Below are 72,089 nucleotides of genomic sequence, written 5' to 3'. Positions count from 1 at the left end.
TCTTTTTTGCAAATATGAATTATTTATATGCAAATTTCTTAATTTAAACATGGGCCTTCTAAAGGACCCATTAACACATTGTACATAACACTTCATTCATGTATTACACATTAATACAATATACATGTTCTTAATGATTATGCTTTAACTTACAAAATGTCATAACTTGACTCATTAATGAATTAATCATAATTAACCAGATTATTTACTACCAGTCTGGCATGATTCTAAATATTTTGTATGTTTTAATTTCTTAAAAATCTTTATTGTTCAGATTATTACAGATGGTCCTCTTTTTTCCCCCCATAGCTACCCTCTACCCGGTTCCCACCCCACTCCAGGCCTCCCCCCACCAATGACCTCGTCCATAGGTGTAAGCTGTTTGTCCAATCTCTTCCCGCACCCCCTACAACTCCTTCCCCCCAAGAATTGTCACTCTGCTCCCTTTACATGCCCCTGTTTCTATTACATTCACTAATCTGTTCTGTTCACCAGGTTTTTTATTCATTTTATTTTTATTATTTTTATTTTATTATTATTTTTTAAAATATTTTTTTATTAAGGTATTATATGTGTACATATCTTACCATTGCCCCACCCCCACCCCACTCCCATACATGCCCTTACCCCCCAGAGTTTTTCTTCCATTGGTTACGCTTATATGCATGCAGACAAGTCCTTCAGTTGATCTCTTATCTTCCCCACCTCTCCCGAACCTTCCTGCTATAATTTGACAGTCTGTTTGATGCTTCACTGCCTCTGTATCTCTCTTTTTCTTCCACAGTTTATAATGTTCTTTATTTCCATAAATGAGTGAGATCATGTGGTATTTTTCTTTCATTGACTGGCTTATTTCACTCAGCATAATGTTTTCCAATTCCATCCAGGTTGCTGCAAACGGCAAGAATTCCTTCTTTTTTATGGCAGTATAGTATTCCATTGTGTAGATGTACCATAGTTTTCTCATCCAATCATCAGCTGATGGGCACCTAGGCTGTTTCCAGATCTTAGATATTGTAAATTGTACTGATATGAACATAGTGGTGCATATATCCTTTCTTATTGGTGTTTCCAGATTCTTAGGATATATTCCTAGAAGTGGGATTACTGGGTCAAATGGGAGTTCCATTTTCAGTTTTTTGAGGAAACTCCATACTGTTTTCCACAGTGGCTGTACCAGTCTGCATTCCCACCAGCAGTGCATGAGGGTTCTTTTTCTCCGCATCCTCGCAAACACTTGTCATTTGTTGATGATAGCCATTCTGACAGGTGTGAGATGGTACCGAATTGTCGTTTTGATTTGCATCTTTTGGATAATTAGTGACATTGAGCATATTTTCATGTGTCTCTTGACCTTCCTTCTTTCTTCTTTTGAAAAGATTCTATTAAGGTCTGTTGCCCATTTTTTTATTGGATCATTTATCTTCCTTTTATTAAGTTGTATAAGCTGCCTGTAGATGTTGGAGATTAAATCTTTATCAGTGATACCATTTGCAAATATGTTCTCCCATACAGTGGGCTTTCTTGTTGTTTTGTTGATAGTTTCTTTTGCTGTCAAAAAGGTTTTTATTTTGATGTAGTCCCATTGATTTATTTTCTCTTTAGCTTCCATTGCCCTAGGAGCAGTATCAGTGAAGAAGTTCTTTTGGCATATGTCTGAGATTTTGCTGCCTGTGGATTCCTCTAGTATTTTTATGGTTTCCCGTCTTATGTTTAAGTCCTGTATCCATTTTGAGTTTATTTTTGTCTATGGTGTAAGTTGGTGATCTAGTTTCATTTTTTTTTGTATGTATCTGTCCAATTTTCCCAACACCATTTATTGAAGAGACTGTCTTGATTCCATTGTATGTTCATGTCTCTTTGTCAAATATTAATTGAGTATAGTGGTTTGGGTCAATATCTGGATTCTCTATTCTATTCCCTTGATCTATATGTCTGTCCTTGTGCCAGTACCACGCTGTTTTGAGAACAGTGGCTTTGTAATACAGCTTGAAATCTGGTATTGAGATCCCTCTTACTTTGTTATTCTTTCTCAGGATTGCTGTGGCTATTCAGGGGTCTTTTTTTATTCCAGATGAATTTTTGGAGAGTTCTTTTGAGGTCTGTGAAATATGCCATTGGTATTTTAATAAGGAGTGAATTGAATCTGTAGATTGCTTTGGGTAGTATGGACATTTTAATGATGTTGATTCTACCAATCCATGAACATGGTATGTTCTTCCATCTGTTTACGTCTTCCTCTATCTCTTTTTTCAGTGTTCTGTAGTTTTCCGTGTATAGGTCTTTTACCTCCTTAGTTAAGTTTATTCCTAGGTATCTTAATTTTTTTGGTGTGATGGTAAATGGGATTTCCATTTAATCTCTCTTTCTATATGTTCACTATTGTTGTATAGAAAGGCCATAGATTTCTTGGCATTAATTTTGTATCCTGCTACATTGTTGAGTTCATTTATTAAGTCTATTAGTTTTTTGACGGAGTCTTTCGGATTTTTTATGTACAATATCATGTAATCTGCAAATAAAGACAGCTTTACTTGTTCTTTTCCAATTTGGATGCCTTTTATTTCTTCTTCTTGTCTAATTGCAATGGCTAATACTTCCAGTACTATGTCAAACAGGAGTGGTGAGAGTGGGCATCCCTGTCTTGTTCCTGTTCTTAGGGGAAATGTTTTTAGTTTTTGTCCATTGAGTATGATGTTTGCTGTGGGTTTATCATATATAGCTTTTATTATGTTGAGGTATTAGCTTTCTCTTCCCACCTTGTTGAGAGTTTCAAGAAAAGGTGTTGGATTTTGTCAAATGCTTTTTCTGCATCTATTGATATGACTATGTGATTTTTATCTCTCAGTTTGTTTATGTGATGTATCATGTTTATTGATTTGCGCATATTGTACCATCCTTGCATTCCTGTGATAAATCCTACTTGGTCATGGTGTATGATCTTTCTAGTGTACTGCTGGAGCCAATTTGCTAGAATTTTGTTGAGGATTTTGGCATCTATGTTCATGAGGGATATTGGTCTGTAATTCTCTTTCATTGTGTTGTCTTTATCTGGTTTTGGTATTAGGGTGATGCTGGCTTCATAGAAGGAGTTTGGAAGTGTTCCTTCCTCTTGAATTTTTTGGAATAGTCTGAGGAGGATAGGTTTTAGTTCTTCCTTGAATGTTTGGTAAAACTCTCCTGTGAAGCCATCAGGCCCTGGGCTTTTGTTTGCCGAAAGCTTTTTGATGACTGCTTCAATTTCTTCCATAGTTACTGGCCTATTGAGCTGTTTAGATTCTTCCTGATTCAGTTTTGGAAGATTATATTTTTCTAGGAATACGTCCATTTCCTCCATGTTGTCCAGTTTGTTGGAATAGAGTTGTTCATAGTATTTTGTAACAATCCTTTGTATTTTGGCGGAGTCTGTTGTTATTTCACCTCTTTCATTTCTGATATTGTTTATTTGGGTCCTCTCTCTTTGCTTCTTGGTGAGCCTGGCTAGAGGTTCATCAATCTTGTTTATCCTTTCAAAGAACCAGCTCTTGGTTTTGTTGATCTTTTGTATTGTTCCTTTGGTCTCTATGTCGTTTATCTCCACTCTGATCTTTATTATTTCCTTCCTTCTGCTTACACTGGGCTTTTCTTGCTGCTCTTTTTCTAACTCTTTGAGTTGTGGGGTTAGGTAAGTTATTACCATTGTTTCTTGTTTTTTTGCAATAGGCTTGTAGAGCTATGAACTTCCCTCTCAAGACTGCTTTCGCTGTGTCCCATAGATTTTGGATTGTTGTGTTTTCATTGTCATTTGTTGCCATGATGTTTTTTATTCCTTCCTTGATCTCTCTGGTGACCCAGTCCTTGTTTAATAGCATGCTGTTTAGTCTCCATGTGTTTGATTTCTTTGGATTGTATTTATTGTAGTTGATTTCCAGTTTTATGCCACTGTGATCTGAGAAGATGCTTAATATAATTACTATGTTCGTGAATTTGAAGAGACTTTGCCTATTTCCCAGCATATGGTCTATCTTTGAAAATGACCCATGTGCACTTGAGAAGAATGTATATTCTGTGGCTTTGGGGTGAACTGTTCTGAAGATGTCAATTAATTCCATCTGGTCTAGTGAGTCATTTAGGATTGATGTTTCTTTGCTGATTTTTTGTTTAGAGAATTTGTCCAATGGTGATAGTGGGGTATTAAAGTGTCCTACTATGATTGTATTGCTATTAATCTCTCCCTTGATATCCTCCAGGAGTTTTTTTATGTATTTGGGTGCTTCTATATTGGGTGAGAATATATTTACCAGAATTATTTCTTCTTGTTGGATTGCTCCCTTTAGAATTATGAAGTGGCCTTCCTTATCTCTTGTTATGGCATTTAATTTGAGGTCTATTTTGTGAGATATAAGTATTGCTACCCCAGCTTTTTTTTCATTTCCATTTGTCTGAAAGATATTTTTCCATCCCTTCACTTTCAATCTGTGTGAGTCTCTTGTGCTGAGGTGGGTCTCTTGTAGATAGCATATATATATGGGTTCTATTTTTTTCCATTCAGCCACTAGATGTCTTTTGATTGGAGCATTTAGTCTGTTTACATTTAAAGTTATTACTGAAAGGTATTTGTTTGTAGTCATACCTATTTTTGTGTCTGTGTTCCTTCTTTCCTGTTTATTTCTTCTTTTTACAGTATTCCCTTTAGCATTTCTTGCATTGCTGGTTTGGTGGTGATAAACTCCCTTAGCCTTTTTTTTTTTTTGTCTTCGAAGCACCTGATTTCCCCTTCAATTTTGATTGACATCCTTGCTGGATAGAGTATTCTTGGATTCAGTCCTTTGCTTTGCAACACTTTGTATACCTCCTTCAGTTCCCTTCTACCTTGATGTGTTTCTGTTGAGTAATCATTTGACAATCTGATGGGTGTTCCTTTGTAGGTAACTCTCTGTCTCTCTCTTGCCTCCTTTAAGATTATCTCTGTCATTATATTTTCCATTGAAATTATGATGTGTCTTGGTGTGGGTCTTTTGGGGTTGATCCTGCTTGGGATTCTCTGTACTTATGTAACTTTTTTCTTCCCCATATCTGGGTCGTTTTCTGTCATTATTTCTTCAAATAGATTTTCTAATCCTTGCTGCTCTTCTTGTCCTTCTGGCAGCCCTATTATATGCATGTTACTTTGTTTCATGTTGTCCCAAAGGTCCCTTAGGCTTTCCTCCTGCTTTTTAATTTTTTTCTCCAATTGCTGTTCAGATTGAGCTTGTTTCTGTACCTGATCTTCTAACTCACTAATTCGGTCCTCTGCTTCTTCTAGTCTACTGTTGAAACTTTCCATGGTGTTTTTTTTTTTTTTTTTAAATATATTTTATTGATTTTATTACAGAGAGGAAGAGAGAGGGATAGAGAGTTAGAAACATCGATGATAGAGAAACATCGATCAGCTGCCTCTTGCACACCCCCTTCTGGGGATGTGCCCACAACCAAGGTACATGCCCTTGACCGGAATCGAACCTGGGACCTTTCAGTCTGTAGACCGACACTCTATCCACTGAGCCAAACCAGTTTCGGCCCATGCTGTTTTTGATTGTAGCTATATCACTTTTCATTTCTTCCTGATTCTTGCATAAGTTGTTGATTTTCTCATCCATCTGATGTATAAATTCCAAGACCATTACTCTGAACTCTTTTTCGGTCATGTTGCATGCTTCAATTTCACTAATTTCCTTTCTTGGTGACTCCTCATTTTCTTTCCTCTGTGAATTGTTTCGTCTCCCCATTCTGACTATCACTAGAAAGCTCAAACATCAATTTGGGTGAAGCTGGGCCGTGTGCTGTGGGAACTTCACACCACCCGAGTTTCACTGAAGTGCTCTGACACTAGGACGTGTGGCTGCTGTTGGTTGGTGGGAACCAGGGTTGCCCAGGGTCAGTGTCCCTGGTGTTCCATGTGGTCTCGTGTGCACACTTAGAATCAGGGGCCCTGTCGGCACCATACTGTTGGTATGTGCCGAAAATGAGTTCCTTAACACGTGCCAGGAGTCAGAGTTTCCCTGTGTCTGCACCAAGAATTGAGTATCAGAGTTTCTGTTGCCTCGTGCGGCTTCTCGTTGAGAATCAGGGTCCTTGTGTGTGTGCATGCACCAACAATTGGAGTCACTGGCTCTTAGTGTGAATGCACTGTGAGTCAGGAATCCCAGGCAGCTGTGTCCTGCATGCCAGATTCCCTGAAGTGGAGCTGCGTCTATGTGTGCTCTCTCTACTGAGCCAAACTGGCTAGGGCTTCGCACACTCTCAAATTCCTGAAGGGGAGCTGCCTCTGTGCGCTGAGCTCTCAAATTCCCGAAGGGGAGCTGCGTCCCTGAGCCAAGTTCCCTGAAGGGAAGTCCTCCGTGTGAGCTCTCTGATTCCCTGAAGGGGAGCTTTGTCCTACTCCCTAAATTCCCTGAAAGATAGAGCGTCTGTGTGGTGCGAGGGCACTCTGCAGCTTTGGCAAGGGGTGGGTCTATCAGTTACTATGGCCCTATCCGCAAGCCTGCGGGCACGGGAATAGGCTCTTTGACTCACGGAAATCTGTTGCCTGGAAGTCTGGATTCTTGTTGTCTGTTGGTCTGAAGCTGTGATAGCAGTTCTCTGTCCCCAGTGGCTGCAGGGTCCTGGTTTGTGTCTGAAGCCAGGATCCTAGTCATAGGCAGCTGTTTCAGAATATGGCGTGGTCTCCGTGCCCGCGCCAGCCGCTGAGAAGTATCTGATTTGTGCGCGGGGCTCTGCCATCTAAGACTGCCCTGTTTGGCAGCCCCTTGGGAGACCTGCAGAATCTAACTGACCCTAGCTCATACACACACACACACACACACACACACACACCACACACGTCTACACTCTCCTCTGTAGGTTCCTCACTCTCTCACACTCTCTCCCTCCCTACCTTTCTGCTAGTCACCATCTTTCATTCCATTTGATTTTTAGGTTCACTTGTTGATAGATATGTATTTGTTGTCACTTTGTTGTTTATAATTTTTATCTTTACCTTTTTCTTGTTCTTCCTCTTCTTAGAGAATACCCTTCAGCATTTCATATAATACTGGTTTGGTGGTGATGAACTCCATTAGCTTTTTCTTGTCTATGAAGCTCTTTATCTGACCTTCAATTCTAAATGATAGCTTTGCTGGGTAAAGTAATCTTGGTTGTAGGTTCTTGCTATTCATCACTTTGAATATTTTTTGCCACTCCTGCTGGCCTGCATAGTTTCTGTTGAGAAATCAGCTGACAATCGTATGGGTGCTCCCTTGTTTGTAACTAACTAATTTTTTTTTCTCTTGCTGCTTTTAAGATTCTTTCTTTATCTTTTGTCGTTGGCATTTTAATTATGATATGTCTTGGTGTGTCCTCTTTGGATTCCTCTTGTTTGGGGTTCTCTGCACTTGTTAGTCTATTTATTTCACCAGGTAGGGGAAGTTTTCTGTCATTATTTCTTCAAATAGTTTTCAATATTTTGCTTTCTCTTTTCTTCTGGCACCCACATAATTCAGATGTTGGTATGCTTGAAGTTGTCCCAGAGGCTCCTTACACTATCTTCATATTTTTGGATTCTTTTTTTTTTCTTTTCTGGTTGGGTGTTTTTTGCTTCTTCGTATTTCAAATATTTGAGTTGATTCTTGCGATCCTCTGGTCTACTGTTGGATCTATGTATATTATTCTTTATTTCAGTCAGTGTATGCTTAATTTCTAGTTGGTCCTTTTTCATATCCTTGAGGATATCACTAACTTTCTCAGAAGTTTCTAGAAGATTCTTGAGTAACCTTATAACCGTGGTTTTGAACTCTATATTCAGTATTTTGCTTTCCTCCATTTCTTTTGTGACTTGTTTTTCTCTCTCCATATTTTGGCTGCTTCCCTGTGTTTGTTTCTATGTACTGGGTAGCTGTTAAGTCTCCTTGAGTTGATAGAATGGCCTTATGTGGTAGGTGACCTATAGGGCCCAGTGGCTCAGCCTTCCCAGTCACCTGAGGTGGACACTCTTGGTGCACCCCTTTGGGGGCTGCATGCAGTGTTGTTGTAGTTAACCCTTGATTACTATTGGCATCACTGGGAGGAATTGACCTCCAGGCCAATTGTCTGTGATGACCAGCTGTGACTACATTGGAAGATCTGTTGCTCAAGAGACACCCTTCTGGGGCAGGACTTGCTTCAGTGGGGCTTTGGTGCTCACTGAGTCTGCTCCTTGAGTGTGTCTCTTGAGAGTTGAAATCAGGTATGGTCTCACTCTGACCACTGGGTATACTGGCTCTTGGATCTCCAAGGAGGTGCAAGGTTAGCCCATGTCTGGGGCTGCCCAGCTGGAGCTACAGAGAGATATGCAGATTCCTCCACTTTGTATGGTTTTGGAAGTACCCAGAAGAGGCCCAGCTATGAAGCAAGGCACACTGCTGCTGACAGGCCTTGGGCCTGCTTTTGGAAGCTCTGGGGCACTCTGACCCAGCTGTGGATTGACAGGATTTATACTGAGTAAGGACAGGCCATTCATATGCAAAAGCCGATGCACACAGCTTGGGTAGGGTTGTAAATTGGGTGGGGCGGGGTCTTTGGGAATCACCAGGGTGGAACAAACAGCAATGATTGCCATTCAACCCTGCACCAGAGAGGTCTCAGGGTCTCCAAGTCCCACGCCCCGATACAGGAACAACGATCGCTGCGAGCACCTCTGTGAGATAGCCGCCCTTGCGTTCCTATCCCGATGCCAGACAATCCAGTTTTTCCCTATATGTCTCTGGGTCCCCCAGAGTCTTGCACAGAACTGGAGTTCAGAGAAAGCAGGAGCTTGTATCTCCCTCCTGATGAAAAGAGCAGCACATCCAGGTGCCAGCACTTTCCATGCCTTCACACCTCTTATCAGTCTCAATGTGCTTTCTTCATCTCTCTAGTTGTAGAACTTCCACTCAGCCTGCTTTCCCACAGTTCTGGGTGGTTTTTGTTCTACCCTTTAGTTGTAATTTAGATGTGGTTGTGAGAGGCAGCACGTATAGGTGTTTACCTATGCCGCCATCTTGGTTCTCTCTGTATGTTTTAATTTTTTAAAATTTCTTTATTGATTAAGGTGTCACATATTTGTCCTCATCCCCCCATTCCCGTCCCCCACCCCTCCCCACAGATGTCCCCACCCCCCTGTTGTCCTTAACCATTGGTTAGGCTTGTATGCATGCACACAAGTCCTTTGGTTGATCTCTCCCCACTACCCCCACCCTCCCCTACCCTCCCTCTGAGGCCCAACAGTCCGATATATGCCTCCTTGTTTCTGGGTCTGTTCTTGTTCATCAGTCTATGTTGTTCATCATTTCCCCTAGATGAGTGAGATCATCTGTTACTAGAAATATACTTATAAGAACCGAATGTGAGACAAGCAATAATACTTATGCTGACAGGCAAATGAATCAGTCTGAAGTAAGTTTCTTTCTGGACCAACAGTTCTTTTGAGACCCAATTTCAATGTCCACCAGTTCCTTATATGTACATGTCGGCACTGACTTTTCAGCTCTGGATGGTGGACAAATGGTGGTAATGCAGGTCCGACTCCCTCTGGTTTGGTCTCGCCCAGACCCAGGGGCGCGGCTTCACCCGGACCTGGGACCCAGCATCACCCGGGCCCCGGGGCGTGTGGCCTCACCCGGACCCAGGTGTGCATGGCCTCACCTGGTCCTGGTATCCAGCCTTACCCGAACCCAGGGGCGCATGGCCTCACCCGGACCCGGGACCCAGCCTCACCTGGATCCAGGGGAGCACAGCCTCACCCAGAGCCGGGATTCAGCTACACCCAGACCCAGGGGCGTGTGGCCTCACCCGGACCCAGGCATGCGTGGCCTCTCCCAGACCTAGGGACGCGGCTCACCCGGACCCAGGACCCAGCCTCACCTGGATCCAGGGGCACACAGCCTCACCCGGACCCAGGACCCAGCCTCACCTGGATCCAGGCGTGCGCGGCCTCACCAGGACCTGGGACCCAGCCTCACCCAGATCCAGGGGCGCACGGCCTCACCCGGACCCAGGGGCGCATGGCCTCACCCGGACACAGGGGCGCGTGGCCTCTCCTGGACCCAGGGACGCAGCCTCACCAGGACCTGGGACCCAGCCTCACCCAGATCCAGGGGCGCACGGCCTCACCCAGACCTGGGATCCAGCTTCACCCAGATCCAGGGGCACAGGGCCTCACCCGGACCCGGGATCCAGCTACACCTGGACCCAGGGCCGCATGGCCTCTCCTGGACCCAGGGACGTGGCCTCACCTGGACGCAGGACTCAGCCTCACCCGGATCCAGGGGCACACAGCCTCACCCGGACCCAGGATCCAGCTTCACCCGGACCCAGGGGCGCACGGCCTCACCCGGACCCAGGATCCAGCTACACCCAGACCCAGGGGCACGTGGCCTCGCCCGGACCCAGGGGCGTGGCCTCACCCGGAACCGGGACCCAGCGGGGCTTCATCTTCTTGATCCCAATTCCTGTCGGTCAATTCCCTCTAAGAAATTCCTTTGGCCATTTTCTCAAAGCTCCAGGGTGGCTGCTGCGGAACTCGCTGGGCAGCGGGCTCGGCGAAGCTCCAGAGCGCCCAGTTCACGGCGGCGGGCTGGTCCGAGGTCGCTGCGGCAGCACTTGGGTCTGCAGCAGCGACCAGTCGCCGGGCGAGCGCACCTGGATCCAGGACCCAGCGGGGCCTCGTCTTCCCGATCCCAACGCCCATCGGTCAATTCCTTCTCAGCAATTCCTCCAGCCATTGTTCTGGATGGTGTCTGCTGTGTTTTCCAGTTGTAGTTTCAAAATTGTTGTGGTAGGCAACAATCAGGCGTCTGCCCTATGTGCCATCTTGGTTTTCCAGAAGATTCTTAAGTAACCTTATATGTGGTTTTGAATACTGTGTCGTCCATTAGTTTACTTTCCTTCATCCCTTCTATTCGTGACCTGCTTTGGTGTCTTCACCTTTGGCTGCCTCCCTATAGCTCAGCTTCCCCAATCTCCCTAAGTGGTCGCTCTTGATACCCCCCTTTGTGGGCTGAGTGCAAAGTCTTGGTGTTGTTAAGCCTTGATTGCTGTTGGTACACTGGGAGGATTTGACCTCCAGTCCAATTGCCTGTGAGGATCAGCTGTGTCTATGCTGGGAGACAGCCTTATTCAACTAGACTTGCAAAATTGTAAAAGCCTCTGTGCTCAGCTTGGATGGGGCAGAGTTTCAGGGTGGAGCCTACAGCCTTGGCTTCCCGTCAGTCCCACCCTATGAGGTTCCTGTGTCTGTGTCCCTCTGTACTCCCTGCAAACACCTCTGAGAGAAAAGCACCCTGGAGTTTCGCCCGCTGCCAAACAGTCTAGTCTCTCCCCCAATGAATCTGGATTCCCAGATTCTCACCCGGAACTGGGTTTCAGTGTAGTTGGAACTGGGGCTCAGCGCAGTCTGGCGCTTTTGTCTCCTTCCCACCAGGACAATTCAGCGGCACAGTCAACAGACCATCCTCTGCACGCATTCCCGTGCGCGCCTCCGGTGCTCTGCCTTTCACCGCTTCTCTGCATTTCCGCCTTACAGCCCAGATTCCCCCAGTATGAGCCTGGCTTCCCAGGGTCTTGTCCGGAACTGGGGTTCAGTGCAGTCGGAAGTGGGGTTCAGCACAGTCCGGAGCTTTTACCTCCTTCCCGCCAGGGCAATTCAGCGGCACAGGCAACAGTCCCTCCTCTGCGCGTATTCATGTGTGCGCCTCCGGAACTCTGCCTTTTGCTGCTCTTCTGTGTTTCCGCCCCACAGCCCAGATTCCCCCATCATGAGCCTGGCTTCCCAGGGTTTCACCCAGAACTGGGGTTCAGTGCAGTCGGAGCTGGGGTTCAGCGCAATCTGGAGCTTTTATCTCCTTCCCGCTAGAGAACGCTGGCCAGGCCGTCAGCCGCCCCTTCCTCTCTGGCTCCGTCCTCCCCGCATGCGTGTCTCCACCCGTGTCTCCATACCTTAGGCTTTTAAGGCTCCTCTGATTTTCCTTGTGGTTTTCTCTTTCCTTCTAGTTGTGGGCATTTCAGTCAGCCAGCTTTCCTGTGGTTCTGGATGATGTCCGTTTTGACTTTTAGTTGTATTTTTGAAATTGTTGTGCCAGGCTGTAGGTTAGGTGTTTAACCTATGCTGCCATCTTGGTTTCCCCTGTTTTAATTTTTTAGTACTCAAGATAGTCTGTGTTCTTTCCTCAAAGAAACTGAGTCAAATAGTGGCAATTGACTTTCCCAAGGGCATACTGTTTATTCGTGGTGAATCATGACTATCAACCCAGACAGTGTTCAGAGTCTACACAGTTAATCATTGTAAAATGCTGTACCCATTTATCTTGCTATTGGATATACTGCACAGATAAAACTATGGTGATTATATAATTTCCTATAAAATATTTCTAGTTAATACTTCAAGTTTCTTTTTATTTCTTTGATATAATACCTCACAAAAATATTACAGTATGTCTAGAATCTGAACCTATGGTAATAAATACATGGTTTAAATTGGTCTAAATGGCTAAAAAAATGTACAAACTAGCATTCTGTGTTTGTTTTTTAACTTTATGAGTAGGTCTTTTAAAATAATGTTCTCCATGGATTATTTTAACAGGACTCAATTGGAGAGGTTCAGTAGAATTATCTATCCATCCTGGATGACAATTTGTGGTGGGGGTGGATGGTAGAGAGGATTAGGAAAAGCAGGGCAAACTATACCAAACCCATGGGCGAGTTTGTCATAACTTAGGGACCTAATTGCTTTTTGTTACATTTGTACCAAACATCATAAATGAGGGTGTTAATAGATAATTTAAGAAACCAGGCTCATGTTTCCTAAATGATGAATCCATCAATTCTATGAGTGAGGCTGCATCAAAAACAGGTTTAAGAGGCCTCAGATGAGAAACAAAACTGCATTTTGTGTCAAGTCTTTGGTTTGTAAGTTTATGAATCAAAAATGAACAATTTTCAAGGGAATTTCACTAATATGAGAACACCCCATTGGGATAACAGTAGTTAATACTATAACAACTATAAGATCTAAATATAATAGTGTCTTAGATGTATGACTTGCTTTAACAAAACTTAAAATTTGAAGAGAAATGTTGAGAAAAATATTCATGTATGTGTTCTGAAGCTACTGTGAATATTTTGTAAAGAGTAAATATAGCTAGATAAATCTTTTAAAAAAAGTTTTACACGTAATATTGTTTTTCTAGTTTTCAGGGATATTTTTCTCTCTCCAAGGAGCAACAAAATGATTCATCTTTTGGCAGGAGTGAATGCAGTTTTTTGTTTTTTTTTTTGTAACCAATATAACAGTCCCAATTTTTAAAAACAAAAGTTTTAAAGAAATATATATTAAAGTCCTTTATCTGTCATTTAATTTGGTTATTTGGGGGAGTTGTTTGGTTTTCTTTTGCTCTTTGTCAGATAGATGGTTTGAAAATAATTTCTCCCATTCTGTAGGTTGCTTTTTAATTCTGTTGATTATTTCCATTGCTGTGCAGAAGCTTTTTTAGTTTGATGTAATCCCACTTGTCCTCTTATTTATTTTATTTTATTTTATTTTATTTTATTTATTTTATTTTATTTTATTTTGCTTTTGTTACCTTTCCTTTTATTGCTATATCTAAAAATCATTGCTAAGGAAAATGTTAAAAAGCTTTTCCTTATTTTTTCTTCCAGGAGTTTATAGTTTCAGGTCTTTCATTTAACTCTTTCATCCATATTGAATTAATTTTTGTGTATGATGTAAGATATGGATCCAATTTCATTATTTTGTATGTGGATATCCAGTTTCTCCAGGCCCATTACTTGAAAAAACTATTTATTCCCCATTGTTTATTCTTGGCACTTTTGTTGAAGGTCAGTTGACCATAAATGCATGGGTTTATTTCTGGGCTCTGTAGACTGCTTTATTGGTTTATGTGTCTGTCCTAATTCCAGTACCATACTGTTTTGATTACTACAGCTTTGTAATATATGACTTTGCTTGGGGCAATGGGCACACAGTGCCGTGTGCAGATGATATTTTATTGAGTTGTGCACTTGAAATCTGTGTACAACCAGTTTTGCAAACCAGTGTTATCCCAATAAATTAAATAAAAATAATAATAAAATTAAAATAATTCAAAATGAAAAAAATCGAGAAGTTACATGATTTTATTCTTCTTTCTCAATATTGGTTTGGCTGTTTATGGTGTTTTGTGGTTTCATATAAATTTTAGGATGTTTTTGTAGTTTTGTGAAAATGCCACTGGGTTTTTTGATGGAGATAGCATTGAATCCCAGTACTACAGATGGTGAACAAATGACCAACAGGTATATGAAAAGATGCTTAACATCACTAATCATCAGGGAAATGTGGACCCCAATCACAATGAGGTATCACTTTACAACTGTTAGAATGGCTATTGTTTTTTTAAAGATAAGAAGTGCTGATGTGGATGTGGACAAATTGGAACTTTTTGCACTGTTGGTGGGAATATAAAATAGTACAGATACTATAGTAAACAACATGGAAGTATCTCAAAATAATGAAAAAATAAAACTACCACATGATGCACCAATACCACTTTTGGGTATCTATCCTAAAGAATTTAAATCAGGACCTCAAAGCAATATCTGTACTCCCATGTTCATTTAAGCATTATTTATAATAGCCAAGACATGAAAATATCCTAAATGCCCATCATGAGATCAATAGATAAAGAAAATGTGATTTGAAAAAAATAAAATAAAAAATGTGGTAGATAATATATTTTTCAACCATAAAAAATAATAAAATCCTGTCATTTGTGACAGATGGATGAATCTGGCAGACATTATGCTAAGTGAAATAAACAAGTCATAGAAGATGAATACTGAATGATTGTGTTTCTATACATAATCTAAAATAGTGAACATCATAGAAATGGAGAGTAAAATGTGATTGCCAGGGGGTGGGGTAAGGGAAAGAAGAATGTTGCTGTTCACTGTGTATAAAGTTTCAGGTTTATGTTCTAGAGATCTCTACAGCATAGTGCCTATAGCTAACAGCTAGTACTATATACTAAAAAAGATATTGAAAGATTTCATGTTAAGTGGTCTTACCATAAAAAGAAAAAGCAAAACAGGCAGGACGAAACTTTTTTTCATTGACTGGATTTTATTCTTTAAAGACAAGGGTCATAAAGCCAAAAACTTCAGCAGCCCCCACCCCCTTTTTGCTTGCCCTTCTAAAAGTCATTGGGTTGTCAGTACAGACCAAAGTTCAGCAGTCATGGTTCCATGATGGTGTGGGATCCACAGCAGGTGTCAGGGGCTGGGCAGGATGGCTCATTTGGACATCATCAGCTGAAACTCCTTCTGGTATACATCTGGGATCTTCCCCATGGGGGAGTCAATCATCTGAACGGTGTTTTTGGCGAAGAGTTTGAATTCATAATGAATAAGCTGCTCCCAAAAGCCAATGTTCGGGCGTATGATGGGACGGCAGGCCTTGGTCCAAGTGTGAGCTTCTAGAAGCGACAAAGAATGGTATTTCATCAGGAAGGCCATGCACACCGTGGCGGAGCGGCTGATGCCCGCGCGGCAGTGCACCAGTGTGCGGCCTTGGCGAAGCTCTACCCTGTGGATGTAATCTGCGATAGTATCGAAGAAATCGCCTATGCGCGCTCTGGGGGAGTCGCTCACAGGTACCTTCAGGTATTGAATGCCCTCAATAAATGTGTTGATTTCCACTGAGATATTGACGATTGTAGTGATATGATTAGTGGATAGAAGATGCCTGTTGTTAGCGGCCACGGCATTACCTATGTAGAGACTGCTGGTTAGCTGGGAGAGCCCATGGGTCCTCAAGGGCTGTGGGAGGGCTTCAACTGGCAAGGGACATCGTGGTGGTGGTGGTGGTGGTGGTGGTGGTGGTAGTGGTGGTGGTGGTGTTGTCATCGAGGCGGCAGGCAGGGTGTCTCTGGGCCGGTTTCGGGGCACCACTCACACTGCAGTGCTAGGAAGCCTCTGGCGGGGGTCTGATAGACAGTGGACAAGTTACTGGTTATTACCTCTCCTGCCCCCAAGCGTCACAATTCCCTCCCTGCCTACGCCACTGGTTTCCATGGCAATGGCCTCCCAGCCAAGTCTTCAGATAAACCACTCCCTGCCCCAGAGCATCACAATCCCCTACCACCAGCCCAGTGGTTTCCATGGCAACGCAGTTTGCCACAGGGAGGACTTGGCCTCCCAGCCAGGTCTTCAGAGAAACCCCAGTTCTATTATTTTTTTTTCCCTTTACTTTTCCAGATCTATTCTCTTTTTTTAAATTTAAATTTAAATTATTTATTGTTTAAAGTAATAGCTAAGATTTGGAAATAGCCAAAGTGACCATCAGTAGACGAATGGATAAAGAAGCTGTGGTACATTTACTAGTACATCATGAAATACTATGCTGCAGAATTAAAGAATGATCTCTTACCCATTGAAACAGTATGGAGGGATCTGGAGAGCATTATGCTAAGCAAAATAAGCCAGTCAGAGAAACATAAATATCACATGATGTCACTCATTTGTGGAATATAATGAACAACAAAAACTGATGAACAAAAATAGGTCCAGAGACAGAGAAGCATGGGACAGACTGTCAAACTTCAGAGGGAAGGCAGAGGAAGAGGGCTTGGTAAGAGATCAACCAAAGGACATGCATATGAGCATAACCAATGGACACAGACACTAGGGGGGTGAGGGCATGTGCTGGGAGTGGTGGCCGGGGAGAGATCAATGAGGGGAAAAAGGAGACATGTGTAATACTTTAAACAGGATGAAACTTTTAAAGGTAATGGATAGGTTACCTAGATGTGGGACTGGCTACATTGTAAACCATGGCATGAGCACCAGCAGAATCTGCAGTTGATGCCTTGGCTGTTGCCAGTGGAGCCCTGTGACTTGAAAGAAGGTTTTAATCCCTCTATGTCCCCAAGGATGCCTCAGGAATATTTGAGGTGGATCCACATCAAAGCCACTCAATGTCCAGATGTTGTGGTAGCTCAAAATGACCCAAAGAAAGTTGAGAGAAAAACAAAGGCAACCTGCTCCTGAAGGCTATCAGGCCACACTTCAATGGCAACAGCAACAAGTGACACAATTTTCAACTGTTCAACAGAGTGTGAACAGACATATAAGTCACTGGAAATCACAACAGTTGGATAGTAATGTGACTGTGCCAAAATGTGAACATGAATAAAGCTAGAAAACTTTTTATCTGGGTGAAAGGTTATATTCTGGAGGGGCTTTTGGACCAGTTTAAAATATCCAAGTCCTAGAATAGATCTTCATAAATTGGTTTTCCTCCCTTGCTTAGTATTATTAGCAGAATGAATCAGGCAACAGTAACCAGTGCATTGGGGTATCTGAGTAATTGGTTTGGAGGAAGAGAGTTTACTCCAGAATTGGGAAGATGTTTATGATTTATTGACTTGTCTTGAAAAACCTTTATTACCTGAGGCTCATTCACTGATTTGGCAGCTTGCAAGAAGATACTCTAAAGTGAGGCTCTTAGTGAACAGCAAAGATGATGAGAGGGTTCCTGCTTTGAATTTATTAATCTGTTTGGTTGGCAGGCATTTTGACCAATGTAATTTAGCTGATGAGCCATCTTGATATAGCTTATCTTTCGGGAATAGAAGATACTTGTGATGAAGACAGCATGTCTGAGGAAGTACAATGCCAATTAAACTGCAGATTGCATCACATTTTCAACATTATGTAAGGGGTCTTCATCTTAATTTGTGCAACTGAAGTTGATATACAGAATGTTCAGTGTATAGATTTGAACATATGTAGTATCTTTGGGTAATCTCACTAATTTCTAATGAACAGTTTTCTAGTACCATGTGCAAAACGTTATGATGAAAGTTTACAAATATCCTTGGTGGGGCTTCATTGTTTATTTACAAATATATACATAAAACTTTATTGAAAGTGTATTTTGGTTACTAAAATCTTGTTTGACTCTTGAACAAATCAAAAGACAATAGAGAGAGGATCTTAAAATTTAAAAATAAATTAGATTAAGTGTTCTTAGCAACAAAGTAATCAAGCATTTTCCATTTAAGTTCAATAATTTTATTTAAATGCTTTATTGCACAAAACTTTTGTTAACCAATTATTTTAAGTACCCTAATAGGTTGGCTGATTTGATTTTTTCTGTCAAATCTTCTGTTTATATATAATTGATATATCAGGTAGAAATGTTTTCTACTTTAAGTAGCAGGAGATCCTAGTAGCAACGGTTTTCCAAATAGGGGTTTATTTTTCTCACATAACAAGAACTGTAGAGGATCTGGCTACTGGCACATTGGTTCAATGACTGCATGATACCAAGGTCTCTTATTCTTTTGGCCTTTCCCTCATGGTAGCAAGATGACCACTGCAGTTAAAGGCTATGTGTCTATTTTCAAAACTCGAAAAAGGGAGAAGGAGGCAGAGCCTTTAACATCTGATTCTTTCTCATATAAGTAACACCTTCTCCAGAAAGCCACAGCAGATTTGTGTTCATTTGTTGGCCACAAGTGTATAAGATGATCACCTATAGTTCCAAGAAAGATCAAGAAATGAAATTGTAAGTCTTCCCAGGTTTCTAATAGAGGTGGAAAAGGAAAAAGGGGGATTGGGAATAAATGTGGATCAGGGAACCAATAATTTTGCCACTAGTTACAAATAAAGCAGACACAAATTTAAAAAGTAAAGGTGATGGGTATGTTTATTAATTTGATTGTGGTGATGTTTTCATGTATGTATATGTATCTTCAAGCTCACCAAATTATATGCATTAGTTATGTCCAGGTTTTTTTTGTATATCAATTATATCTCAATAAAGCTGTCAAAAATAAAAGAAATAATTGCTTAAATTGTATTTTTATCAAGTAATAATGTATATTTCACTCTAAAATGATGTATATAGAAGAAAATATGTTTTGGGGGTTGTATATTTGTGATTTTTAATTTCTTATTTTCCTTTTCATATAATGAAAGTACACTATTTTAAAAATGAAATACTAAGAATTTTTGTAATGGTAAATTATTAATTACATCTGTAGATTTAATCATATTGACTTAATTAGGCAAATTAAATCAACATTTTGTTACAGCAGTATCTCAGAATGAGTCCACATGTTCCACTAAGTTTTTGAATATGTTTTTTGATGAATACAAACTGCTTAAACTGTGAAAAATTTTAAATATTCACATAATTGAATTACTAGCTTCAGAGTTAAAACATTATTGCTTTGTAGATAATTACTTTTAATAACTTGCTATAAAGACTGAATTTTTCAACAGTCTTGTGCTCTTCTCGTGTGTATTAATTATATAACAGGGGCCTATCTGGGAAAAGAAAAAAGCACATACTATACTAAACAATTTCTAAGTAAATTTTTATCTGTCTTAATTAGCAACCAGACTGCAAGTTAGTTTTTAAGTTCTATATTGGCTGTAGGATTTTGAAGTCATGAGTCTGCCAAACATTATCAAAATCATCAAAAACAGTAGGTTGCCAATTTGTTAAAGATCATGAGAATTTGTTAGAATTGAATTGGATTTAGAGAATTTATATATCAGGAACTACAGTTTCCCACTAATACCATAAAAACTGAGAATAATAAGGTTGGTGAGGTTTCTGCCACCAGGTGCCTCTGTAAATATATATTTCAGAGTGGAATGGAGAGATAGAAACAGCAATGATGAGAGATAATCATTGATTGGCTGCCTCCTGTACGCCCCACACTGAGGATTGAGCCTGCAATGCGGGCATGTGCCCTGACTGGGAATCAAACCATGACCTCCTGGTTCATAGGTTGAAGCTCAACCACTGAGCCAGCCAACCAGGTGCCTCTTAATGTCTTTCCCAGTTATGATGGTTGTAGGATTGAGTTATAGGCTGTATCCTTAATTTTGGGTAATTCATTTAGTTATGTAAAGGTAAATATTTTAACAATTTTTTTCTTAACTTATGAGCAGTACATTAGAGTGAATTTCAGGACTACTTTATCTGGTAAAGCATTCCTTTCAAGATAACTCACTTCTTCTATAATATTGGAATACATTATAAATGTCTTAGATAGAAATGGAATGCTTAACTATAAATTTCCCCTTTTCTGTTAAAAGTTTACTTGGGAGATAAAGAACAGAATTAGTCTAGTACTGCTCATAGATTCAATGTGGCTCTTGAATATGGTTTTAGTGTGAATGGATAAAAGGAGAAACCATGTTAGCTGAGTCCCCAGATATCCCACTCCCATCCACACCAAGGCGAAAATGTCCTACAAAGGACAAATTCTCCCACTTACCCCACTCCCCATTCTGAAAAAAAAAAAAGCATCAATGTTGATAAGTGGTGGACTGGAACTATTTGAGCCCAGAATATACCTCCAGAGGTATTGCATCTTCAGATATATTTTCAGACCTACTCCAGAAACTCACCAGGAGGCACATAAACTTGGGAATAGCTTTAGTCCTCATTACTGAATGTAAGTTATAAACCAAGGTTTAGAAACAACAGGCAGTATTATTGAAGATAGCACTTCTGACAGGTATGAGGTGATATCTCATTATGGATTTACTAGTAATTTGTATTTCTCTTACAATCACTGACATAGACCGCTTTTTCATATGTCTATTGGCCATTATCTGTATCATCTCTTTGGAAAAGTATCTGTTCAGGTCATTTGCCCATTTTTAATTGGATTTTTTATTTCTTTTGTGTTGGGTGGTATAAGTTCTTTGTAAATTTTGGATATTAACCTCTTATCAGATGTATCATTGGCAAATACAATCTCCCATTCAGCAGATTATCTTTTAATTTTGTTGATGATTTCCTTTGCTGTGCAAAAACATTTCAGTATGATGTACACCCATTTGTTTATTTTTTCTTTTGTTTCCTTTGCCCAAGGCAATATATCATAAAAAATATTACTCCAAGAAAAGTCCAAAATTTTACTGCCTATATTTTATTCTAGGATTTTTATTATTTTGAATCTAATATTGAAGTCTTCCATAAATTTTGTGTTTATTCTTGTATATGGTGAGAAGAGGTGGTTTAGTTTCATTTTTTGCACCTATCTGTCCAATTTTTACAACAGTATTTATTGAATAGAGTATCTTTACCCCATTGTATGTTCTTGTCTCCTTTGTCAAATAATAAATTACCATAGAGGTGTGGGTTTCTGTTCTGTTCCATTGATCTATATGTCTATTTTTATTCCAGTAGCAAACTTTTGATTACTATGGCCTTGTAGTATAGTTTGATATCAGGTAGCATGACACCTCCAACTTAATTGTTCTCTCAAATGTGCTGAAGCTATTTGGGGTCTTTTGTGGTTTCATATACATTTTTGGAATATTTTTTCTAGATCTATAAAATGTACCATTGGTATTTTGATAGGGATTGCATTGAACCTATAGATTGCTTTGGGTAGTATGGACATTTTAATAATGTTAATTCTTCTTATCCATGAACATGTATGTGCTTACAATAATTTGTATCTTCCTCACTTTCTTTCTTCAGTATCTTATAATATTTTGAGTACAGGTCTTTTAAGTCCTTGGTAAATTTATTCCTAGGTACATTATTTTTGTGTTGCAATTGTAAATAGGATTGTTCTTTTAGTTTCACTTTCTGATAATTCATTACTTTTGTATAAAACTGCCAACAATTTCTGGATATTAATTTTGTACCCTGTTACTTTACTGTATTAATTTATCAGTTATAGTATATTTTTGGTGTAATCTTTAGCGTTCTCTACATATAGTATCATGTTATCCACAAATAATGACAGTTTTACTTTATCCTTTCTAATGTGGGTACCTTTTTATTATATCTTCCTCTCTGAATGCTGTGGCTAGAATTTCCTGTACTATTTTCAATAAGAATGATGAAAACAGACATCCCTGTCTTATTCTTGACCTTAAGGGAAATACTTTTACTTTTTGCCTGTGTGTTTGTCATATATGGTCTTTATTGTGTTGAGGTATGTTCCCTTTATTCCCACTTTGCTGAGAGTTTTTATCATAAATGGATGCTAGATTTTATCAGATGCTTTTTCTGCATCTATTGATATGATCATGTTGTTTTATCCTTCATTTTGTTTATGTGATATATCACTTTATTGATTTGCAAATATTGTACCAACCTTGCATACCTGTTGGTGAAGATGTAGAGAAAAGGGAACCCTCCTGGACTGTTGGTGGGAATGCAGATTGGTGCAGCAACTATGGAAGATAGTATGAAGTTTCCTCAAAAAATTAATTATGAAACTGCCTTATGACCCAAAAATTCCACTTCTGGAAATATATCCAATGAGACCCAAAACACTAATTTAAAATAAATATACCTTTATGTTCATTGCAGCATTATTAACAACTAGAGGCCCGGTGCACAAAATTCATACACGGGGGTGTGTCCCTTGGCCCAGTCTGCACCCTCTCCAATCTGGGACCCCTCGAGGGTTGTCCGACTGCCTGTTTAGGATCCCTGGTAGTTTTAGGCCTAAACGGGCAGTCAGACACCCCTCTCACAATCCAGGACTGCTGGCTCCCAACTGCTCACCTGCCTGCCTTCCTGATTGCCCCTAACCGCTTCTGCCTGCCAGCATGATCACCCCCTTAACCACTCCCCTGCCAGAAGGATTGATGCCTAACTGCTCCCCTGCCAGCCTGATTACCCCTAACTGCCCTCCCCTGCAGGCCTGGTCACCCCTAACTACCCTCCCCTACAGGCCTGGTCACCCCTAACTGCCCTCCCCTGCAGGTCTGGTCCCCCCAACTGCTCTCCCCTGCAGGCCCGGTCGCCCCCAACTTCCCTCCTCTGCTGGCCTGGTCACCCCTAACTGCCCTCCCCTCCAGGCTTGATTGCCCACAACTGCCCTCCCTTGCTGGCCTGATCACCCACAACTGCCCTCCCTTGCAGGTCTGGTCCCTCCCAACTTCTCTCCCCTGCTGGCCATCCTGTGTCCACATGGGGGCAGCCATCTTTGACCACATGGGGACAGCCATCTTGTGTGTTGGAGTGATGGTCAATTTGCATATTACTCTTTCATTAGATAGGATAGAGGCCTGGTGCATGGGTAGGGGCCGGCTGGTTTGCCCTGAAGGGTGTCCCGGATCAGGGTGAGTGTTCCCTTGGGGCATGGAGTGGCCTGGGTGAGGGGCCTGTGGTGGTTTGCAGGCCAGCCGCACCCCCCGGCGACCCAAGCAGAGGCCCTGGTATCTGGGATTTATTTATATTCTATAATTGAAACTTTGTAGCCTTGAGCTGAAGCCAGGGCCAGCCAGGAAGCTTGGCTTCCTACATCACCAGGGAAACCCAAGCCTCCTGCTCGCTCCGTGGCCACAGCCATTTTGGTTGGGTTAATTTGCATACTTGCTCCTGATTGGCTTATGGGCATGGCTTATGGGCGTAGCGGAAGCATGGTCAATTTGCATGTTTCTCTTTTATTAGTGTAGATAGCTAAGATTTGAAAGCAGTCCATGTGCCCATCTATCCTATCTAATATAGAGGGGATATGCTAATTGACCCTCACACCGTCACAAAGATGGCAGCACCCACAGCCAATAAGGAGGGAATATGCTAATTGACTACCTCACCCTCAAAAATGGCAGTGTTCACAACCGCAAGTTGGTGGTGCCCAGTACCCTCAGACCTACCAGAGTGGCAGGCATGTAGCAAGGCTGGGCCCGCCTCGAGTGCCTGCCTCAAGAGTCCCTCAGTCCCCTCAGTCCCCCAGCCAGCCATGGCCAGTCCGAGGGACAGATAAGCCTCAGATGTCGGCTGCCCCGCTTCCCAGAGCCGCCTGAGGCTCAAGTAACCAGGGCTGGCCAAGGCTTGCGTTGCCAGCAGTGGCAGCAGCAGAGGTGTGATGGGGGCATCGACTTCCCCTGATTGCCAGGTCGCCTCCCACCCCTGAGGGCTCACAGACTGTGAGAGGGGGCAGGCTGGGCTGAGGGACCCCCCCTTCAGTGCATGAATTTTTATGCACCAGGCCTCTAGTATATATATATAAAACCCTAATATGCAAATAGACCAAATGGTGGAACAATTGAACAAATGAACAACTGCTCACTATAATGTGCACTGACCACCAGGGTGTGTGCACAGAACATGGCAGGCATCAGCAGCAGGTAGCAGAGTGTGGAACATGGTGGGTAGCAGAGCGCAGAACATGGCAGGCATTGACCACAGCGGGATGGTGGAGCAGGTGAGCAGGGTTGCCAGATCAAGGCACAGCACTGGTCTCTGTCATCAGGGTGAGCCTCTGGTGGTTATTGAAAATTCTTTTCTCCTGCATGCCACGGTCCCACCCGGCACTCGCACCTGCTGCCGGTGTCAGCCCCACTCGCACCCACTGCCAGTGCTAGAGACCCCGCTCACACCCGTTGCCATAGCCTGGTGCCAACCCCAATCACTTGGTGCCATCAGTAGTTGTGAGCGGTGGCTGCTGGCCCTGATCACCCTTTTGGGCTTCTCCACCTCCCCCTGCTCCTGAGGGTGATCGAGGCTAGCAGCTGCCTCTTGCACCTGCTGCCAGTGCCTGGCACTGGTCCCAATTGCTCGGCACCGTCAGCGGGTGCGAGCAGTGGCTGCCAGCCCCAGTTGTCCCTGAGGGCTTCTCCACCTCCCCCTGCTCCTGAGGGGAATCAGGGCAGAAGCTGCGGCTTGCACCCGCTGATGGCACCAGCCCTGCTCTCACCCACTGCTGGCACTGGCCCCAATTGTTTCGTGCCAGCTGTCAGCAGGTGCAAGCGGGATAGGTACTATCAGCATGTGGGAGTGGTGGCAGTGGGAGTGGGGCTACCAGAAGACAGGGGACCAGGGGCCGCGGCAGAAGGGGTCAGACGGGGGCGTGGAGGATGGGCCAAGACCTGCACCTGTGCCCACCGCAGCCTTGTGGCCCACAGTTCCTTTCAAGGTGCACAAATTTGTGTACTGGGCCCCTAGTCAGTAGATAAGTGGATAAAAATGCTGTGGTACAATTACACAATGTTGGCCATATAAACAAAAGAAATCTTAACCTTTTGTGATACTATGGATGGACCTAGAGAGTATTATTATAAGTGAAATAAGCCAGAGAAAGACAAATACCATATTATTTCACTTATATTTGGAACCTAATGAGCAAAATAAACAAACAAAATAGACACAGACTCATAGATATAGAAAATGAACTGACAGCTCTTAGAGGAGAGGTGAGTTGGGGGACTGGGTTAAAAAGGTTAAATGATTAAGCAAATAAAAAATCAAAAAACTATAGACACAGACAACAATATGGTGACTACCAGAGGGAAAGAGTGTTGAGGGAGGTAAAAGAGGGCAAAGGGGGGATAATTGGTTATGGAAAGAGATTTGACTTTGGGTGTTGAATACACAATATACAGGTGTATTATAGAATTGTGCACTTGAAACATATATAATATTATTAACGAATCTCATCCCAATAAATTCAATAAAAACATTTTAAAAATAAACAAATGCAATACTAAAACAAAAAAGAAACAGGAGGAACATTAGCCCTTTCAGGAAAACAAGATTCACGAAGAGTTGCAGCATTATAAAAGACAGCAAAATAACCATTTTATACTGGACAAACATATTTAGTGAACCAAATAGAAAAAAAGTATGTGAAATTAATGTTATGAATCTCTTCAAAGTAATAAAAGATGATGATAACATGAAATAGAAAAAGTACATTATAAAAGAAATGAACCAATTGGGAATACATGTGTCAAAATATATTATGGTAAAAATAAGAAGTCATTAGATGAGTTGAAGAGCCAGATGAATATTTCTAGAGGACTGCTTATCTCAAAGACAAGGTTAAGTAACTTTCTGAGTACTTTTCCAGAAAATGAGGAGGCATAAATAGAATTATAAACTTCTCTAAATTATATGAGTTCCAACCCAACAGGTAGAAGGTAATATCTCATTGTGGTTTTGTTTTATATTTCCGTGATGATTAATGACATTGAGCACTTATCCATATACTTTTTGGGCATTTTTATGTCTTCTTTGGATAAATGTTTTAAGTCCTTAGATCATTTTAAAGCCAGATTGTTAGTGGGATTGTTGTTGTATTTTATTGTTTTGTTTTGTTTTTTACTATTGAGTTGTAGGAGTTACTTATATATTTTAGAGATTAACACTTTTTAAGGTGTGTGGTTTGCAAATATTTTGTACTATTCCATTGGTTGCCTTTTTATTTTGTTGACTGCTCTTGGCAGTGCAGAAGTGTGCTTAGTTCGATATAGTCCCATTGTCTATTTTTGTCTTTGTGGCCTATGGTTTTAGTGTCATAGCCATGAAACCATTGCCAAGACCAAGGTGATAATGCTTTCCCCTCATGTTTCCTTTTAACTGTTTTACAGTCTCTGTTCTTATGTTTAACGCTTTAACCCATTTTGATTTTATTTTTATGTTTATTATAAAGTATTGATCCAATTTTATTATTTTACTTGTGGGTATCTAGTTTTCCCAGGGCTATTTATTGGAAAAACTAGTTTTTTCACCCTTGTATTTGTTCTTGGCAACCTTATTAAAGATAAGTCAATCCATGTATATGTGGATTTATTTCTGCAATCTCTATTTTTTCCATTGTTCTATATGCCTGTCTTTATGCCAACACCATACTGTTTTGATTACAGTAAATGTATAATATGTTTTGAAATCACTAACATTTCCTGAGATGATTTATTAAATTTGATGGAATGCTTGTCTTATACCCTTGTGTGCCTTCTTTCAAAGCCTTTCAGTTTGAATACCAAGTTCCAATTATCCAAAGTAACTAGAAGAAAATATCTGGTACTTAAACTATAAATATAAGAGTTGTTTAGTGTGACTAGAAAGAAGATTCCTGAAAACTTGACTCTTATAAAGGACAACAGTATTTTCTTTTTTTTAAATATATTTTATTGATTTTTTACAGAGAGGAAGAGAGAGGGATAGAGAGTTAGAAACATTGATGAGAGAGAAACATCGATCAGCTGCCTCTTGCACACCCCCCACTGGGGATGTGCCCGCAAACAAGGTACATGCCCTTGACCGGAATCGAACCTGGGACCCTTGAGTCCGCAGGCCGACGCTCTATCCACTGAGCCAAACCGGTTTTGGCGACAACAGTATTTTCAATTGAACAAATGACCTTCTTTTATTACCATTTGGAAAATATGCACATTTTGCATACTTTCTCTAAGTTAAAATAGATGTTAACATTTGTTGTTTATGATTTTAAATTTAAATTTTCCCAATTTATTTTTATTCCTCTTATCAGAACCTGCTAATATTTGAGGACATCTGAGAGACTGTAATGCTATCATTGTAGACAGTGTCAAGAAAGTATCTATGATATATATTTAATATATTTATTGTTATACACCTTTCATCCTTCATCTATCCTGTTTTGCTAAAATTTCAGTATATAAAATAAAACCTAAAAGATTCTTGTGAACACAAGATAAGAATGATCACATCTACACTTCTCCTGCATGTTTTATAGTATAGTTTACTTTAAGTAAACTTAACACTTGATGGCACCTTTCTTACAAGGAAGGTATAGTTATGAGATTGAGACTCTAAATCTCTAGACATAAACTTTGAATCCTATTATTTCTTACAAAACTTGGGTCTCCAGTTGTCCCATTTCCTAGCTTTCTTGGCAGAACAGTATATGTTGGCTTAATACAACTCACTTTTCTTTCATTCACAATTGTAATTTAAAAAAAATATTTGGCCAGGTTTACAAATAATGTCTTTGTTACTAAGTATGTCTGTATCATAATCTTTTCTAATTTTTGTTTGTATTGACATTCTTGAATAACCCATTACATACTTTAGAACTCTTCTTTTTGAAGTGACACAAAAATCCCAACTCAGACCGACTTAAACAAAAGTGTAATTCATTGATACTTATAATAAAAGCAGCAGCACCAAGGCAGAGCATAGTGTGTCTGTTCTGCTTCCCTCCTTTTTTACTCCATCGGGTGGTTCCCAGAAACAGTGTGGTCTTCACTTATGGTTATAAAAATCACATAGTTGTACAATTCTCAGAAAAAAGACTCATATTAGCATTGGCTTTGACTGTGTCACATGATCATTCATCAACCAATAACTCTGACAGGAGGATTAGGTTTCTCAAATAAATCAGGCACATACTCAAAAACTAGATGTATGTTGATAGATAGCAACGCCGTGCAAAAATCAGGTGTGAGCCTAAGAGGTAGTAGTTTCCCAAAAGAAATGATGTTCTCTTTTCCATAAGAAGAGACCAGGATGCATGCTGGGTGGCAAAATCATTTGTTTGATATACAATTAAAAATGTTTTATCTCTTGACTCCCATTAAAAATCACTCTCCCTTGGTTTTCTTCCATCTTGTCAGTTTTCACTTTGCCTTATATCTTAATTTTATAATTATTGTATCTCATCTTTAAGTGCTGGTATTTCTTAAGTCTCTATTCTAATTACCTTTCTCACTCTACATAGTTGTTATCCTATACTATGTTGATGGTCTGCAATTATATATATCTATTCTGATTCTTTTCTTGCCCCATAAGCTAAAGAACTGTGATATCTCTCTGACTGTTTCTAATTGAATAATTTCAAACATCAAAAGTCCTATACTTTATAAACAGCACTCATAAACCCAGCCCCTTCTCAAATCTGTGTTCTCATATTTTCTACAATTCATCAAATAGTAACATTACTCACCTTGATATCCCTTTAAGACACCAAGAAATCATCTCTTTGTCTTACTCTGTTTCAACTCCAAGGAATTTACTAAAGACTTTTAACTTATTTTTTTCTGGTAGTTCTTAGATCTGTCCTACTTGGCTCCTTTCTTTTTTAAATCCTACCTTATTTCAGGTCTTTATTGAGCACTCTTTTTGACATGTGGATAATATTCAAATGCCTTAGCATAGTGTATGATCTGTACTGGCCCCAGAACACTACTTCAGCCTCATGTTTCAGTATTATCCACCTCAAATCACATGCTCTCTATATCATGCTGCTTGAAGTCCCTTGAAAACAACCATCTTATTTCATGCTCCCACGAGTATACATGACTGCCTGCTCTCTCTGATGCCCTGGCTTGCTTTCTGCCTGTTTTGCTTCACCTTAGATAATGATTACTTATCCTTAAAGATTTAGTTCAACTTTCATGACTTCCAAGAAGTCTTGGCAAATACCATTGCCTCCATGTCTGGGTTAGATGCCTCTTACATGGTTTTCATACCACCCTGGGAATAGCTCCGACCTCATTATTCTTGCCTCCAATCATCTATTTATTCGTTCATCCTTTACAAGATGATATTTCTTTGGAATAAGGAGGACTGGCACATTTCCTCACTAAATATTCATCAGTAAAGTAATTCAATGATTTTTACAGGTTGTCACAACATAGAAAATATCTATTTCTTAAGAGTTTCCTTTTTTGCTGAATTTTTCATAGTTCTAAGCTATTCAAAATATTTCTACTTATTTATTATGAGTTGATACATAACATTTATATTCCTGAAGTTTCTTATTTTAACAAGCTAATTTGTGTGGTATTTTGCATATTAACATTATCAGAACATGGCATTTTCATTTTATACATTTCCACTGAAATTGCATTCTAAGTTAAATATTTTTGGAATTATATGTATCTTAGGTGTTCACCTTTGCCTCATACATTCAAAGAAATCTCTTTTTCCTTATACTCCATATCATAAACATTACATATTTTCTTCTCTACATTGTCCAATAAAAGCCCTTGACATCATGTTATAAACCATTTTGTGTATACTAGTTTTCCCATTTTATAGATTTTTGGTATAATATAAGGAACACTATAATTGATTGAGACTGAAGAAACCTAAATTTGTGTCCTGAATATAACCCCAATTCTGTTTGTGGATCAATATTTTTATCTCTCCATGTCTCAGATTGTTTCTCTGTAGTACTACATTTTGATAATTCTGTATTCTGTACTTTTAGGTTTTTTATGATACTTTCATTTTTCTAGTGCATCAAATATTAAGCCAGAGTAAAAGTTTCCACTCTCATACAGCTTACATTCTAAAAGAGAGGAAATATATAAACCAATATGTACTATATCAAAGGTGATAAATGCAGTGGTTGCCCTATAAGTGCAGCTGTCATTGAGTTAGGCAAGTGTTCTGTAGTCCATGAATGTCAATTTTTTTAGGACTAAGTGAAATAACTATTTTATTAAGGTTTATACACTGACCAGAAAAGCAGTGTAATCTCCACTCTGTTGATAACTTGTGTGAAAATACTCATGACTCCTTTAAATTTATTTATCAAGTGTATTATCTCCCTTTGGTACTTAAGGCACATTCAGCCATTGTATTTCAGAAAAAATTAAGGAGCTTCACAGTAAGCTGAAAAATTAATTATCTATTTTCTTGTGGTTTCCCTGATCTTTTAATTATTATTATGCATTACCTGAATTGTTATGTTTATAGGTAAAGAATCTATAGATAGATAGATAGATAGATACATAGATAGATAGATAGATAGATAGATAGATATAGATATAGATATAGATTAGATATAGGTATAGATATAGATATAAAAGGCTTATATGAGAAGTGTCCCCTCTGGAGTTTGACTGGGAGACCAGGAGTTCGATCACTAGCTATGATGTGCACTGACCACCAGGGGGTGGCGCTGAATGAAGGAAGGCCCAGCCAGCAACTAGCAGCCAGGGAAGGAAGGCCTTGGCCAGCAGCTGGAAGGCCCCAATTGGCCCTGATCGCCGGCCAGGCCTAGGGGCCCTACCCGTGCATGAATTTCATACACTGGGCCTCTAGTTATAATAATAATCCATTGTATTTTGTGTTTGTGGGCCAGTAGTTCAGTTGTGCTTTAGCTGAATCCTTTGCTCAGAGTCTCACAAAAATATAATTAAGGTATCAGCTGCCCTGTGTTCTCATCTGGGACTCAGCAGCATCTTCCAGAGTTACATGGTTGTTGGCAAAATTCAGTTCATTGTGGTTGCAGGACTGAAATCCGCCCCCCTTTTCTTTTACAGGCTGTTCACTGGAAGTCACTCACTACTCTTAAAGGCCCTCACAGTTCCTTGCTAAATAGCCCTCTCAAAACCTCACAATGTTCTTCTCCAATGCCATTAGGAGACACTCTCTTGCTTTCCTCTGATGGAAAAGAGTCTTAGATAGTGTAATATAGACAAATGAATTATTATATCACCACCCTTGCCATATTCTATTGGATAGAAGCAAGTCAAAGGTTCTTCCTGCCATTAAGGGGTAGAGATTATACAAGGGTGTGACTGTTTGGGGGTCATCTTATTATTCTGCCTACTACAGCAGTGATAAAATTAGATTTTCCCAGATTTTCCAGTTTGTACTAGTAAACAGGATGTATGTGACAGGATTTATTTATTTTGCTTTCAGAGAGGTGGTGTGTGCTGCCATGAAATTTGATGAGGTGCAGAATGATCCTTTTCTAACCTAGAGATATGTCACTATGGTGAGCCTGTTCTGGATTAGGCAAGAAAACAAGATTTTCAAAATGATATAAAGTAGAGATGGTACCATAAAATCAGTATCAGCAAAGGCCTTGGTATTTTGAGCCCTGGGGAAGAATTAGCCAAATGCAAACCTTATTATAGGTAGGCTCTATTTATGTTTTTGAGTAAGTGAATTGATGTACATATATAATCAAAGGTTCTTGTTCAATAGTATTTATGTGGACACCTCCAAAACAGAATTGTAATCCAGTTATAGTCTCTGTGGCTGTGGGCTCTATCACTAAACCATACTTACTCCCTCTTGCCTCTGTTGCTCTTCAGAGACCTGTTCTGAATGTATATTACAATTCTGAAAATATGGAGTCCTGCCCTAGATCATACACTACTATAAGAATTTTGGAAAGTTATTGACTAGAACTTAAGTGTACCTCTATGCCTGTATTCTTCTTTGTTTTTAAGATTGTATTATTATTATTATTATTATTATTATTATTATATTTTATTGATTTTAGAGAGAGGAAGAGAGGGATAGAGAGATAGAAGCATTGCTGAGAGAGAAACATTGATCAGCTGCCTCCTGCACACTCCCTACTGGGGATTGAGCCCCCAACCTGGGCATGTGCCCTGACTTGACTCGAGCCATGACCTCCTTGTTTATGGGCTAATGCTCACCCACTGAGCAATACTGGCAAGGATTATTTTATTATTGTTTTTAAAGAGAGAGGAAGAGAGAGAGAGAGAGAGAAACATTGATGTGAGAGCAAAACAGATCAGCTGCCTCCTGCATGTACCCTGACAGGGAATGGAACTGGCAACTTTTTAGTGCTTGGGTCACCACCCAACCAACTGAGCATCACTGGCCAGGGCTATGGCTGTATCCATAAAAATACTTTTGAGTTAAAATTGATATATAACATTGTATTAGTTTCAGGTGTACTATGTAATGATTTCATATTTATATATATTGAGAAAGATCATCATAATACTTCTAATTAACACCTATTACCACACATAGTTACACCATTTTTACTTGTAATGAGAATGTTTAAGATCTACTTTCTTAGCAACTTTCAAATATACAATACAGTATTACTAGCCATAAATACCATATTGTACATTATACCCCCATAACTTATAACTGGAAGCTTGTATCTTTTGACCACATTTACCCATTTCACTCACCCCCACTCCCCTGCCTCCCTGCCTCTGGTAACCACCAATCTGTACTATATCTATGAGTTTGGTGGGAATTTTTGTTTGTTTTTAGATTCCACATATAAGTGAGATCATAGGGTATTTGTTTTTCTCCAACTTATTTCACTTAGCATAATGACCTCAAGGTTTATCCATGTTGTTACAAATGTCAAGAGTTCCTTCTTTCTATGGCTGAATAATTTTCTAATATTATACACTAGAGGCCTGATGCATAAAATTCATGCAAGGGGCTTGGCCTTTTCAGCCTAAGCAGCTTGCCTTGGCCCACACAGCCCTGGCTTTGTCTGGAAGGTTGTCCAGAAGGACAACCGGAAGGTCATTTGGCTGTCCGGTCTAATTAGCATATTATGCTTTTATTATTAAAGATCTATACAACATTTTATTTATCTGTTCACCCATTGGGGGACACTTAATTTGCTTTGATGTATTAGCTATTGTAAATAATGCTGCAATGAACATGGGAGTGTCAATATCTTTTGAATTAGTATTTTCATATTCTTTGGACAAATTCCCAGAAGTGGGATTTCTGGATCATATGGTAGTTCTATTCTTATTCTTTTGAGGAACCTCCATAATGCACCAATTTACATTCCTACCAATAGTGTACAATAGTTCCCTTTTCTCTACATCCTTGCCAGCACTTGTTTGTCTTTTTTATAATAGCCATTCTAACAGAAGTGAGGTGATATCTCATTGTGGTTTTGATTTACATTTCCCTGATTATTAATAATGATTAGCATCTTTTTATATATATCCATTGGCCATCTGTATGTCTTCTTGGGAGAAATGTCTATTTTGGTCCTCTACCTAGTTTTTAATTTGATTATTTGTGGGATTTTTTTCCTATTTAGATGTTTGGGTTCTTTATGTATTTTGGACATTAACACATTTTTAGATATTATGCTTGTATTTTAATTTTTTTATTGTTAACCATATAAAATTTCCATTTTTTGTCAAAATGAGTTTTACACTGACAATTTTATAATATTCAAACTTCACGTGACGTTTAGAGTTTTGAATTCATGTTAAATGAATTCCTCTGCTACTGGAGAAGCTGTAGTTCTGTGTTACTAAGTTAGCATAAAGAGGCCCCAGACCTGGTTCATTCAAGTAAAAACAAATATTTATCCCTACAACTAGGAGCTATGGTAAAGATTGATGACATCTTAGAATATTTTTTAAAATATATATATTTTATTGATTTTTTACAGAGAGGGATAGAGAGTTAGAAACATCGATGAGAGAGAAACATCGATCAGCTGCCTCTTGCACACCCCCTACTGGGGATGTGCCTGAAACCAAGGTACATGCCCTTGATCGGAATCGAACCTGGGACCCTTGAGTCCGCAGGCCGACGCTCTATCCACTGAGCCAAACCGGTTCGGCAGAATATTTTTAGTGTGAATTGAATACTTATATTGTGTGAATTTGATTATAAGGAAATCATGGAAGTCTAAGTTACATTATTTCAATATGTATATGTGTGAGAAGGCACACATGTGTATGCATGAATACAGATGTATGTGGGTGCACTTATATATCCATATATTTTGTTTTAATTAAGATGTTTATGTAAGGTCTTTCCAGTAGACATCAGTAAAAATCATCCTAGAACAAATATATGTTTAGAAGGAATGTATAAGAACATTTAATATATTTTCTTGAAAAGAAGCCTATAGATATGAAGAAAATGTAGTGTGAAGATTTTATATTTAGTTTATAATCAATAGCATAAATGTTTTTCTTAAATGGCTTAGAGTTAGCTGCCTCTAGAGATTAAAGGAGAATACATTAAATCATAAAAAAATAAAATCAGGATTAACTTGTAACTTGTAATATTTGATGATTTATACCTACTGATAATCACATGGGTAATTATTCAAGTTTGATGTGATCTATCAATTAGCAGTAGTTAAAAACCCCTTGCATAATAAGTAGGCAAACAAGCCTGAACTTGAAAATCTTTGAAGCAAAAAACTCAAAATAATACATAGTATGTTCATTTTTGGTCTTTTAAGATGAAAAGTCTTTTCTTTAACATAAAGAGAAGTTTGGAAACTTGGAAACACATCTTTCATTCTGTGATTTCGGTTCTACATACATTTTGGTTATTTTTCCTTTTTGAATAGTACTATGTATTTTTTTCTAATCACGTTAAAATGTATAGATGACAAAAGACTTGGAGGACTATGATAACACAGATACTACACAGTTTCCAATAGTTGAATATGTGTATGCATATGTGAAGTGTTTGTAAAAATTTTATTTACTCTGCTAAAATTTTATGATCCAGACCAAAAAGAAATTTGAAAGTAAAATCAGGTAGTCCTATAACTTTTAACATTTGAGCTTTGCATCTTTAGATAATGACATGAATAAATAAGCTTGCAGTATTCAAATAATGTAGAGTAGTTAGAAAAAACACGACGTTTTCAAAATAATGACCAAATAGTCAAACAATCATGAATCATAATGTCTTTGAATGTACTAGTAAGTGAACACAGGTATGGTTCTTAGATTAGAAATTCCCAGTGATTTTTGAGGTAAAGATGGTGAGGCACATCCTGCAATAAGTAATTCCCAGGAGTCCAGATGGACAATAGAGGTTTCCAGAATGGGGAAAATACGTGGTAGGATGTGAATCTATATAGTTCTTTAGAAAAGAGTAGAAGGAGAACCTCCATTTAGATAGGTAATGCTTGCTAAACTGGAATTTAGGAATCGGTTAGTAGTAACTGATGGCAGCCGGACCCCAAACACAGTCCTGTTATTCAGATTTTTGTTTTAAGAGAAGTCCCAAGGCAGTGCCAGGAGTCTGTATGAATTAGGGTATCAGGCAAATTTACAAGACTATAGGGCAAGTGAGCAAGTGCTCTATTATAAGAAATCAAAATTAAAGACAAAGGTCTGAATTTCTACACTTATGCTACCCATTCTCTACCATACACTAGAACAGATATGATTTTCCAACTAAACATGTCCATGACATGATTTTGGTGTATACCATGTTGTGATGAGCTGTGTTAATATTCACAAGAATTCTCATAAAAGTACTTATTTTTCCCTACATTTTAGATAAAGAAACAGGCACTCAGATATTAAATAACCCAATGATTCAAAGTTAGTCAGTCTGAAAAGTGAGATTATAACTTAGATTTTTCTGTTTCTCTAATACTGTGGTTTTCCACTTTTTAAAACATTACTTTACATGTGACGTTATTTAACATAAGGAGTCTTTCTTCACAAGACATTTACAAACATAAACATAATCTTTGGATGAAGAATATTTTATGTTGAGAAATTTTCCTTTACTTTTAGGGGATATTGTATAGGTTTATCTCCATAGTCTGGTGAAGTACTTTATGTAAAACTATGTCTCATATTTTTGACACTAAATTGGGCATACATGCTATTTTCTTGCAGGCTTCCATTCACATTCAGGTGAACATTATGATTATGTGTAATTTTAAAAATATATTTTATTGATTTTTTTACAGAGAGGAAGATAGATAGATAGAGAGCTAGAAACATTGATGAGAGAGAAACATCGATCAGCTGCCTCCTGCACACCCCCTACTGGGGATGTACCTGCAACCAAGGTATATGCCCTTGACGGGAATCGAACCTGGGACCCTCGAGTCTGCAGGCCGACGCTCTATCCACTGAGCCAAACCAGTCAGGGTTATTTAATACTTTTTAAATTCAGGATTATACAAAGTAATTTTTGGCACAGATTATTTACTTATTCATATAAATTATTTTGACTTATAAAATTAAAATTCATTGTTGCCTATCTGTTAAGGAATGCTTGAAGGTGTATTCCTTCAGTTTTCAGGCAACATATTCTCTTTGATTCTAAGACTTTAGTTTGTAAAAAATAAATTACTAAATTTTGAGGGCCTATGCTTAGGGAATATTTTAAAATATGCTTTTATTGACTTTTAGAGATGAAGGGAGAGGGATAAAGAAATGAAAACATCAATAAGAGAGAAACATCGATCAGCTGCCTTCTATACACTCCCTTCTAGGGATCAGACCCACAATCCAGGCATGTGCCCTGACTGGGAATCAAACCAGTGACCTCTTAATTCATGGGTCAGTGCTCAAGCACTGAGCAACTCCGGCCAGACTGCTTAGAGAATATTAACGAACATTTGCCCTATTTAATTTTATTTAATTTTATTATTTTATTTTATTACTAGAGTCCTGGTGCATGAAAATCGTGCAATGGGGGGGGAGGGGGTTGTCCCTCAGCCCAGCCTGCACCCTCTGCAATCTGAAACCCCTCAGGGGATGTACCACTGCCGGTTTAGACCCCATCTCGCAGTTGGATATCCCTCTCACAATCCGGGACTGCTGGTTCCCAACCAATCATCTGCCTGCCTGCCTAATCACCCCCTAACCACTCCCCTGCCAGCATTATTGATGCCTACCTGCTCCCCTGCTAGTCCAATTGCCCCCAACTGCCATCCCCTGCAGACCTGGTCTCCCCCAACTGCCCTTCCCTGCAACCCTGGTCCCCCTCAAATGCCCTCCCCTGTAGGCCTGGTCACCCTTAACTTCCCTCCCCTGCAGGCCTGATCTCCCCTAACTGCCCTCCCCTGCCATCCTGGTTGCCCCTAACTGTCCTCCCCTGCTTTCCTGGTTGCCCCCAACTGCCTTCTCCTACAGGCATGGTCACCACCAACTGCCCTCCCCTACTGGCCCAGTCACCCCTAAATGCCCTCCCCTGCCAGCCTGGTCGCTCCAACCGCCCTACTCTGCAGGCCTGGTCTCCTCCAACTGCCCTCCTCTGCAACCCTTGTCCCCCCCAACTGCCCTCCCTCCCTGCTGACCTAGTTGCCTCCAACTGCCCTCCTCTGCTGGCCTGGTCAAACCCAACTGCCCTCACCTGCTGGCCTGATCACCCACAAATACCCTACACTGCAGGCCATCTTGCAGTGGCCATCTTTAACCACATGGGGGTGGCCATCTTTGACCACATGGGGCAGCCATCTTGTGCAAGGGTGTGAGAGTCAATTTGCATATTAGCTCTTTATGACATAATATTTTTTTCATTACTGATTAAGGTATTATATATGTGTCCTTATTCCTCCATTCCCCCCCTGCCCCACGCCCACTCATGACCTCACCCCCTGGTGTATGTGTCCATTGGTTAGGCTTATATGCATGCATAAAAGTCCTTTGGTTGATCTCTCTCTCTTACCCCTACTCTCCCCTATCTTCCCTCTAAAGTTTGATGATCTGATTGATGCTTCTCTGTCTCTGAATCAGTTTTTGTTCATCAGATTATGTTGTTCATTATATTCCACAAATGAGTGAGATCATGTGATATTTATCTTTCTCTGACTGGCTTATCTTGCTTAGCATAATGCTTTCCAGTTCCATCCATGCTGTTGCAAATAATAAGAATTCCTTCTTTTTTACAGAAGCGTTGTATTCCATTGTGTAGATGTACCACAGGTTTTAATCCACTCATCTGCTGATGGGCACTTAGGCTGTTTCCAAATTTAGCTATTGTAAATTGTGCTGCTATGAACATAGGGGTGCAGATACCCTTTCTAATTGGTGTTTCTAGTTTCTTGGGATATATTCTTAGAAGTGGGATCACTGGGTCAAATGGGAGCTCCATTTTTAGTTTTTTGAGGAAACTCCATACTGTTCTCCACAGTGGCTGCACCAGTCTTTATTCCCATCAGCAGTGCACAAGGGTTCCTTTTTCTCAGCATCTTCACCAGCACTTGTCATTTGTTTATTTGTTGATGATAGCCTTTCTGACAGGTATGAGATGGTACCTCATTGTCATTTTGATTTGCATTTCTCAGATAAATAGTGACTTTGAGCATGTCTTCATATGTCTCTTGGCCTTCCTTATGCCTTCTTTCGAAAAGTATCTATTTGGGTCCGTTGCCCATTTTTTGATTGGGTTGTTTGTCTTTCTTTTGTTAAGTTGTATGAGTTCTCTGTAAATGTTGGAAATTAAACCCTTATCAGAGATAACATTGGCAAATATGTTCTCCCATGCAGTGGGCTTTCTTGTTGTTTTGTTGATGGTTTCTTTTCCTGTGCAAAAGCTTTTTATTTTGATGTAGTCCCATTTGTTTATTTTTTCTTTAGTTTCCATTGCCCCAGAAGCTGTTTCCATGAAGATATTACTTCGGCATATGTCTGAGATTTTGCTGCCTGTGGATTCCTCTAGTATTTTTATGGTTTCCCATCTTATGTTTAAGTCCTTTATCCATTTAGGGCTTATTTTTGGTCTAGTTTCATGTTTTTGCAAGTATCTCTCCAATTTTCCCAACACCATTTATTGAAGAGACTGTCTTGACTCCATTGTATATTTTTGCCACTTTTGTCAAATATTAATTGAACATAGTGATTTGGGTCAATTTCTGGGTTCTCTGTTCTGTTCCATTGGTCTACATGTCTGTTCTTGTGCCAGTGTCAGGCAGTTTTGAGAACCATGGCTTGGTAATACAGCATGATATCTGGTATTGAGACCCCTCCTATTTTGTTCTTCTATCTCAGGATTGCTGCAGCTATTCGGGGTCTTTTTTTTTATTCCAGATGAATTTTTGGAGAGTTCGTTCTAGGTCTATGAAATATGCCATTGGTATTTTAATGGGGAGTGCATTGAATGTATAGATTGCTTTGGGTAGTATGGACATTTTAATGATGTTGATTCTACCAATCTGTGAACACGGCATGTTATTCCATCTGTTTATGTCTTCCTCTATCACTTTTTTCAGTGTTCTGTAGTTTTCTGCGTATATGCTTTTTACCTCCTCAGTTAAGTTTATTCCTAGGTTTCTTAATTTTTAGGGGGCGATCGTAAATGGAATTGTTGTTGTTGTTTTTTTAAATTTTTCTTTCTGTAAATTCACTATTTGTATATAAAAGTGCCATGGATTTCTTGGCATTTATTTTGTATCCTGCTACATTGCTGAACTCATTTAGTAAGTCTAATAATTTTTGGAGTCTTTAGGGTTTTCTATGTACAGTATCATGTCATCTGCGAATAATGACAGTTTTCTGTCTTCTTTTCCAATTTGTATACCTTGTCTTTCTACTTCTTGTCTAATTGCTATGGCTAGCACTTCCAGTACTGTGTCAAACAGGAGTGGTGAAAGTAGACATCCCTGTCTCATTCCTGTTCTTAGGTGAAATGGTTTTAGTTTTTGCCCATTGAGTATGATGTTGGCTTACGTTTGTCATATAAGGCTTTTATTATGTTGAGGTGTGATCCCTCTATTCCAATTTTGTTGAGGGTTTTTATCAAGATAGGGTGTTGAATTTTGTCAAATGCTTTTTCTGCATCAATTGATATGACTATGTGATTTTTATCTCTCAATTTGTTTTGGTGATTTATCACATTTATTGACTTGTGGATATTGTACCATCCTTGCATCCCTGACATAAATTCTACTTGGTCATGCTGTATGATTTTTCTGTTGTAATGCTGTATCTGATTTGCTGGAATTTTGTTGAGGATTTTTGCATCTATGTTCATGAGAGATATTGGCCTGTAATTATCTTTCATTGTCTTGTCTTTATCTGGTTTTGGTATTAGGGTAATGCTGGCTTCATAGAATGAGCTTGGACATGTCCCTTCCTCTTGAATTTTTTGGAGTAATCTGAAGAGTGTAGGTTTTAGTTCTCCTTTGAATGTTTGGTAAAACTCCCTTGTGAAGCTATCTGGCCCTGGGCTTTTGTTTGCTGGGAGCTTTTTAATGACTTCTTCAATTTCCTCCATAGTTATGGGACTATTGAGAAATTTAGATTCTTCCTGATTGAGTTTTGGAAGGTTGTATTTTTCTAGGAATATCTCCATTTCCTCTAGGGTGTCTAGTTTGTTGGAAAAGAGTTGTTCATAGTATTTTTTAACAATCCTTAGTATTTCTGTGGGGTTTATTGTTATTTCGCCTATTTCTTTTCTGATTTTGTTTATTTGGGTCCTCTCTCTTTACTTCTTGGTGAGCCTGGCTAGCAGTTCATCAATCTTATTTATCCTTTCAAAGAACCAGCTCTTCATTTCATTGATCTTTTGTATTGTTTTTTTTTTTTTTGTCTCTATGTCATTTATTTCTGCTCTGATCTTTATTATTTACCTCCTTCTGCTCACTCTGTGATTTTCTTTTTGCTGTCTTTTTAATACTTTATGTTGTAGAGTTAGATGATTTATTAATATTTTTTTGTTTGTTTTTTGAGGCAGACCTGTAGTGCTATAACCTTCCCTCTCAGGACTGCTTTCAGTGTGTCCCATAGATTTTTGATTGTTGTGTTTTCATTGTCATTCTTTTCCAGGATGTTTTTAACTTCTTTTATCTTTTTGGCTACCCAATCATTGTTTAATAGCATGCTATTCAGCTTTAAGTGTTTGAATATTTTTATTGTTCTTATTATAATTTATTTCTAATATTATGCCATTGTGGTCTGAGAAGATTCCTGATATGATTTCAATCTTTTTGAATTTGGAGAGACTTTTCCTGTGACCCAACATGTTGTTTATCTTTGAAAATGTCCCATGTGCACTTGAGAAGAATGTATATTCTGTGGCTTTGGGGTGTTATGTTCTGAAGATGTCAATTAAGTACATCTGATCTAGTGAGTCATTTAGTATTGCTGATTTTTTGCCTAGAGTATTTATCCAGTGATGTCAGTGGGGTATTAAAGTCCCCTACTATGATTGTATTATTGTAAATCTCTCCCTTGATATCTTCCAGGAGTTTTGTTATGCATTTGGGTGCTCCTGCATTGGGTGCATATATGTTAACTAGGGTTATATCCTCTTGTTATATCAATCCCTTTAGTATTATGAAGTAGCCTTCCTTATCTCTTGTTATTGTCTTCACTTTCAGGGGTCTATTTTGTGAGATTTAAGTATTGCTACCCCAGCTTTTTTTTTTTCATTTCCATTTGCCTGAAATATATTTTTCCATCTCTTCATTTTCAGTCTGTGTGAGTTTCTTGTTCTGAGGTAGGTCTCTAGTAGACAGCATATATATGGGTCATGTTTTTTTGTTTTGTTTTGTTTTTTTTTGGGTGTGTGTTTTTGTTTTGTTTTTTTGTATCCATTCAGCTGCTCAATGTCTTTTGATTGGAACATTTAGTCTTTTTACATTTAAAGTTATTATTGATAGGTACTTGTTTGTAGCCATTTTTATTTTTTGTGCCTTTGTTCCTTCTTTCATTTTTCTTTTTTCTTTTTATAGCAGTCCCTTTAGCATTTCTTGCATTGCTGGCTTGGTAATGATAAACTCCCTTAGCCCATTTTTGTCAGTGAAGCTCCTGATTTCCCCTTCATTTTTGAATGATAGCCTTGCTGGATAGAGTATTCTTGGATCCAGCCCCTTACTTTGCATCACTTTGTAAATCTCCTTCCATTCATTTCTGGCCTGATGTGTTTATATTGAGAATTCATTTGATAATCTAATGGGAGACCCCTTGTACATAACTTTCTGACTCCCTCTTGTAGCCTTTAAGATTCTCTCTTTGTCCTGAATGTTTGCCATCGTAATTATGATGTGTCTTGGTGTGGGTCTTTTTGGGTTCATCTTGTTTAGGACTCTCTGTGCTTGTGTGATTTTTTTCTTCCCCACATTAGGGAAGTTTTCTGATATTATTTCTTCAAATATGTTTTCTAACCCTTGTTCCTTTTACTGTTGTTCTGGCACCCCTCTTATTCATATGTTACTTCTTTCCATGTTGTCCCAAAGCTCCCTTTGTTTTTCTTCCTGCCTTTTAATTTTTTTCTCTAATTGCCATTCCTTTTGCATGTGTTTTGCTTCTCTGTCTTCTAATTCGCTAATTTGGTCCTCTGCTTCTCCTAGTCTACTGTTGAAACTTTCTTTTTTTTTTTTATTGCAGCTATATCAGTCTATATTTCTTCTTGATTCTTTCATAAGTTGATTTTTTTCATCCATATAATTTATGAACTGCATGACCTTTATTCTGAATTCTTTTAATGACATATTGCATGCCTCTGTTTCACTTAGCTGCTTTTCTGGCGATTTCTCCTTTTCTTTCCTTTGTGGTTTTTTTTTTCTGCCCCATTTTTGCTCTCACCTGAAGGATCTATGTTTCAAGTCATCCAGGGGCTGCTTCTCTATTGGCAGTGGCTTCTCGGGTGGTGGCTGCTACTCAGGCAGTTGCAGCAGCAGCTGCTCTTCAGTTGGTGGCAGCTCCTCTGGTGGGCACTGCTTGCAGCAGTGGTGGTGCCTCTGGCTGGTGGGGCCAGGCTGCTTGCACAGTTGATGCTCCTCAGACGGGGGTGGGCCGCACGTGGGGCTACTGCTCCTTGGATGGCGTCAGGCTGAGTGAGGTTGCTGCTCCTTGGACTGAGGTGGCTGTTCACGGAGATGCTGCTCCTTGGATGTGGCTAGGGTGCGTGAGGCTGCTGCTTCTCTGACAGGGGTGGGCTGCTTATGGGGCTGCTGCTCCTCAGATGGGGGCAGGCTGCTTGTGGGGATGCTGCTCAGGCAGGGGTGGGCTGCTGGTGCAGCTCCTGTTACTCAGACAGGTTTGGGTTGCTCACACAGCTACTGCTCCTGTCATGTGGACAGGTTGCTCATGGAGCTGCTGCTCCTCAGACAGGGGCTGGATTTTTGAGCAGCTGCTGCTCCTTGGCTGGGGGTGGGATGCAACATTTACCCTCTTATAGTTTAAATATTTTCAACTAACTTATGCTGACATGAAATCTGTCTAAATTATTTACTTGTGCATAGTGAGTTATAACAGTGATTCAGACACTTTTCAAGCTATGTGAACAATAATACCCTATAATCTCCTATAATTCAGTTAAAAATAATGTATGCAGCTAATGACATATATTTATGTAGGGATACAATGAATTAAGGTGTGGATTTAGTGCCTAACATTAAAAGCTAAAATTATGAGTAACCTAGTAATTTTCTGTGCACAGTTACAGTGTTTTAGATAAATGGGTGATAAATCTGTATCTTTTTAAACTAAAATAGTCTCTTCTAGCCATGACCATGTAACTCAGTTGGTTGAAGCATTGTCCTGCACACCAAAAGGTTTTGTGTTGGATCCCTGATCAGGGTTCATACAGGGGGCAACTGATAGATATTTCTTTCTCTTTCCATTGCTCTCTCTGTAAAATCAGTAAAAATATGTCCTTGGGCGAGTATTAAAAAAAATGTTCTCTTTTATATTTTACAAGATAATTCCAGCAAATAAAATAATGTACATTTTCATAGGGGCATATTATGACTTAAACAGCTGAGCTTTTGTAATAAGGAGTGGCCAACGTTCACCCTACCCAGGAAGTAGCCAGAAAAATGTCTCCTGAGCTCTAATTTAAGAGGCCTCTGTGGAGTTTCCTATACTCCCTTATTTCCTCCATAATTTCATCCTTGCTTCTTGCCCATAACTGGGGAATAGTGGATATATTATTATATTTTCAAAAGGGTGGGTAATCCTCAACAGTTAAGAACTACTGACCCATAGGAATCTTTAAGCTTAATTTATTTACCAATAATGATAATACACAATGCAAAATACAATGAGTGGCCAGATTATTATGCATTCAGAGATCATAATAATCTGGCCATTCATTGTATATTAAGCTATGTGTATAGTACCTTAATTATTCAAATGTGGAAACATGCTTAAAATCACAAATGATGTACTTTAACATTTTCTTAGTAATACAGTACTCATAAATGTTCATATTAAGAAAAATTGATTAGGCCACACTCAGTCTGAGATTGAAAACTAAGTACATGGAGAGTATAGTTAATGTAGATGGAAAAGATTATAAATGTGTGATCGGTTTGTTACTAAAAAAGTACAACACAGTTCTTAAAGATACTAAATTGTGTAAGCAGTGTGTCAAAAATTGTGTCTGACAATTATCTTGGGCTTCTTCTAACTGTGAGAGAGAAACCTAAAACATGAAATATAAAGCCAAGGCTTAAGGAATTCTTAAGGGGTATTTATATTCTATTGGTATAATGGGACAAAAGTATTTTTATAAAGATACCAGTAATTCATATATGTGCCTCATTTAGCTCATACTTCAGTTTTGAACAAGATGTCAAGAATATAAAAACTTAAGCAAGTCACAAAACCAACAGTAAAATGGTTAAAAAGGTGATGTATGCTCCTTTTAGTCACCAAGGTTTCTCTGTCTTTGTTATTATCTACTCAGTTAGCATCCAGTTGCAGTCTAATTAAGAATTCCCACACACTCATATACTAATCTAATGTGTTAGTCTATATTGTAGGTTATGATATGTAATAAGCAAACATAAAATCACAGTAGCCTGTAAAACAGGTATTTCTTTTTCTCTCTTGGCACATACCTATTGCACAACTCATATCAAACTATGGATTGGTATATACTAGTATGTTCTCTTCATATGTCTTTTCTTTCCAGACTAAAGAATGAGTTCCAACTTGGAATTTTGTAATTTCATGCAGAGGACTGAGAGGAAAAAGACTCTGGGAAATCAGTACTGCCTCTAAACATTTTTGTTTAGGTATTTTAAATATTGCGTTTGATCATCTTCCACTGGCCAAAAAAGCCAAAGTCAGTAGGGGAGAAACTTATAACTCTACGTACATGGAAGGATAAAATGAATAATTTAAAAAACAATAATAATCTATACCATATCCTTGTATTCTCCAGAGTTGTTTGGTTTCTATCTATTTAAGTGGTTCTTCAAATTTGTCATGCATTGATTTCTTTCATAACCTGTCATTATTTGAATAGTAATTATAAATTAAGCAGAAAAAAATTACCAATATGAAAAGGAAGTAAATATTGATAGTAAAAACATTACATTTATGCCAACCTAAGTCTCACACATTATCTTTTTCCAGGTGTCAGTAACAAGGAAGTAAACAAACAGATACTATGTGCTACTAAGTTTATCCACTACATATGATGGATTGTATTCATAAGAAAACAACCAAATAGTCTCTGTTGTGAGTTTATCTATTTTTACTTTGCATATATTTTTGTGATTATTTTCTCAACCTAAGTCTTACTAGAAATACATTAAGAGCAATAACAATGACACGGATATGAATTGACAGCTGACAACCTGAAATGAGAGAAAAGACTTGTGATAAATTATATTATTGGTCCTAACATTACACCCTTTCTTATTTCCCTTTTCTTTTTAATCCTCACCCAAGGGTATTTTTTCAATTGATTTCTTAGAGAGAGTGAAAGAGAGAGGGAAAGACAGAGAGAAATATCATATCGATGTGAGAGAAACACATAGATTGGTTGCCTCCTGTATGCGCCCTGACCAGGGCCTGGGCAGGGGAGGATCCTGCATCTGAGGTAGATGCCCTTGCCTGGAATCAAACCCAGGATCCTTCGGCCTGTAGGCTGATGCTCTATTCACTGAGCCAAACTGACTAGGGCCACCCTTTCTTATTTCATACCATTTTCATGTGACTTCATAGTTCTTCCCTAAACGTAGACTATATTTCTCTATACCCTTGACATTGCACTTGGTCATGTGACTTGTATTCGAAATAGAATGAAGCAATTGTAAAAGTGTGGGTTCCAAACCTAGGCTTTAATATTCCTAGTTGCTCCCTTGTGCCTCTTCCATCAATATGAAATGAACTTGCCTCTGCTAACCCATTAGTCTTAAGGAGGATGAAAGATACATGGAGCATAGCTGACTTATCTGACCACACTCAGATCAGCCCAAACTCAGCTACCTTATGTATATATAGTGATTATTTTATGCCACTGAGTATTGGGGTATACTTTTATTTTTTATATTTTCAGTAATCCTTAATAATCCTTAGAACATGACAAAAACCTGAAAAGCATATTTTTCTAGACTAGAATTCTCCACTATTTTACAAAAGGGTAATAGCAATTTAATGAAAGGGGAATATAAGACCAAATGTGTTTAAGAGTATATAGGTTAAATAAAATTATGCATTATGTGTATGTATATATAATTGAGAAAGTTCAGTAGGTTCTGATACTGTCCAAGAAATAGAGTTAGCTGGATTTTTAAAATCGATTTGACAACAGAAAACTAACAATAATGTAAATAACGAGTAACATCTCCCTAAACACAATTTAGGAAATAAAGATTGTTTCAGAGTCATTTAACAGAGTAATCAGTAATCACATTGCCCTGGAAAGCATATTTGTTAGACCTCTCCACATCAGGCACTATTTATGCTGAAAATAATGCTGTGTAATTGAGAAAAATTTAAGAAAACTCAACAAGCCTTAAGATTTATAAGTTTATATATATGATTTTTTCCTTCATTCCATTAATGACAAACCAGTGGATATAGGTGATAACAGGAGATGATCAAATGTGTTATCCACAAAGCTGTGACTGAAGTGGAGAGTATAGAACATTTGCTAAGATATGTGCTGTTTCCATCACTAAACACCTCTTGTCTACCACCAGGAGGTCTGTAGCTATATTTGTCAGGCTGTTTTACATACTTTCTGGGGAATATAATATCTGAGTTTGGATAAATTACTGATGTAGTTAATGAATAAAGTCCACAAGTGTGCCATAATAATTTTATATTGGGAGTGGGATGGAGATTAAGGGATCAATGGGGGTAAGAAAAAGGGTCATATAAAATACTTTCAACAATAAAGACAACTTTTTAAAATAAAGTTCTTTAGCAGCTTATAGTTACCAATAAATCATAACATTTTAAACAATAATAAAGGTTTAGGTCTGAAATTAGATTATTGGAGAATGTAATTAATAATCATTTTGTTCTAAGACTGCAAACATTCTCTATTGCCATTTCTATAATTACTTAAAATTTATTTTAAGCAAATGCTCAAGGACTAATAATCAGTAGATCTTAAGTATTGCAAAGGTAGAAATACCAAGGTTAGCTTATAGATTACAGTAACAAAACTTATAATTAATCTTATAACCATGGGAATGCACAGATATCATTTGTGCACATTTAAATTTCTTGCACATTAGAAACTGTTTAATTTGCACAAGTGCTAAATGATTAGTATATTGAAATTAAATTTTGTTCCAACTTTAAAAGGTAAAAATAGTATATCTAGCCTTTGAGTCATTAGAGCTCATTTGCTAGTCATTTAGCTTTCATTATTTACCTTGTTGTACTAATACTGAAAACAAAGTTCAAATCATTCCCTAAACACCAATGCTTTATATATTTAGTACTATGTGACATGCTGTATAAACTTTTAACATTGCATAAATTACCAGTTTGATTTTAAAATATGTATTTACCCTTCTCTTTGTTTTGGTTAAACTTTTCTGTGTTGCTAATTAATATAGTTATCTCTATTCATGTGAATTTACTCAGATGATGGAACATGCTGTGATCAGCCTATGGTATCCATGGATATCAGGCAGATCAGGGATACCAAGCTGATTAACTTTAGAATTGAAAGTTACCCAAATCATCATTGAAATGTTTGCATAGACATGCCAATGTTAATGTAATAGATTTAGCCTAAAGTGTAGGCAATAAGGTTCCAAAGCTAATTTAACTGAAGAAAATGCTATCTAAGAAGTTGGTATTTTCTCACTTCTGGAAAGGTAATTTCATAGTAACCTGGAAAAAGCAAATTAGATGTGTTATTATACACAAATTTGACAGGATGCCATTGACAACCCTTCTTGTAAAATGCAATAGAAATAAAAATTTAGAAGAATTCTAAAACTTGCATAATTATATAAAATTTTCTACAGGAAAAGACAGGTATAGTTAATAATTGTTGCTTAATTAGCCATAAAACTGTCTGTATACATTAATATACATATACTAGAAGCCCGGTGCACGAAATTCGTGCACGGCAGGGTGTTGTCCCTCAGCCCAGCCTGTACCCTCTCCAATCTGAGACTCCTGGAGGGATGTCCAACTGCCCGTTTAGGACCGATCCTGGTGGGATCAGGCCTAAACGGGCAGTCGGACATCCCTCTCACAATCCAGGACTCCTGGCTCACAACTGCTTGCCTGCCTGCCTTCCTGATTGCCCCTAACCGCTTCTGTCTGCCAACCTGATCACCCCCTAACCACTCTGCTACCAGCCTGGTTGATGCTTAACTATTCCCCTGCCAATCTGTTTGCCCCCAACTTCCCTCCTCTGCCAGCCTGGTCACCCCTAACTGCCCTCTCCTGCAGGGTTGATCACCCTCAACTGCCCTCCCTTGCAAGCCTGGTCCCTCAACTGCCCTCCCTTGCAGGCCTGGTCCCTCACAACTGCCCTCCCTTGCAGGCCGGGTGCCTCCCAACTGCCCTTTCCTGCTGGCCATCTTGTGGTGGACATCTTGTTTCCACATGGGGGCAGGATCTTTGACCACATAGGGGCAGCTATATTGTGTGTTGCAGTAATGATCAATCTGTATATTACTCTTTTATTAGATAGGATAGAGGCCTGGTACACGGGTGGGGGCCAGTTGGTTTGCCCTGAAGGGTGTTCCGGATCAGGTGGGGGTTCCCATGGGGTGTGGGGCGGCCTGAGCGAGAGGCCTGTGGTGGTTTGCAGGCCGGCCAGGCCCCCTGGCAACCCAAGCAGAGGCCCTGGTATCTGGAATTTATTTTCCTTCTACAATTGAAACTTTGTAGCCTGGAGCGGAGCCAAACCTGCTGTTCCCTCAGGGGCAGCAGCCATTTCTGTGGCAGTTAATTCACCTTCTACAATTGAAACTTTGTTGCCTTAAGCGGGTGGGCCCGGCCAGGGTGTGCGGAAAGCTTTGCTTCCCCTGTTGCCCCCGGCAACCCTGGCCTGCTCTCTCAAGCTCCATTCTGCCGCCATTTCTTTGAATTTGTTTACCTTCTATAATTGAAACTTTGTAGCTTCAGTGGAGGCTTAGGCCTGCAACGGCTATGGAAAGCTTGGCTTCCTCTGTTACCTAGGAAACCTTGCTCTCTGTGGCTATAGCCATCTTGGATTGGGGTTAATTTGCATACTCGCCCTGATTGGCTGGTGGGCGTGGCTTGGCTGGTGGGTGTGGCTTATGTAGCGGAGTGATGGTTAATTTGCATAATACCATTTTATTAGAGAAAATATGTAAATCTCTATTATAATACTTAAATATTTCCTAAATTTACAGTGCTTATCTGAGTCTTGAAAGAGGGAGAATTTTACTTAACTCAGAGAAATAGCCTCACTCCTGTTGAAGTTTTGAACTTAATTTTCATAACACTGTATGTGGCATTTGGGGCAAAAAAATAGTATGTGTGGGAGGTATTTAATTTTTGTCACACACAGCAATCAGGTATGAACAAAGCTGAACATTTATGAAAGACAGGTATTGGCTGCCTTAGATATAAATTGAAGATATTATAAATAGACTATGCATAAGGTACTTTAAGATTTTTCACTTAACCTATGAGAATAATTATGGTATTTTATCCCATTTATCTGCAATTTATAATGACAACAAGTTAAAGGGTTTCTCCTATTATAGAAACTAAAATATTGCTTCAAATCATCATTATGTATAATAGCCTAGTGCTAGAAACAGCCAAAATATCTATTAGGAGTAGAATAAGTATGTAAATAGTACAATATCCATGGAGTGGAATTCTATACAGCAATGAAAGTGAATGGACAACAACTATATGTATTAACATGGATGAACTGTGCATATAACATCCTTTATGACTCAATTTACATACTTTTAAAATAAGGCAAATATGATTTTTTTCTTGTGGTAAAATATACATAACAAAATTTACCAATTTAACCATATTTAATTGTACATTTCAGTGGCATTAAGTACAATGACAATCTTGTACAATAATCACCACTCTCCATCTCCAGAACTTTTCATCATCCCAAACATAAACTCTGAGCTCATCCTACCTAATAAAAGAGTAATATGCAAATTGACCATACCTGTGCTACACCCACAAGCCACGCCCAACAACCAATCAGGAGTGAGTATGCAAATTAACACCAACCAAGATGGCTGTGGTCATGGAGAGAGCAGGTTGCTTGGGTTTCCCCAGCAATGGAGGAAGCCAAGCTTTCTGCCAGCCCTGGCAGGCCCAGACCTCCACTCAAGGCTACAAAGTTTCAATTATAGAAGATAAATAAATCCCAACAAAAATGGTGGCAGCAACAGAGCTGGAGAGAGCAGGAGGCTTGAATTGACCCAGGCGATGGAGGAAGCCAGGCTTTCTGGTGGGCCCAGGCCTCCACTCAAGGCTACAAAGTTTCAATTACAGAAGATAAATAAATCCCAACAAAAATGTCTATGGCCACGGAGGGAGCAGGAGGCTTGGCTCCCATCAAGGCTACAAAGTTTCAATTATAGAAGATAAATAAATCCCAGATACCAGGGACTCTGCTTGTGTTTCCGGGGGGCGTGGCCAGCCTGCAAACCACCACAGGCCCCTCGCCGAGGCTGCCCCATGCCCCAAGGGAACCCCCACCCTGATCTGGGACACCCTTCAGGGCAAACCAGCCAGCCCCCACCCGTGCACCAGGCCTCTATCCTATCCAATAAAAGAGTAATATGCAAATTGACCATCCCTCCAACACACAAGATGGCTGCCCCCATGTGGACACAAGATGGCCCCCACAAATGGCCAGCAGGGGAGGGCAGTTGGGAGGGACCAGGTCTTCAAGGGAGGGCAGTTGTGGCTGATCAGGCCAGCAGGGGAGGTCAGTTGGGAGGGATCAGGCCTGTAAGGGAGGGCAGTTGGGGGTGATCAAACCTGCAGGGGAGGGCAGTTGAGAGGGACCAGGCCGGCAGAGGAGGGAAGTTGCAGGCGATCAAGCCTGCAGGGGACGGCAGTTAGGGATGACCAAGCCGGCAGAGGAGGGAAGTTGAGGAAGACCAGGCCTGCAGGGGAGGGAAGTTAGGGGTGACCAGGCCTATAGGGGAGGGCAGTTAGGGTGACCAGGCCTGCAGGGGAGGGCAGTTAGGGGCAAACAGGCTGGCAGAGGAGCTGTTAGGCATCAATCAGGCTGGCAGGGGAGTGGTTAGGGCCGATCAGGCTGGCAGGCGAGCAGTTGGGAGCCAGCAGGTAGGATCGGGCCTAAAGAGGCAGTCAGACATCCCTTTCACAATCTGGGACTGCTGGCTCCCAACTGCTTGCCTGCCTGCCTGATTGGCCCTAACCACTTCTGTCTGCTAGCCTGATCACCCCCTAAGCACTCCCCTGCCAGCCTGATCAACCCCTAGCTGCTCCCCTGCCAGCCAGATCATCTCCAACTGTTCTCCCCTGACAGCCTGGTCAACCCCAAATGCCCTCCCCTGCATATTCCCTCTTTATTAGATAGGGTTTTTTCTTTAATATATTGGACAGCTCTAACTGGTTTGGCTCAGTGGATGGAGTGTCGGCCTGCAGACTCAAGGGTCCCAGGTTTGATTCCAGTCAAGGGCATGTACCTTGGTTGGGGGCACATACTGCAGGAGGCAGCTGATCGATGTTTCTCTCTCATCGATGTTTCTAGCTCTTTATCCCTTTCCCTTCCTCTCTGTAAAAAATCAATAAAATGTATTTTTTAAAAAACATATTGAACAGTATACCTGCTGTGGTCTTGACAAAACAGTAAAAATGTAAACCCAAACTAAAAGTGTCATAAAATAAACTCCTTAAATAGGAATTTCATGAGACTTGGAAAGGTGATATCATGTGGTTGTTTCTTCCTTTTTTTCTTCTCTTTCTTTTTCTTGATGTTTCATCTTTTGTCCTTTCTTTCTTTTCTCCTTGTATTCCTTTTCTGTCCTCTCTTTCTCTAAACTTTTCCTTTGGTAGAATCATCAGCACTTGAATCGCTCCCTGGGGGTGTGGGTGCCTCCCAGCCAGACACCAAGGGCTGCCACTGGGAGCGGTTGGTGGTGTGGGGTCGAGGGTGCCTCCCATCCAGACTCCTGGGGCTGCCTCTGGGAGGGAATGGCAGTGTGGGGGCGCAGACGCCTCCCAGCTGGACACTCGGGGCTGCCTCTGGGAGGGGATGGCGACATGGGGTCGCGGGCGCCTCCCATCCAGACACCCTGGGCTGCCTTTGGGAGGGGATGGTGGTGTGGGGGCACGGGCGCCTCCCATCCAGACACCTGGGGCGGCCTCTGGGAGGGGTTGGCGGCATGGGGGCTCGGATGCCTCCCAGTTGGACAATCGGGGCTGCCTCTTGGAGAGGTTCGCAGTGTGGGGGCATGGATGCCTCCCACCCAGACACCCTGGGCTGCCTCTGGGAGGGGATGGCGGCATGGGGGCTCGGACGCCTCCCAGTTGGACACTCGGGGCTGCCTCTGGGAAGGGATGGCGCCGTGGGGGCATGGGCGCCTCCCAACCAGACACCCCGGGCTGCCTCTGGGAGGGCATGGTAGCATGGGGTCCCCGGCACCTCCCAGCTGGACATTGGGGCTTCCTGGCTCTCAGCGGCAGCCCTCCCTGGGACTGGGGGACTCCAGCGGGGCTGAGCAGACTGGGCGCCGCCATCTTGTGGCTATGGGGGCCGCCTTTTTGTCGCCAAGGTACGGTTAATTTGCATATTACTCTAGAGGCCCAGTGCACAAAATTCGTGCATGGAGGGGGGGTGTCCCTCAGCCTAGCCTGTACCCTCTCCAATCTGGGACCCCTCAAGGACCCACTGGGATCGGGCCTAAACGGGCAGTTGGGCATCCCTCTCACAATCCAGGAATGTTGGCTTCCAACTGCTCGCCTGCCTGCCTTCCTGATTGCCCCTAACCGCTTCTGCTTGCCAGCCTGATCACCCCCTAACCACTCTGCTGCCAGCCTGATTGATGCCTAATTGCTCCCCTGCCAGCCTTTTTGCCCCCATCTTCCCATCTCTGCTGGCCCGGTCACTCCTAACTGCCCTCCCCTGCAGGGTTGATTGCCTCCAACTTCCCTCCCTTGCAGGCCAGGTGCCTCCCAACTGCCCTCCCCTGCTGGCCATCTTCTGGTGGCCATCTTGTGTCCACATGGGGGCAGGATCTTTGACCACATGGGGGCAGACATATTGTGTGTTGGAGTGGTGGTCAATCTGCATATTACTCTTTTATTAGATAGGATAGAGGCCTGGTGCAGGAGTGGGGGCCAGCTGGTTTGCCCTGAAGGGTGTCCCAGATAAGGGTGGGGGTTCCCTTGGGGCGTGGGGCAGCCTGAGCGAGGGGCCTGTGGTGGTTTGCAGGCCAGCCACACCTCCTGGTGACCCAAGCGGAGGCACTGGTATCTGGAATTTATTTACCTTCTACAATTGAAACTTTGTAGCCTGGAGCAGAGCCAAGCCTCCTGCATGCTCCACCGGCAGCCATTTCTGTTTGAGTTAATTCACCTTCTATAATTGAAACTTTGTAGCCTTAAGCAGAGGCCTGAGCCAGGCCAGGGTGTGCAGAAAGCTTTGCTTTCTCCATTACTGCGGGCAACCCTGGCCTGGTCTCTCCAGCTCCGTGGCTGCCGCCATTCTGTTTGAATTTGTTCACCTTCTATAATTGAAACTTTGTAGCTTGAGTGGAGGCTTAGGCCTGTCAAGGGCTGGCAGAAAGCTTGTTTCGCTCTGTTGCCTGGGAAACCTAGCTCTTGGTGGCTGTAGCCATCTTGGTTCGGTTTATTTGCATACTCGCCCTGATTGGCTGGTGTGCGTGGCTTGGGCTAGTGGGCATGGCTTGGGTGTAGCAGAGGCATGGTCAATTTGCATATTTGTTTATTATTAGGTAGGATATATAATTATTATTATATAAAATATGAGCATCCTGGTTACCTTTGCAATAGAGGATGGTTCTTGAGTTTAAGATCCCATATACCACTGGGACTTTTGCTGTGCTGGTAACTGACTACTTCTCTTGCCCTAGTGATGCTTACATCCATCTGTTACTTTTGTGTTAAATCATGGTGTTGTATATGTTTGTGCAATTTTCTTTGTTCACTGTAATAAAACTTTTTAAAAAGAATGTACCTATGTGGCAATAAAAACAGAACAAACTAATGCTAGTAGATTACTCTCAAAAGCTAAGTGAAAGGATCTAAATACCAAGGCTATATACTGCATGATTCAATTTACATGAACATTCTAGAAAAGACAAATTTATGGGAACAGAAACCAGATTGGTGATTCTTAATAGTTGGAAGTAGGGCTGAAAAAATAGCACAGAGGGGTACAAGAGAAAGTTTTGAGTTGATGGAAATATTTTATATTTTGAATTTTATAGAAGTTATAGAATTGAATACATTTTGTTGAAACTTATAGGACTGTACATCTAAAAAGCATGAATTTTATTTTAAAATACACTCCAATAAGCATGATGTTGAGAACAAAAAATGGAAATAACCTGAACAAAGTCCCTTTACATCAGGACATAGGAGACTCTATGAAGAGTATAATAATGTTATTAGATACATAACTTCCAAGTAATATTTTATTAGCTAATGATATATTTCCTTTTTCAAATTAACTGTACAGGATGTTTGACATCTGCAATGCCATAATTCAGAAATGGCATAAGGTGACAGATATATTGGTGAATTAATGTGCATTTCAGATATAACATGGATTCTTTTCCACATGGCAGAGTTACCTGTTATTAGGTAATTTCTAGAAATCTTAATTCTTACTAAAGCAGCTTACATCCCATGTCGGTTACTGCTGACTATGTAAAGAATCACACCAACAGTGGTTTAAAAGGTATGTAATTAACTACTATTAGAGGTTTATTAGTTGGCTGTGTGATTATTTATTTGTGGCCTGTCTCAATTGGGGCTGAATGTTCTAGGAAAGCCTGACTCTGGTGCCAACTGCAGGGATGGTCTCATCTCCCAGTAGTATCTGGATATGTCACATTTGTTATCATCTACTTGACCAAAACAAAGCACATGGTTAAATCCAAAACCAAAGGTTGGAAAAATGAATTCCTTCTCTTGATTGGAAGAGAGGCAGACTCACATTGCCAAAATGTATACTATAAGTCATGAGGGCAATTTTTAATAGTATTATTTATAGTTTTATTGGAGTATAATTTATACACCATGAAACAGAGCAACACATATATTGCCAACTGATTTTCAAAATATCTGTGAAGGTAATTCAATGGAGAAAGAAAAGTCTTTTCAATAATGTGTACAGGTATAACTGAATATCCATGTGGGGAAAATTGATGTTGACTCTTTTCTCAAACCAAAAGTAAAAATTCATTTAAAAAAATCATAGACCATAAACTTTCTAGAAGAAAACATAAGAGAAATTTTGTATAACCAATGGCTAGGCAAAGATTCCTTAGATATAAAACCATAAAAAACACAGACAATTAAAAAAATTGGATTTGTTCAAAATTGCACTTTTGCTTGTTAAAAGACATCACTAACTTTAAAGGTGACATAAGAAAATAACAGAGTAAGAAAATATAAAGTCTGCCCATCCATAAAAGCAAAAATAACAAAAACTAGGTAATAACTGTCAAATTCAGCTTTTTTAAACTCTGGAAATTAACCTATTTCAGCAACCACGGGGATTCTTATTTTTTAAAAAGGGGTCTTATTTTTGGTAAGAACAACAAATTTTGTGGTGTTTTAACTCACCCCAGGCCCAACACCTACTCTCCAGCTTAGCAGTAGACCCAGTGCACAACCTGGCCCCAAATGAAGCAAGGAGACCTCATTTGCAAATAACTGGAACTGCCTATAAAATATAGAAGAGGGAATATAGTCAATAATATTGTGATAACTATACTAGTATATGGTATCTGGTGGGGACTGAATGTATCAGGGGAAACTTTGTAAACTTTTTATGATTATCAAACCACTATACTGTACACCTAAAATTATCCCAGTGCTGCTTTGTCCACAGTCCCTTTATGATAAATCTTAAAATCAGGTAGCATATGTCTTCCAAATTTATTCTTTTGCAAAATTACTTCAGCTAGTTAGGTCCCTTGCCTTCCTATATAGATTTTGGAATGAGCTTGTCAATTTTTATGCCCCCCCCCAAAAAAAAATCCCAGCTAGGATTTTGATTGGAAATGCATTGAATCTATTGATCAATTTGTGGATAATGATCATGTTTACAATATTGTCTTCCAATTCTTGAATATGATAGAGCATTTTAAAAATAATAAACCACAATTGTCTATACTGCAGAGATTAATAATCTAGGAAATCCTTTAAATCTGTGTGCCTCAGTGTTCAGTGTTCTCAAGTGACTTATCACTTGTAATGACTATCAATCTGAAGAGTTTCCAGGGAATTAAAATACCAAACATTAAGGAAAATACTGAACCCCTGCCTTTGTGACATGTTTTCTGTTCCTTTTCTCTATACACTGATTACTCTCTTCTCCACGTAGTAACCTCCTCTTACTCATCATTTAAGATACAGCTGTTTTCCTCCTCTAGGAAGTTCCCCCTCCCTGTCAGGCTCTTGAGTCACTCAGTACCCTCCTGCCAGGATCTCCATCTCTGTGCTTAATTTTCTACCCCTGGGAACCTTCAGCGGTTACTCTGTTCACACATGTAGCAAGCCAGAAGATCTAGGGAATTGACACTCTAAGCAACCTCAACCAATGATTCTCAGGAGTCCCCTAACAATTCTAGTGCAAACATTCTGAGATGTAAATTTTACACTTTTTTCAGAGTTTCACACAGGATTAATTTCAGTTCAACTGCTCTGATACCTTGCTTATCATCACATCCTTCCTTACCTATCTTCCCTTTTATGTATCCACTGCCCAGCAGGCATTTCCTGTACTTCCCAAATAAACTACATACACTCAGATTCTTGTTTTAGATGTGCTCAAACTGAGGTACTACTTGTTACTCATATCCTGTTATCTCCATGTTTTTTTTTTAATATATTTTATTGATTTTTCACAGAGAGGAAGAGAGAGGGATAGAGAGTTAGAAACATCGATCAGCTGCCTCTTGCACATCCCCCACTGGGGATGTGCCCACAACCAAGGTACATGCCCTTGACCGGAATCGAACCTGGGACCTTTCAGTCCACAGACCGACGCTCTATCCACTGAGCCAAACCGGTTTCGGCATCTCCATGTTCTTTTGAATTAGCATGAATTAAGAGTGTGGTATATATGCACATATATTCATTATATGAACATTGTCTCTTGTTTCCTATTTCTTTATTTTCCCTTCTAAGCACTAATAACCATTTTTGTATAAAGGTTACTTTATTAAAATGTAATTGGTTAATCTGATACACCTGTAACATATTTTCTTCTTTGTATGTGTTGTTAAAAGCCATAATGCTTTATGAGAGGAAAGTTTATGTTTAAAAGATCAGATGAAAAAGAAGAAAGCACTTTTAAGAGATCACGTGGAATCTAGGGAGAACGGTAGAAAACAGAAAGAAGATATTGACTCTGGAGATTTAGACTTTTAGGAATTTAGAAATGTGGTTTCAGTTATCTGGATTATACTAGTCTCTGAACTGGAGTTTCAATATTGCTTCAGTCTAAATGGGTAGCAGCTGGATAGAATGATTTTTTTATTTATTAGACTTTATCCCAATAGATGTTTCCTCACAGTAAGAATTGTTTAGAGAGATATTCTATCAACATACTCACATGAGCTGCAGTTCTCTGTGTGTCTTAGTTTTCAGTAAACTGAACAATGTTCAAATTTATACAAAGTTAAAGCAGAATAATGGTACCATATACATTTTTTATTCTTTTTTATTTCAGTGAGAACAAGGAAGAACATGAACAGTTCTTTAAACAATTTTGTTTAGGGCAGTTAATTCTATTTGAATGAAATTAGGACAAAGATACAAGATATATAAATATAAAGAGATTCAGTGAGAGAGAAGATTGGTGGGATAAGCCCTGCAATGAGGAGAAGGTCATTTTCTAGGATTCAGCTGTTTGATTCTGAGAAAATCAGTGGGTATTTGGTAAGTCTGTGGATATAGGAGGGAGGGGAAACCTGTACTCAGCCAATCTGTCCTACATATCACTTTCTAAAAAATTGGACCCTGATTTTAGAGCGAAGAAAATAAATTGTAGAGATGTCTTTTATGTAACATGTAGACACATAATTTAAAATAATTTTTGTGCCCTTATGTTTATGAACTTCTGAGTAGGCACGTGGAAAATTTAAAATTACCAAGTCAAAGAGACACACATTTAATTTTTACAATATTTAAGAGCGACATTAATTATTATTTGCTCAAGCAATAGAGTTGACATTCCTATAAGTGGTTGCCAGTTATGACAAATGCACAGCTAAAATCATACTCAATGTTAAAGATTGAAAGTATTTTCTCTAAGATTATGAATAAGAAACACGTGTCTACTCTCACCACTCCTATTCAACATAGGACTAGAAGTTCTAGCTTAAGCAATAAGGTATAAGAATTGAAAATAAGGAAACTTGTTTCTTTTGAAGATTAAATTATTTTATAATGTAGGAAATCCTAATGACTCAACCAAAAGACTTGGAGGTAATCAATGAATCAAGTTTCAGGATACATGATTAAAATACAAAAATCAGTACTGTTTCTGTACACTAACAAAAGTTTTTCTAAGAAAAAAATCACATTTACATTAGCATCAAAAAATGAATAAATTTAAGGAGGTGATAGATCTTTATTCTGAAAACAAATCATTGATAAAAGAAATTGAAGAATGTACAAATAAATGGAAAGGTATTCTGTTTTCATGGATTGGAAAAAATAATATTGTTAAAATGTCAATATCACCAAAAGCCATCCATAGATTCAGTAAAATCCCTATCAAGATTTCAATGGCATTTTTTACAGAACCAATAATATATATGTATGTATATTTCAGTGCTTCACACTTGGACCTCTTATTTCTTTGTATCCTTCTTGATTGATTTCTTATTTTCATCCTTCATTTCTATGAAAAAGAGTATATACTATCTACTGTAGAGAACAGGCACTGATCTACATTTTGGGGACACAGCAGTAAACAACAATAAAAAGGAGAATAAGGAATGTTTTTATGAAGGTTATATTTATGTAGAATAAGGTTGGCATTTGACAAATACAGATGATATCTCAATTATTGATAAGTATTTTAGAGGAAATTAAAGCAAGGGTGGGGGTGGGTAAGGGCTCCCAGGAATGATGAGGATAATATATTTAAAAATCTGTTTCATGGAAGGTTTATTCAGATAGTGACTTTTGAACAAATACCTGTAGTCAGTGACAGAGGGAATTGTGTAGCGATCAGAGGGAAGAGCTCTCCATATAGAGAGAGAACAGCAAGGGAAATGACCGGAAGGCAGAAGCAAGCTTGGTCGATTTAAGGGGCAACAAGAAGGTCATTGTGCTTGCAAAGAGTGAGATAAGGGGAAAGAAGAGATGAGATCAAGTGTTTAGAGCTTTTAGTGGACATTGTAAAAATGTTGTCTTTAAGAATAACCCTGGATATTGTGTGGAGAAGAGATGAAAAGGTGCAATGAAGTCATCAGGAAGCCCAGTTGGATGGCTTTTTTATAAACTAGACAATCATTGATGATAGCTTAGAAGAGGTTGGTAAAAATAGAGGTGGGGAAATTTTTTCTGAGTTTCCATACACTTTTCTAGTGTGTGAATTGTTAGTGATGGATAAATACAGCTTCTCCCATTAATTCAGTGCCTGTCCTTTAAAATATTGGTTAGGCATTTGGTAACCATTTTTGCTGATTTTTTTTTGTTTGTTTATGAGTATATTCTCAAGCAGTTAGAATACTAAATGTCCTTCCAACTGAATGAGTCAACATAATAAATGGACTACTAGTAAATATTTGTATTTTCAGAGCATCTGGAAACTTTCTGGTTAACCTGTTACCTGGAAAAAGTACAAAGCAATTGCTGTCTTGTAGTCACCAAATTGTTAAACAACAAATTTCTAATTCTTCATAGAGTAGACTTGCTCTAATTAAAGGAGTGAATTAATAGCGAGTTCCCTTTCTTTTTTTACCTCCTAGGTAGGAGTCAGTGAAGATCAAGGATCTGTTACTACAAGAATGCACTTATAACCCAATTAAGACTCACTTTCAGTGGGACCCAACATGTTGCCTCCACTTCTCCAATTATACAAATAGACTATTGATTTCTCAAGCGGGCTTGCCTTAACACTGTTCTCCAAATCTTCTTCCCCCACCCAGCTTTATTGAGATATAATTGACATATAACATTGTGCATTGTGCAAGTTTAAGGTGTACCTTGTGCTTATTTGATACACTTAAATATTGCAAAGGCCATCCTGAGTATGTTGTTTCTTACTGGAAGTCTTTCTCTGTATCCCATTCAATTTTTATGCATTATTTAAATTACACATCAAGTTTTATTTTCTTTCTTAAAATGTCCAATAATAATGTACAAAGTGATTATTATGTGTCAGATGTAGAAGATACCTAAATAGTTATGTTTCCTTCCTTTTGGCACTTTTGGAGTATGGTAGAGATACATGCAAGGATGTATACTTTCAAAAGAAAGTAATAAATACAGTTATGCTGACATTCACAGGGTACTATGAGAGAATTAAGGGCAAAAGCCTAGCCCAACCTGTGAATTGGTGAGGAAGCATCATGATTATTGTTGGGTGAATTAAAATCTAACCAGAGATACAGAGGACGTAGGTTATGGTTGAGAAGAATGTTTGTGACATGAATCCCTTTGGCAGTCTGATAAAACCCAGGAATTCCTTCTAAGAAAAATGCTTTCAAATGCAGAATATAAAATACAAAGGCTTATAAGAGAACTTATATAGTTATGCAGTTAGAAATATATTAAAAAATTGTAATATAATGATATATATTATTTTATTGTATTATACAACAAGGTCTAGCCAACCATAGATTTAATAACTATAATAATTTTATAGTAGTCCATTAATTGTATTATGTCTATGAGGTCTAAACTCCAAAAATTTCAGACACTGCTATTACAAATGTAAGTTGTCTACATCATAATTGAAGGAATTGTTAGAGATTAATGTAAATACAGATGTAAATTTTATTCCCATCTAGGTTTATAGCCCCTTCTCCTCCAAATTTGAGCCCACTTTACATAGAGTTTACAGAATGGATTTAAGGTGAGCTGTGGGTGGGCAGAGAGAAAAAAAAAATCTATAGTAAGTCCTGAAGAGTGATGATAAAAGCCTAAAGGTTTTTAGCTGCTCTAGCATACAGTGTTATTTCCTGTCACAAAGTTATTTTTTCCTTTTACTTCCCTACAGGATTTAAGATTTATATTATAATGGCTTCTTTAAATTATCTTCTAATTTTTAAGCCTTGCCTTATCCATATGATGATAAATTAAATACTTTGTTATTCAAAGTATGCACTATGGATTGGTGGCCTGACTTCAGGGATTTTATTAGAAGTGCAGAATCTCAGGCCTTATTCCAAATCCACTGAATTTGAATATGAAATTGGATAAGATCACTAGATTATTTCTATAAAAATTGAAGATCGATAAGCACTGGTGTAAATTACAGGGATTCTGAATGAGAGTCCGTTTGTTTTCTCCTAACACACTTGAAAAATTTAGTCACATAGCTTCTAATACACACTTAGTTGGACAATTAAACCAAAATCACAAACAATTGATTTGGAAAGTAAAACTTTCCTCTCAACTTTAGAAATAGAGTTTATAAATAACATTAACAATCCTAATGTGGTATTTAAAGCAGTGGATGATATTTCTAGGTCAATGTATTACTATGAGCAGATAAAGTTATCATAAATGACCTGTCATTTGAATGGGCATCTTAAAACCATACGTTTATCACCTAGAATGAAACATTCCTGCTTATGTGGTATCCCACCTACATTTTGAAAACAGAACATAAATTGAGAATCTGTTGTCTCACTTCTATATGGTTGTCAGGAATATCAATTCACATAAAGTTTTATCATTCAATAAAATTAGTGGCTGGAGAAGGCATACACAATATTTCATGGCATTCAGTCCCTGGCACTGGCTTGGGAATCCTTTGAAATGTTTTATTAGGTGTCTTTGTTATAGGAAGATAAAATAGTAACTATGGAATAGAATTGTGGCATTAAAGGTTGCCGAATATTTCTGATAATATGTTCCATGAAGCATGTGATTTATGATTTCTAAATTATAAGGCAAAATATGTTGAATGAAGTTGTGAACAAAATATTGCCATTTAATGTCACCTGCTGTATCTAAAAGTCATTGGAGCTGAAATAGTTGGACCGGGGCTTTGAGTAGGGAAGAGACAAAAGCTGGAATGATGAAATTATGAGAACTAGAGGCTGTTTACAAAGATACCTTTCACTTGTGAAAGAAAATATTTAGCTTTAGTTGTCTATTTATGCCAATCACTTAACAATGATTTTTCATGGTTTGGATAAAATTTGAGAATACTATCTATAAATATTTACTAAGTTCAATGTTCTTTATATTGTCCAAGTTGAAGTAGAAAAATCCTAAGAAATATAGAATAGCTTGTACCATCACCATTATTCTAGATTAGAATTCATTGTATTTACTGCACAAATAAAGGATTGTTATTTATTATTCATTTATTGACTGCTTACCTTGTATCTGGCAATGTGCAAAATATTTGACATGTTGTCTCACTTGTTCCTTATTCTAATTCTATTAATATTTCACAAATGACCTGGCACTCAAAGATAGTAAAAATTTTTCCAGGGTTATACAACTGAGAAGTCTATCACTTAAATACTTTATTTAATTTGACTTATCCAGGTTACCATCAAATTCATATTCTCAGCCACTCTTTTACTGATTCATTTTGGATTTTACAGTTTAATTCTTTCGTTATCTTCACATGAGGATATTTTTCAAATTGATATTCAGGGAGAATGGAAGGTAGAGAGGGAGAGGGTAAGAGAGAAAAACATTGATGTGAGAGAGACATATACACTGGTTGCCTCTTGCATGCACCCCAACTGGGAATAGGAAGAGAACCCACAACCTAGGTATGTGCCCTTGAGTGGCAATCAAACCCACGACCCCCCTGTAAGTGGGCCAACACTCTGACCAATGAGCAATACTGACAAGGGCTGTTAAATTCTTTTATAACTTAAGAATTCGTTAGCAGCAAGGAAAAAAGACAAAGGTTCAAAGATAAATTCAGGTTAGAACCAAGATGGTGGCACAGATAAATGACAGCACTTGCCACCTCCCACAACCATGTCAAAATTACAACTAAAATACAGAACAACCATCATTCAGGACCTCCTGAAAGCTGTCATATTGGAAATCCTACAACTAGAGAAGTAAAAAAATAAAGTACATCGAGACTGGGGTGTCTCCTGCACAGCAGCTCTTCCACTGTAATCGCAGCTGGTCCTCACAGTCAATTGGCTCGTAGGTCAATTACTCCCAGTGACACCAACAGCAATCAAGTCTCAATTGAATTTATTGTTTTAACTATAAAGGTCATTTGATATTCATTTTCTAAGATTTAGATAGAATTCAAAATTATCTCTTTTTAAAAAAAATATTCAGAAACTATCAGAAAAAAAATTAGATGCTTGTAATTTTCAATATTACTTTGGCTAATACATTTTCAAAAATAAGAGGGAAAACATTTTATGTGAGAAGTGTGTTCTTAGGAAAATAGCATGTACCAAAAGACAACTGCATTCAGCTCTTCCTGATAAGAAAACTCAAATCACAGGATTGGTGAAAAATCCATACATTTAGCTTTCAGGTTCTAAAAATGTGGTGAAAGTTTGCAATATTTATAATGAGCCAATGTAATTCAATTTCCAGTGCATTTGAACAAAATCAAATGGAACTAAACTTTGTTAAAAGCTTTCTTAGAGCAATAATCAACTCTGAACATTTTAAAAAATACTTGAATTTTTTAAATTCATTTTTGTTGATTTAAGACAAGAAGGAAGAGGGAGAGAGAGATAGAAACATCAATGATGAGAGAGAATCGTTGATTGGCTGCCTCCTGCACGCCCTCCACTGGGGATCGATCCCACAATCCAGGCATGTGCCCTTGACCAGAATCAAACCTGGGACCTTTCAGTTCACAGGCCGATGCTCTATCCACTGAGCCAAACCAGCTAGAGCAACACTTTTTAACTTCTATATTTAGAAGTTATTCCATTTAAATGTGAATATTTAAATAATTTATAAACAGGGTGGCATCATATCTTTTTTCAAATAAAAAATTCCAAGAACAAAAAGGCATTCATCTATGGCAGTGTTCGGCAAACTCATTAGTCAACAGAGCCAAATATCAACAGTACAACTATTGAAATTTCTTTTGAGAGCCAAATTTTTTAAACTTAAACTTCTTCTAATGCCACTTCTTCAAAATAGACTTGCCCAGGCCATGGTATTTTGTGGAAGAGCCACACTCAAGGGGCCAAAGAGCCGCATGTGGCTCACAAGCCGCAGTTTGCCGACCACGGATCTAAGGTATTACAGTCAGCTATACTGAAAATGAAATGTGTATCTCCTGATGGCAAAAGCATATTCACTAAATGAGTACTTCTAAAGTAGTTATCACAAGTCACAAATAGTTGTTGGAATAATAATAATGTAAAAAAGATTTTAGGTACAGAATGAATGTCTCTATAGGAAAAGAAGTATGTAAAACAAAGATATGTTAGCTTATGATCTGATGGTGATGGGAAGAAGCTTCATTTGGAGAAAGTCCAGTAGTACTCACTACTATTTCTAAACATTGTTACTAATGTATAATTTATATACCATAAAATGTATTAACATATGTATACAATTCAATGATTTTTAGTAAATTATCAAGTTTTCCAACCATTATTGTAATGACGTTTTACAGCATTTCCTTCACCACATGTGCAGTTATAATTAATGTTTTCATCCCCAGCCCTAGGCACCCACTAATTTGCTTTCTATCTCTACAGAATTTTCATTCTTTGAATATGCTGTATAGTTGGAATCATAAAATATGTTATCTTAAGTGGCTGGCTTTTTTCACTTAGCATGATGTTTAGTTTCATTATGTTGTAGCATATACTTCATTCTTTTTTGTGTATGCTTATCCACTCACCAGTTGATGAATGCTTGGATTGTTTCAAGTTCTTGGCTGTTATGAAGAATGCTACTATTACTAGTATTTAAACAGATTTAGCCATGGTGGTTACTATTTGCAGAAGTTGAGATCATTAAAATTATCACTGAATGTGGAGAAGGAGAGGAAGAACTTTGATAAGCATTATTAGGTGTGAGAATTGAGAACAGGGTAGTGTGAATAGAAAAGAAAAAAAAAACACATTTGGTTAATAGTAGTAAAATTGTTTTCTTTTTTCTTGGAAAAGTACAAATCAAAAACATTTAAATAAATATTAATTAGGCACCTCCTCTGTGTCAGGTACTGAGCTAAAAATTATGGTGAAATACAGATTGAAGGAAATTATCAAACTAGCAAATGAATCTGAATGCTTTATATAGGAACAATAAAATATTTTTGAAAAGGGGAACATTGCTAACAAGTTAAAAATAAAAAAAATTAATGAAAGCAAATAATTCATATTCTTCATGTAAGATAAAGCTTCTGATAGCATTTTTTCCCCATTCAGAAAATGGGAATTATCTATTTGGTATTTGGGTAAGTATCTACTTGATTTGCTCTAGGGAGGCACTTTTACAGGAATGGTTCATGTAGATCCTGTAACATAGTTGTCAATTCTGTTATTTACAATAAAGCAATCCCAAAATGTGCTCTAATGCTTATTTAATCAAGTTATCAGGAACCTTGTGTTACCTTATAGGTTTCAAACATGTCTCTTCCTTCCTAATATGAAAAAAAGCCAAATGACTATCCTAATAATAGATTGTTATAATGTACTTTATTGATAATTTTATTTTCAAATTATTCATTTAGCTCTTCTGGTTACTTTGTAGCTAAGCAACAAGGACTATAGAAAGACATCTGATTTACCCGAGAGAGAGAGATATGAATGATTGTTGTGATCATTATTTTCTGAAATGATATTGAACTTTCTAGAATGGTCTTCCCAAAAAGAAATAAAAATTTCTTGGTTAAGTAATTTTGGAATATCTTGCATCTCTATTGAAAATTCACAATGTATTAGAAATTAAGATTCTGAGGAATATTTCTGGGAGCAGGTATGTTAAACTGGTTACATCTAGGTATTTTCCAAGGTTGTTTTACAACACAGCTCTATTTTTACATATACCAATATATAGACTAAGGAAGTAGTAATCTGTGGTAGACCCTTATTTATCATTTAATGCTTTCTAGGTAATGATGTATTAGAGAAACATAACACAGCTTCATTTTTATTCCTGTGCCTGTTACTAGACCTATGGTGATAAAGGGAGGGGAAAGAGCCACATCACTTCTTGCTATTCCTTAATGAGCAAGGAAAGCCAGGGCAGTCTGGGTCTCTTATCTAGTCAGCTCTGAGCTCAGAGATCATAACATTTGGGATCTGCTTTATTTCTTTTTTTAGTTGAATTTATTGAAACCTCATTGGTTAATAAAATTATACAGTTCCCATCAGTAGATGAGTGGATAAAAGAAGCTGTGGTATATTTATACAATGGACTACTACTTGGCTGTGACAAAATCTTACCCTTTGAGACAGCATGATTGGATCTGGAGAGTATTATGCTAAGCGAAATAAGCCAGTCAGAGAAAGCAAGTACCATATGATTTCACTTATATGTGGAATCTAATGAATAGGATCTGCTTACTTTCTTACACTTACATTTGCCCATTTTGGAAAAGACTCTCTATCCACCAGAATATTAACCTCTTAGTACTGGAGTTGTACTCGGTGATTTTAAATCCTGTCTCCCCAATCTTCAAGTTGTGAGATTTTGAGCATGTTTTTTGAATCCTTTTTTTACTCATCTGTAATCTATATATATAAAAAGCCAGTGACCTAAATGCTATAGTGACCAGAACGATCAGTGGCTATGACACCCACTGCGGCCAGTGAACCAGCTCGATCCAGGGGGTGGAACCAGCTGGCCAACCTCCCACAGCCCCTCCCCACAGCTGGCCCCAGCCATGATGGGCCCCCACCACCCCAATCGGCCTGAAGCCCCTCCCCCTGCCCGGCTCCACCCCTGATTGGCCCCCCACCCCAGTCAGGGCCAAGACATACTCCCATCAAAAGAGCTCACCATCTAGGTGGAAAGTCATAAAAAAGAAGTATAGACTGATTGTGTGATAAGAGCTGAGATAATAAAAGTCAGCTTAGTTTATATAGGAAACATGTTCTTTTGTCAAGTTAATAAATTTAAATATATTAATTTGTTTTTGTTTGGTTTTGTTATGTTTTAAAAGCAGGACAGGTCTGACATGACTATCACAGGAGACACAATCAGGTTTTCTAATTGTAAAGAGTATGTGTAGCCATTTTTATGAGAGTGTGTGATAATGACAGATATAAATATTTGAGTGCTCAGTATGTGACAGGTGCTGTTCTTAGTGAATCATTATTTCATTGGATCATTACAACAGCTCTATGAGGTTTACATCATTATTATTTCTACCAGTGGCCTGGTGCACGAAATTTGTGCATGGGGGGGTGTCCCTCAGCCCAGCCTGCACCCTCTCCAATCTGGGACCAACTGCCTGTGGTCCCTCACCCAGGAAGGCCCCACCCCTGGTGGGTCCCCACCTCCCCAATTGGCCCATGGCTTCTGCCCCCAGCCAGCTCTGCTCCCAATTGGACCCCCCACTCCGATCAAGGACAGGGCCAGCTGGCCAACCCCCCATGGCCCCTCCCCCAAGCTGCTGGCCCCAAATTGGCCCCCCAACCTATTCAGGAATGGGGACGGCTGGCCCACTGCCCACAGCCCCTCCCCACAGCTGGCCCCAGCCCTGATCAGCCCCCACTACTCCTGTCGGCTCACAGCCCCTTCCCCCAGCTATCCCTGCCCCTGATCAGCCCTCCCACTCAGATCAGGGGCAAGGCCCGCAGCTACTACCCACAGCCCCTCCTCCCAGCTGGCCCCACCCCCGATCAGCCCCCACACACAAATCGGGGGTCGGGCTGGCCAGCCAACCTCCCCTGGCCACTGACCCACAATGGGCCCCCCCACCCCATTTGGGGGCAGGGCCCACCAGCCAATTGCCCACAGCCCCTCCCCCCAGCCAGCCTGGCCCCGATCGGGCCCCGATTAGGGTGGGCTGGCCAGCCAACCTCCCGCCATCTCCTCCTCCCAACAGACCCAGCCCTAATCCGCCCCAATTGGGGCCGGACTGGCAGGACCCCACCTGTACATGAATTCATGCACTGGCCCTCTAGTATCTATACTAATAAAAGAGTAATATGCTAATTAGACCGGGAGACCTTCCGGACATCCTTCTAGAAAAAGCCATGGTGGTGAGGCCAAGGCAGAAGCAGTCAGGGGCAATCAGGCTGGCAGGGAGGGGCAGTGGGGGATGATCAGGCTGGCAGACAGAGTAGTTAGGGGAGATCAGGCAGGCAGGCAGGTGAGCAGTTCAGAGCCAGTGGTCCCGGATTGTGAGAGGGACAGGGATCGGGCCTAAACCAGCAGTTGGACATCCCCCGAGGGGTCCCAGATTGGAGAGGGTGAAGGCTGGGCTGAGGGACACCCCCACATGCACAAATTCCGTGCACCAGGCCACTGGTAGAAATAATAATGATGTAAACCTCATAGAGCTGTTGTAATGATCCAATGAAATAATGATTCACTAAGAACAGCACCTGTCACATACTGAGCACTCAAATATTTATATCTGTCATTATCACACACTCTCATAAAAATGGCTACACATACTCTTTACAATTAGAAAACCTGATTGTGTCTCCTGTGATAGTCATGTCAGACCTGTCCTGCTTTTAAAACATAACAAAACCAAACAAAAACAAATTAATATATTTAAATTTATTAACTTGACAAAAGAACATGTTTCCTATATAAACTAAGCTGACTTTTATTATCTCAGCTCTTATCACACAATCAGTCTATACTTCTTTTTTATGACTTTCCACCTAGATGGTGAGCTCTTTTGATGGGAGTATGTCTTGGGTATCTTTAAAACATATATCTGGTAAATAAAAAGTGCTCACCATAATTTTAATAAATCAAGGAGGGGGAAGATACTATGTGCTAGTCTGCTACTTTGTTTTAAGTTTTTAAATTGTGATCTTATCAACAGTTGCTAAAATAATGAGATTAAACCTAGTTCTATGGGTCTTATTGTTGGAGGGACAGTAGTAGGTATCATCTTGAAGTAAGTATAACTATAATACATAGGATGCCACTTCTAAGCTGGCATCAGAGTAAGATAATTTAGGAAGAGACAGTGTCAAAGTGTCTTGCATTACAAACTGAGAGGCTAATGAGCCAAAGTGGTTTTTCTGATGTTTTCTTGAAGTATCAAATTGGAGGCTGTGTACTGTACAGCTTGTGATCTTAATGTTCATAGTAATTTTCCTATATACAAGCTATCCATAATTCTCTTGTATATAATAATAGCAATGAGAATGATAATACCAGTTATGATATATCACAGCTAAAGCAGAATACCTGGCTGGTCACTTGAAAACACAGCATTGATCTTGTGAAGGATATTGGTGCATTGGGCTATAATACTTTACTTTTAGGACTAAGCAACTCTTCTTTTTCAGCAAATCTCTTAGTGCCATCCATAGAGATAAGATTTATGCTATAAGATTCACATAAGAATAGCAAATAGATTATGAGTTATTCCAGTATACCAACAATTTTCCAAGTGATTTATATTCTTTGCTTTTATCAATGCCTAAATACCTTAGAAGGCAAATAGTATCCTATTTTTCAGATTAAGTAATTGAAATTTAGAGAGGTAACTCCTCCAAAAATTATCCAAATAAGTGGCAAAGCTAGAATCTGAATCCATACCTGCCTAAACAATTACCAATTATGCAATCTACTATATTTCAATTACTATTAAAACAGGCAAAATTCTAATATGGAAAGAAAGCTGGATAGAACAGGACACAGAAGGCATAGGATCTCCAACTTGCTTTGTAACTTACTGTATTGATAACTACCTAGGTATCTTAGGTACTCTAAGCTTTAATTTCCATACCTATATATTGGAAATAATACAACCCATTTTACATCCTATCTAATAAAGAGGAAATATGCTAATTGAACCTCACACCATCGCAGATTGTGGCACCCACAGCCAATAATGAGGGAATATGCTAATTGACTGCCCTATCCTCAAAGATGGTGGCGTCCATAGCCACAAGATGGTGGTGCCCAGTCCCCTCAGCCCCGCCGGGGCAGCAGGCGTGCAGCAAGGTTGGGCCCACCCCCAGGTGGGCCCTGCTGCTCCACACGCCTGCATCCAGAGTCCCCTCTTCCCCCCAGCCACCCAGGGCTGGCCCGAGGCACACACAAGCCTCATATGGCAGCTGCCCAGCTGCCCAGGGCCACCCTAGGCTCAGTTGAGGCTTGTGCTGCCAGCAGTGGTAGCAGCAGAGGTGTGATGGGGCATCACCTTCCCCTGATTGCCAGGTTGCCTCCCGCCCCTGAGGGCTCCCGGACTATGAGAAGGGGTAGGCTGGGCTAAGGGAACCCCCTCCAGTGCATGAATTTTCATGCTCTGGGCCTCTAGTATCAAATAAGACTGTTAGAAAAACGTTTGGCCGAAACCGGTTTGGCTCAGTGGATAGAGCGTCGGCCTTCAGACTCAAGGGTCCCAGGTTCGATTCCGGTCAGGGGCATGTGCCTTGGTTGCGGGCACATCCCCAGTGGGGGGTGTGCAGGTGGCAGCTGATTGATATTTCTCTCTCATCGATGTTTCTGGCTCTCTATCCCTCTCTCTTCCTCTCTGTAAAAAAATCAATAAAATATATTTAAAAAAAAAAGAAAAATGTTTGATTCTGTGTACATGGAAGTGTGTTTTATATTGTGAAGCTTTATAAAAATTTGTTTTTAAAAGATTTTTGCTGCTGGTTATGTTTTAATAATCTCAATAGTCCATGAAGGTCATTTATTTAACAGGTGAGAAAAGTGAAACTGAAAGATAAAGGAACAAACTCTAACTTACAAGCTAGTAATGATATGATAGCAACCCAGATAATACAATCCCATATCTTAACCAAGATAGGATACTGCCTTTCTAGGTAAAGTAATACCATATAGATTTTGCAGTTCTTGATTTCCAGAGAAGACTAAACATTTGGAGAAGAATGAAGTTTTTTCTTCACATGTGGTCACTTTGAAAACTGTTGCCTGGCCAGTGTGGCTCACTTGGTTGAGCATCACTTGCCCTTGTACCGGGAGGTCAGTGGTTCAATTTCCATTCAGGACACATGCCTGGGTTGATTGCTCAACCCATAGTAGGTGGCAATGCAGGAGGCAGCTGATTAATGTTTCTCTCTAATTGATGTTTCTCTCTCCCTCTCCCTTCCTCTTTCTTAAATCAATAAAATCATATTAAAAATAAATAAAAACTATTAACACAATGGAATACTACTGGTTGTAAAAAAAAAAAAAGCAGAAAATCTTAC

At 39.4% G+C, this 72,089-nt stretch overlaps 1 protein-coding gene and 1 pseudogene across 1 annotated transcript; one reads left to right on the top strand and one right to left on the bottom strand.

Annotated features, from left to right (window-relative positions):
* Nucleotides 1-15,129: 15,129 nt before the first annotated feature.
* LOC103297871 (dual specificity protein phosphatase 18-like) lies at nt 15,130-16,000 on the bottom strand. The gene has a single exon (XM_008154607.3). It carries the CDS (start codon nt 15,910-15,912, stop codon nt 15,301-15,303), a length of 612 nt encoding a protein of 203 aa, XP_008152829.3. The 5' UTR covers nt 15,913-16,000; the 3' UTR covers nt 15,130-15,300.
* Nucleotides 16,001-16,838: 838 nt separating this feature from the next.
* On the top strand, nt 16,839-17,616 carry LOC103297855 (gem-associated protein 2-like; annotated as a pseudogene).
* The last annotated feature ends 54,473 nt before the right edge of the window (nt 17,617-72,089 follow it).

The sequence above is a fragment of the Eptesicus fuscus genome, chromosome 1, assembly GCF_027574615.1.
Source record: "Eptesicus fuscus isolate TK198812 chromosome 1, DD_ASM_mEF_20220401, whole genome shotgun sequence".
NCBI classification, from domain to species: Eukaryota; Metazoa; Chordata; class Mammalia; order Chiroptera; family Vespertilionidae; genus Eptesicus; species Eptesicus fuscus.
Note: the sequence above shows the minus strand (reverse complement) of the source record. Positions and strands in the feature narration are given on the sequence as shown.

Bases quoted from the DNA above. Each gene is read 5' to 3' on its own strand.
- LOC103297871 (XM_008154607.3), bottom strand. From the start codon at position 15,912: ATGACAACACCACCACCACCACTACCACCACCACCACCACCACCACCA.